This window comes from Triticum aestivum, chromosome 7A (genome assembly GCF_018294505.1).
Source record: "Triticum aestivum cultivar Chinese Spring chromosome 7A, IWGSC CS RefSeq v2.1, whole genome shotgun sequence".
NCBI lineage: Eukaryota > Viridiplantae > Streptophyta > Magnoliopsida > Poales > Poaceae > Triticum > Triticum aestivum.
The window spans coordinates 12,825,588-12,897,676 of NC_057812.1; the positions used below are offsets into that span (position 1 = coordinate 12,825,588).

General features: G+C 45.4%; 3 protein-coding genes and 1 non-coding gene across 4 annotated transcripts; 2 read left to right on the plus strand and 2 right to left on the minus strand.

Annotated features, from left to right (window-relative positions):
- The first annotated feature begins 19,712 nt into the window (after window positions 1–19,712).
- LOC123150196 (eyes absent homolog) lies at window positions 19,713–23,880 on the plus strand. The gene is made up of 6 exons (XM_044570022.1): window positions 19,713–19,951; window positions 20,730–20,982; window positions 21,110–21,277; window positions 22,297–22,390; window positions 22,972–23,127; window positions 23,248–23,880. Exons 2-6 carry the CDS (start codon window positions 20,737–20,739, stop codon window positions 23,496–23,498), a joined length of 915 nt encoding a protein of 304 aa, XP_044425957.1. The 5' UTR covers window positions 19,713–19,951; window positions 20,730–20,736; the 3' UTR covers window positions 23,499–23,880.
- A 17,171-nt stretch (window positions 23,881–41,051) lies between these two features.
- LOC123150986 (late embryogenesis abundant protein 6) lies at window positions 41,052–41,671 on the minus strand. Its single transcript, XM_044570783.1, has one exon. It carries the CDS (start codon window positions 41,550–41,552, stop codon window positions 41,205–41,207), a length of 348 nt encoding a protein of 115 aa, XP_044426718.1. The 5' UTR covers window positions 41,553–41,671; the 3' UTR covers window positions 41,052–41,204.
- Window positions 41,672–45,033: 3,362 nt separating this feature from the next.
- Window positions 45,034–45,520, minus strand: LOC123152653 (late embryogenesis abundant protein 6). Its single transcript, XM_044572150.1, has one exon. The coding sequence runs from the start codon at window positions 45,479–45,481 to the stop codon at window positions 45,137–45,139; it is 345 nt and encodes a 114-aa protein (XP_044428085.1). The 5' UTR covers window positions 45,482–45,520; the 3' UTR covers window positions 45,034–45,136.
- Window positions 45,521–59,374: 13,854 nt separating this feature from the next.
- Window positions 59,375–59,447, plus strand: TRNAT-UGU (transfer RNA threonine (anticodon UGU)). The gene has a single exon. It is a non-coding gene; the product is annotated as a tRNA-Thr (tRNA).
- The last annotated feature ends 12,642 nt before the right edge of the window (window positions 59,448–72,089 follow it).

Below are 72,089 nucleotides of genomic sequence, written 5' to 3' on the forward strand. Positions count from 1 at the left end.
TTCGGCACTTGATCATCGGTGATCTGAATCACGACGAGTACGACTCCATCAACCCCGTTCACTTGAACGCTTCCGCTTAGCGATCTACAAGGGTATGTAGATGCACTCCCCTTTCTACTCGTTGCTGGTCTTTCCATAGATAGATCTTGGTGTTACGTAGGAATTTTTTTGAATTTCTGCTACGTTCCCCAACAGTGGCATCATGAGCTAGGTCTATTGCGTAGATTCTTTGCACGAGTAGAACACAAAGTAGTTGTGGGCGTTGATGTTGTTCAATATGCTTACCGTTACTAGTCCAATCTTGTTTCGACGGTATTGTGGGATGAAGCGGCCCGGACCGACCTTACACGTACTCTTACGTGAGACAGGTTCCACCGATTGACATGCACTTGGTGCATAAGGTGGCTAGCGGGTGCCAGTCTCTCCCACTTTAGTCGGAACGGATTCGATGAAAAGGGTCCTTATGAAGGGTAAATAGCAATTGGCATATCACGTTGTGGTTTTGCGTAGGTAAGAAACGTTCTTGCTAGAAACCCATAGCAGCCACGTAAAACATGCAACAACAATTAGAGGACGTCTAACTTGTTTTTGCAGGGTATGCTATGTGATGTGATATGGCCAAAGGATGTGATGAATGAATATATGTGATGTATGAGATTGATCATGTTCTTGTAATAGGATTCACGACTTGCATGTCGATGAGTATGACAACCGGCAGGAGCCATAGGAGTTGTCTTTATTTTTTTGTATGACCTGCGTGTCATTGAAGAACGCCATGTAACTTACTTTACTTTATTGCTAAACGCGTTAGCCATAGAAGTAGAAGTAGTCGTTGGCGTGACAACTTCATGAAGACACGATGATGGAGATCATGATGATGGAGATCATGGTGTCATGCCGGTGACAAGATGATCATGGAGCCCCGAAGATGAAGATCAAAAGGAGCAAAATGATATTGGCCATATCATGTCACTATTTGATTGCATGTGATGTTTATCATGTTTATGCATCTTGTTTACTTAGGACGACGGTAGTAAATAAGATGATCCCTTACAAAATTTCAAGAAGTGTTCTCCCCTAACTGTGCACCGTTGCTACAGTTCGTCGCTTCTAAGCACCACGTGATGATCGGGTGTGATGGATTCTTACGTTCACATACAACGGGTGTAAGACAGTTTTACACAGCGAAAACACTTAGGGTTAACTTGACGAGCCTAGCATGTGCAGACATGGCCTCGGAACACGGAGACCGAAAGGTCGCGCATGAGTCGTATAGTAGATACGATCAACATGAAGATGTTCACCGACGTTAACTAATCCGTCTCACGTGATGATCGGACACGGCCTAGTTGACTCGGATCATGTGATCACTTAGATGACCAGAGGGATGTCTATCTGAGTGGGAGTTCATAAGATGAACTTAATTATCCTGAACATAGTCAAAAGACCTTTTGCAAATTATGTCGTAGTTCACGCTATAGTTCTACTGTTTTAGTTATGTTCCTAGAGAAAATATAGTTGAAAGTTGACAGTAGCGATTATGCGGACAGTAGAAAGCTTATGTCCTTAATGCACTGCTCAATGTGCTGAACCCCAAACGTCGTTTGTGGATGTTTCGAACATCGAACATACACGTTTTGATAACTACGTGATAGTTCAGTTAAACGGTTTAGAATTGAGGCACCAAAGATGTTTTTTGAAACATCGCGAAACATATGAGATGTTTTGAGGGCTGAAATTGGGATTTCAGGCTCGTGCCCACGTCAAGAGGTATGAGACCTCCGACGATTTTCTTAGCCTGCAAACTAAGGGAGAAAAGCTCAATCGTTGAGCTTGTGCTCAGATTGTCTGAGTGCAACAATCACTTGAATCGAGTGGGAGTTGATCTTCCAGATGAAATAGTGATGTTTCCCCAAAGTCATTGCCACCAAGCTGCTAGAGCTTCGTGATGAACTATAACATATCAATGATAGATATGATGATCCTTGAAATATTCATGATGTTTGACACCGCGAAAGTAGAAATCAAGAAGGAGCATCAATTGTTGATGGTTGGTGAAACCACTAGTTTCAAGAAGGGCAAGGGAACAAAGGGATACTTCATGAAACAGCAATTCAGCTGCTGCTCTAGTGAAGAAACCCAAGGTTGAACCCAAACCCGAGACTAAGTGCTTCTGTAATAAGGGGAACAGTCACTAGAGCGGAATTACCCTAGATACTTGGTAGATGAGAAGGCTGGCAAGGTCGATAGAAGTATATTGGATATACATTATGTTAATGTGTACTTTACTAGTACTCCTAGTAGCACCAGGGTACATGATACCGGTTCGGTTGCTAAGTGTTAGTAACTCGAAATAAAAGCTACGAAATAAAAGGAAACTAGCTAAAGGTGAGCTGACGATATGTGTTGGAAGTGTTTCCAAGGTTGATGTGATCAAGCATCGCACGCTCCCTCTACCACCGAGATCGGTGTTTGCGTTGAGCATAGACATGATTGGATTATGTCTATCGCAATACGGTTATTCATTTAAGGAGAATAATGGTTACTCTAATTTTTGAATAATACCTTCAATGGTCTTGCACCTAAAGGAATGGTTTATTGAATCTCGGTCGTAGTGATACACATTTTCATGCCGAAAGATATAAGATAGTAATGATAGTACCACTTACTTGTGGCACTGCCATGTAAGTCATAATGGTATAAAACGCATGAAGAAGCTCCATGTTGATGGATCTTTGGACTCACTCGTTTTTGAAAAGTTTGAGACATGCGAACCATGTCTATTGGTGTATATGCATGAAGAAACTCCATGCAAATGGATCGTTTGGACTCACTTGATTTTGAATCACTTGAGATATGCAAATCATACCACATGGGCAAGATGATTGAAAAGCCTCGTTTTCAGTAAGATGGAACAAGATAGCAACTTGTAGGAAGTAACACATTTTGATGTGTGCAGTCCAATGAGTGCTGAGGCATGCAGTGAATATCGTTATGTTCTTACTTCACAGATGATTCGAGTAGATATTGAGAATATTTACTTGATGAAACACAAGTCTGAATTATTGAATGGTTCAAGTAATTTCAGAGTGAAGTAGAAGATCATTGTGACAAGAGGATAAAATGTCTATGATATGATCATAGAGATGAATATCTGAGTTACGAGTTTTGGCACACAATTAAGACATTGTGGAAATTGTTTCGCAATTAATACCGCCTGGAACACCATAATGTGATGGTGTGTCCGAACATCATAGTTGCACCCTATTGGATATGGTGCGTACCATGATGTCTCTTATCAAATTACCACTATCGTTCATGGGTTAGGCATTAGAGACAACCACATTCACTTTAAATAGGGCACCACGTAATTCCGATGAGATGACACCGTATGAATTATGGTTTAGGGAAACCTAAGTTGTCGTTTCTTAAAAGTTTGGGGCTGCGACGCTTATATGAAAAAGTTTCAGGTTGATAAGCTCGAACCCAAAGCGGATAAAATGCATCTTCATAGGAAACCCAAAACAGTTGGGTATACCTCCTAATTCAGATCTGAAAGCAATATGGATTGTTTCTAGAATCGGGTCCTTTCTCGAGGAAAAGTTTCTCTCGAAAGAATTGAGTGGGAGGATGGTGGAGACTTGATGAGGTTATTGAACCGTCTCTTCAACTAGTGTGTGACAGGGCACGGGGAGTTGTTCCTGTGGCACCTACACCAATTGAAGTGGAAGCTTATGATATTGATCATGAAACTTCGGATCAAGTCACTCCCAAACCTTGTAGGATGACAAGGACGCGTACTACTTCAGAGTGGTACGTAATCCTGTCTTGAAGGTCATGTTGCTAGACAACAATGAACCTACGAGCTATGGAGAAGCGATGGTGGGCCCGGATTCCGATAAATGGCTTGAGGCCATAAAAATCCGAGAGAGGATCCATGTATGAAAACAAAGTGTAGACTTTGGCAGAACGGCTCGATGGTCGTAAGGCTAATGAGTACAGATGGATTTCAAAAGGAAGACGGACAATGATGGTAAATGTCACCATTAAGAAAGCTCGACTTGTCGTTAAGATGTTTTCCGACAAGTTCAAGGAGTTGACTACGATGAGATTTTCTCACTCGTAGTGATGCTAAGAGTCTATTGGAATTATATTAGTGATTACTGCATTATTTATGAAATCTTGCAGATAGGATGTCAAAACATTGTTTCCTAAACGATTTTAATGAGGAAAGGTTGTATGTGATACAACCGGAAGGTTTTGTCAATCCCGAAAGATGCTAATAAGTATGCAAAGCTCCAGCAATCCTTCTAAGGACTGGAGTGAGCATCTCGGAGTTGGAATGTACGCTTTGATGAGATGATCAAAGATTTTGGATCTATACAAAGTTTATGAGAAACTTGTATTTCCAAAGAAGTGAGTGGGAGCACTATAGAATTTCTGATGAGTATATGTTGTTGACATATTGTTGATCAGAAATGACGTAGAATTTCTGGAAAGCATATAGGGTTATTTTGAAAGTGTTTTTCAATGGAAAGCCTGGATTAAGCTACTTGAACATTGAGCATCAAGATCTATAAGGATAGATCAAAATGCTTAATAATACTTTCAAATGAGCACATACCTTGACATGATCTTGAAGGTGTTCAAGATGAACCAGTCAAAGAAGGAGTTCTTGCCTGAGTTGTAAGGTATGAAGTTAAGACTTAAAGCTCGACCACGGCAGAATAGAGAGAAAGGACGAAGGTCGTCCCCTATGCTTAAGATGTAGGCTCTTCAGTATGCTATGCTGTGTACCGCACCTGAAGTGTGCCTTGCCATGAGTCAGTCAAGGGGTACAAGAGTGATCCAAGAATGGCTCACAGGACAGCGGTCAAAGTTATCCTTAGTAACTAGTGGACTAAGGAATTTTCTCGATTATGGAGGTGGTAAAAGAGTTCGTCATAAAGGTTACGACGATGCAAGCTTGACACCTATCCGGATAGCTCTGAGTAGAGAGACCGGATACATATAATGGAGCAATAATTTAGAATAGATCCAAGTAGAACAGTTATTTGGAACAGCTCCAAATAGAGCGTGGTAGCTGCATCTAGGAGATGACATAGAGATTTGTAAAGCACACACGGATCTGAAAGGTTCAGACCCGTTGACTAAAACCTCTCTCACAAGCAACATGATCAAACCTAAAACTCATTGAGTATTAATCACATAGTGATGTGAACTAGACTACTGATTCTAGTAAACTCTTGGGTATTAGTCACATGGCGATGTGACCTGTGAGTGTTAATCACATGGCGATGTGAACTAGATTATTGACTCTAGTGCAAGTGGGAGACTGTTGGAAATATGCCCTAGAGGCAATAATAAAAGTATTATTATTATATTTCCTTGTTCATGATAATTGTCTTTTATTCATGCTATAACTGTATTATCCGGAAATCGTAATACACGTGTGAATAAATAGACCACAATATGTCCCTAGTGAGCCTCTAGTTGACTAGCTCGTTGTGATCAACAGATAGTCATGGTTTCCTGGGTATGGACATTGGATGTCGTTGATAACGGGATCACATCATTAGGAGAATGATGTGATGGACAAGACCCAATCCTAAGCCTAGCACAAAGATCGTGTAGTTCGTATGCTAGAGCTTTGCCAATGTCAAGTATCTCTTCCTTTGACCATGAGATCGTGTAACTCCTGGATACCGTAGGAATGCTTTGGGTGTATCAAACGTCACAACGTAACTGGGTGACTATAAAGGTGCACTACAGGTATCTCCGAAAGTATCTATTGTTTTATGCGGATCGAGACTGGGATTTGTCACTCCGTGTAAACGGAGAGGTATCTCTGGGCCCACTCGGTAGGACATCATCATATGCGCAATGTGACCAAGGAGTTGATCACGGGATGATGTGTTACGGAACGAGTAAAGTGACTTGCCGGTAACGAGATTGAACAAGGTATTGGATACCGACGATCGAATCTCGGGCAAGTAACATACCGATAGACAAAGGGAATTGAATACGGGATTGATTAAGTTCTTGACATCGTGGTTCATCCGATGAGATCATCGTGGAACATGTGGGAGCCATCATGGGTATCCAGATCCCGCTGTTGGTTATTGACCGGAGAACGTCTCGGTCATGTCTACATGTCTCCCGAACCCGTAGGGTCTACACACTTAAGGTTCGATGACTCTAGGGTTATAAAGGAAGTTTGTATGTGGTTACCGAATGTTGTTCGGAGTCCCGGATGAGATCCCGGACGTCACGAGGAGTTCCGGAATGGTCCGGAGGTAAAGATTTATATATGGGAAGTCCTATTTTGGCCACCGGAAAATGTTCGGGATTTTTCGGTATTGTACCGGGAAGGTTCTAGAAGGTTCCGGAGTGGGGCCCACCTGCATGGGGGGACCCACATGGACGTGGGTAGTGGGGGAAAGGCCCCACACCCCTGGTCAAGGCGCACCAAGATCCCCCCTTAGAAGGAATAAGATCATATCCCGAAGGGATAAGATCAAGATCCCTAAAAAGGGGGGATAACAATCGGTGGGGAAGGAAATAATGAGATTTCTTTCCTCCCACCTTGGCCAACGCCCCAATGGACTTGGAGGGCAAGAAACCAGCCCCTCCACCCCTATATATAGTGGGGAGGCGCATGGGAGCTATACACGAAGTTCTGGCGCAGCCCTCCCCCTCTCACAAGTTCTCCTCTCCCGTGGTGCTTGGCGAAGCCCTGCAGGATTGCCACGCTCCTCCACCACCACCACGCCGTCGTGCTGCTGCTGGACGGAGTCTTCCCCAACCTCTCCCTCTCTCCTTGCTTGATCAAGGCGTGGGAGACGTCACCGGACTGTACGTGTGTTGAACGCGGAGGTGCCGTCCGTTCGGCACTAGGATCTCCGGTGATTTGGATCACGACGAGTACGACTCCTTCAACCCCGTTCTCTTGAACGCTTCCGCTTAGCGATCTACAAGGGTATGTAGATGCACTCTCCTTCCCCTCGTTGCTGGTTTCTCCATAGATAGATCTTGGTGACACGTAGGAAAATTTTGAATTTCTGCTACGTTCCCCAACAGTGGCATCATGAGCTAGGTCTATTGCGTAGATTCTTTGCACGAGTAGAACACAAAGTAGTTGTGGGCGTTGATGTTGTTCAATATGCTTACCGTTACTAGTCCAATCTTGTTTCGACGGTATTGTGGGATGAAGCGGCCTGGACCGACCTTACACGTACTCTTACGTGAGACAGGTTCCACCGATTGACATGCACTTGGTGCATAAGGTGGCTAGCGGGTGCCAGTCTCTCCCACTTTAGTCGGAACGGATTCGATGAAAAGGGTCCTTATGAAGGGTAAATAGCAATTGGCATATCACGTTGTGGTTTTGCGTAGGTAAGAAACGTTCTTGCTAGAAACCCATAGCAGCCACATAAAACATGCAAACAACAATTAGAGGACGTCTAACTTGTTTTTGCAGGGTATGCTATGTGATGTGATATGGCCAAAAGGATGTGATGAATGATATATGTGATGTATGAGATTGATCATGTTCTTGTAATAGGATTCACGACTTGCATGTCGATGAGTATGACAACCGGCAGGAGCCATAGGAGTTGTCTTAATTTATTGTATGACCTGCGTGTCATTGAAGAACGCCATGTAACTTACTTTACTTTATTGCTAAACGCGTTAGCCATAGAAGTAGAAGTAGTCGTTGGCGTGACAACTTCATGAAGACACGATGATGGAGATCATGATGATGGAGATCATGGTGTCATGCCGGTGACGATGATGATCATGGAGCCCCGAAGATGAAGATCAAAAGGAGCAAAATGATATTGGCCATATCATGTCACTATTTGATTGCATGTGATGTTTATTATGATTATGCATCTTGTTTACTTAGGACGACGGTAGTAAATAAGATGATCCCTTACAAAATTTCAAGAAGTGTTTGTTGGAAATATGCCCTAGAGGCAATAATAAAAGTATTATTATTATATTTCCTTGTTCATGATAATTGTCTTTTATTCATGCTATAACTGTATTATCCGGAAATCGTAATACACGTGTGAATACATAGACCACAATATGTCCCTAGTGAGCCTCTAGTTGACTAGCTCATTGTGATCAACAGATAGTCATGGTTTCCTGGCTATGGACATTGGATGTCGTTGATAACGGGATCACATCATTAGGAGAATGATGTGATGGACAAGACCCAATCCTAAGACTAGCACAAAAGATCGTGTAGTTCATTTGCTAGAGCTTTGCCAATGTCAAGTATCTCTTCCTTCGACCATGAGAGCGTGTAACTCCTGGATACCGTAGGAGTGCTTTGGGTGTATCAAACGTCACAACGTAACTGGGTGACTATAAAGGTGCACTACAGGTATCTCTGAAAGTATCTATTGTTTTATGCGGATCGAGACTGGGATTTGTCACTCCGTGTAAACGGAGAGGTATCTCTGGGCCCACTCGGTAGGACATCATCATAATGTGCACAATGTGACCAAGGGGTTGATCACGGGATGATGTGTTACGGAACGAGTAAAGAGACTTGCCGGTAACGAGATTGAACAAGGTATTGGATACCGACGATCGAATCTCGGGCAAGTAACATACCGATAGACAAAGGGAATTGAATACGGGATTGATTAAGTCCTTGACATCGTGGTTCATCCGATGAGATCATCGTGGAACATGTGGGAGCCAACATGGGTATCCAGATCCCGCTGTTGGTTATTGACCGGAGAACGTCTCGGTCATGTCTGCATGTCTCCCGAACCCGTAGGGTCTACACACTTAAGGTTCGGTGACGCTAGGGTTATAAAGGAAGCTTGTATGTGGTTACCGAATGTTGTTCGGAGTCCCGGATGAGATCCCGGACGTCACGAGGAGTTCCGGAATGGTCCGGAGGTAAAGATTTATATATAGGAAGTCCTGTTTCGGCCATCGGGACAAGTTTCGGGGTCATCGGTATTGTACCGGGACAACCGGAAGGGTCCCGGGGGCCCACCGGGTGGGGCCACCTGCCCCGGGGGGCCACATGGGCTGTAGGGGGTGCGCCTTGGCCTACATGGGCCAAGGGCACCAGCCCCAAGAGGCCCATGCGCCTGGGGAAACCCTAAAGGAAGAGTCCCAGCAGGGGAAGGCACCTCCTAGGTGCCTTGGGGGGGGAGGACTCCTCCCCTGGCCGCCGCCTCCTTGGAGATTGGATCTCCTAGGGGCTGGCGCACCCCCCCTTGGGATCCCTATATATAGTGGGGTAGGAGGGCCTCCCAAACATACCTTATGCCTTTGGTACAGCCCCTCCCTCTCTCCCAAGTTCTCCTCCTCTTCTCCCATGGTGCTTGGCGAAGCCCTGCGGGATTGCCACGCTCCTCCACCACCACCACGCCGTTGTGCTGCTGCTGGATGGAGTCTTCCTCAACCTCTCCCTCTCTCCTTGCTGGATCAAGGCGTGGGAGACGTCACCGGGCTGTACGTGTGTTGAACGCGGAGGTGTCGTCCGTTCGGCACTTGATCATCGGTGATCTGAATCACGACGAGTACGACTCCATCAACCCCGTTCACTTGAACGCTTCCGCTTAGCGATCTACAAGGGTATGTAGATGCACTCCCCTTTCTACTCGTTGCTGGTCTTTCCATAGATAGATCTTGGTGTTACGTAGGAATTTTTTGAATTTCTGCTACGTTCCCCAACACAAACTTGGCACTAAATAACAATTATTGAGGTTCAAAACTAATCCCGTAGGTAAATGTAGAGGTAGCGTGCCGACGGCGATCACATCGACCTTGGAACGATTCCCGACGCGCATCGTCACCTCGTCCTTCGCCATTCTCCATTTATTCCGCAGCTCCTGCTGTGAGTTACAAATATGAGCAACGACACCGGTATCAAATACCCAGGAGCTACTACGAGTACTGGTAAGGTACACATCAATTACATGTATATCACATATACCTTTCGTTTTGCCGGCCTTCTTGTCCGCTAAGTATTTGGGGCAGTTCCGCTTCCAGTGACCACTTTCCTTGCAATAAAAGCACTCAGTCTCGGGCTTGGGTCCATTCTTTGGCTTCTTCCCGGCAGCTTGCTTGTCGGGCGCGGCAACTCCCTTGCTGTCCTTCTTGAAGTTCTTTTTACCCTTGCCCTTCTTGAACTTAGTGGTTTTATTGACCATCAACACTTGATGTTCCTTCTTGACTTCTACCTCTGCTGATTTCAGCATAGCAAATACTTCAGGAATGGTCTTTTCCATCCCCTGCATATTAAAGTTCATCACAAAGCTCTTGTAGCTCGGTGGAAGCGACTGAAGGATCCTGTCAATGACCGCGTCATCTGGGAGATTAACTCCCAGCTGAGTCAAGCGGTTATGTAACCCAGACATAGTGAGTATGTGCTCACTGACAGAACTATTTTCCTCCATCTTACAACTGAAGAATTTGTCGGAGACTTCATATCTCTCGACCCGGGCATGAGCTTGAAAAACCATTTTCAGCTCTTCGAACATCTCATATGCTCCATGTCTCTCAAAACACTTTTGGAGCCCCGGCTCTAAGCTGTAAAGCATGCCGCGCTGAACGAGGGAGTAGTCATCGGTACGTGCCTGCCAAGCGTTCATAACGTCTTGTTTTGCAGGGAGAACAGGTGCATCACCTAGCGGTGCTTGTAGGACATAATCTTTCTTGGCAGCTATGAGGATGATCCTCATGTTCCGGACCCAGTCCGTGTAGTTGCTGCCATCGTCTTTCAGCTTGGTTTTCTCTAGGAACGCGTTGAAGTTGAGGACTACGTTGGCCATTTGATCTACAAGACATATTGTAAATATTTTAGACTAAGTTCATGATAATTAAGTTCATCTAATCAAATTATAATGAACTACCACTTAGATAGACATCCCTCTTCTAGTCATCTAAGTATAACATGATCCGAGTTGGCTAGGCCGTGTCCGATCATCATGTGAGACGGACTAGTCAACGTCGGTGAACATCTTCATGTTGATCGTATCTTCTATACGACTCATGCTCGACCTTTCGGTCTTCTGTGTTCCGAGGCCATGTCTATGCACATGCTAGGCTCGTTAAGTCAACCTAAGTGTATTGCGTGTGTAAATCTGTCTTACACCCGTTGTATGTGAACGTAAGGATCTATCACACCCGATCATCACGTGGTGCTTCGAAATGACGAACTTTAGCAACGGTGCACAGTTAGGGGGAACACTTTCTTGAAATTATTATGAGGGATCATCTTATTTACTACCGTCATTCTAAGCAAACAAGATGCAAAACATGATAAACATCACATGCAATCAAATAATAATAGTGACATGATATGGCCAATATCACATAGCTCCTTTGATCTCCATCTTGGGGCTCCATGATCATCTTGTCACCGTCATACTCATCGACATGTAAGTTGTGATTCCTATTACAATAGCATGAACATCTCATACATCACATATAGATCATTCATCATTCATCACAACTTTGGCCATATCATATCACAAAGCACTTGCTGCAAAAACAAGTTAGACGTCCTCTAATTGTTGTTGCAAGTTTTACATGGCTGAAGTAGGGTTCTAGCAAGAACGTTTTCTTACCTACGTGAAAGCCACAACGTGATTTGTCAACTTCTATTTACCCTTCATAAGGACCCTTTTCATCGAATCCGCTCCAACTAAAGTAGGAGAGACAGACACCCGCCAGCCACCTTATGCAACTTGTGCATGTTAGTCGGTGGAACCAGTCTCAGGTAAGCGTACGTGTAAGGTTGGTCCAGGCCGCTTCATCCCAGAATACCGTTGAAGCAAGATAAGACTAGTAGAGGAAAGAAAGTTGACAACATCTACGCCCACAACAAATTGTGTTCTACTCGCGCAAGAAGAACTACGCATAGACCTAGCTCATGATGCCACTGTTGGGGAACGTTGCAGAAAACAAAAGTTTTCCTACGGTTTCACCAAGATCCATCTAGGAGTTCATCTAGCAACGAGTGATTAGATGCATCTACGTACCTTGTAGATCGCGAGCGGAAGCGTTCAAAGAACGTGGATGAGGGAGTCGTACTCGACGTGATTCGAATCACCGAAGATCCTAGCACCGAACGGACGGCACCTCCGCGTTCAACACACGTACGGAACAGCCACGTCTCCTTCTTCTTGATCCAGCAAGGGGAAAGGAGAGGTTGAGGGAGATGGCACCAGCAGCAGCACGACAGCGTGGTGATGATGGAGCTGCCGTACTCCGTCAAGGCTTCGCCAAGCGCTATGGAGGAGGAGGAGGTGTTGGAGAGGGAGAAGGAGGCAACCAAAGGCGTGGGAGAAAAGCCCTCCTTCCCTTACTATATATAGGAGGGCCAAGGGGGGGGGGCGCCGGCCCTAGGAGATCCAATCTCCTAGGGTGGGGCGGTGGCCAAGGGGGGTTTCCCTCCCCCCAAGGCACCTAGGAGGTGCCTTCCCCTCCTAGGACTCTCTCCCCTTGTAACCCTAGGCGCATGGGCCTCTTGGGGCTGGTGCCCTTGGCACATGTAGGCCAAGGCGCACCCCCTACAGCCCATGTGGCCCCCCGGGACAGGTAGCCCCACCCGGTGGGCCCCTGGGACCCTTCCGGTGGTCCCGGTACAATACCGATAACCCCAAAACTTGTCCCGATGGCTGAAATAGTACTTCATATATATAATTCTTTACCTCCGGACCATTTTGGAACTCCTCGTGACATCCGGGATCTCATCCGGGACTCCGAACAACATTCGGGTCACTGCATATACATATCCCTACAACCCTAGCGTCACCGAACCTTAAGTGTGTAGACCCTACGGGTTCGGGAGACATGTAGACATGATCGAGATCGCTCTCCGGTCAATAACCAACAGCGGGATCTGGATACCCATGTTGGCTCCCACATGCTCCTCGATGATCTCATCGGATGAATCATGATGTCGAGGATTCAAACAACCCTGTATACAATTCCCTTTGTCAATCGGTATGTTACTTGCTCGAGATCCGATCGTCGGTATCCCAATACCTCGTTCAATCTCGTTACCAGCAAGTCACTTTACTCGTACCGTAATGCATGATCCCGTGACCAGACACTTGGTCACTTTGAGCTCATTATGATCATGCATTACCGAGTGGGCCCAGTGATACCTCTCCGTCATACGGAGTGACAAATCCCAGTCTTGATCCATGTCAACCCAACAGACACTTTCGAAGATACCCGTAGTATACCTTTATAGTCACCCAGTTACGTTGTGACGTTTGGCACACCCAAAGCACTCCTACGGTATCCGGGAGTTACACGATCTCATGGTCTAAGGAAAAGATACTTGACATTGGAAAACTCTAGCAAACGAACTATACGATCTTGTGCTATGTTTAGGATTGGGTCTTATCCATCACATCATTCTCCTAATGATGTGATCTCATTATCAATGACATCCAATGTCCATAGTCAGGAAACCATGACTATTTGTTGATCAACGAGCTAGTCAACTAGAGGCTTACTAGGGACATGTTGGTGTCTATTATTCACACGTGTATTACGATTTCCGGATAATACAGTTATAGCATGAATAAAGACAATTATCATGAACAAAGAAATATAATAATAATACTTTTATTATTACCTCTAGGGCATATTTCCAACAAAAATGCGGCAATTGCTAACATGATTCGGACGGACTTAAGCATCGCTACGGGTGAGAAGGTCTCATCGTAGTCAACCCCTTGAACTTGTCGAAAACCTTTTGCGACAAGTCGAGCTTTGTAGACAGTAACATTACCATCAGCGTCAGTCTTCTTCTTGAAGATCCATTTATTCTCAATTGCTTGCCGATCATCGGGCAAGTCAACCAAAGTCCATACTTTGTTCTCATACATGGATCCCATCTCAGATTTCATGGCTTCAAGCCACTTTGCGGAATCTGGGCTCACCATCGCTTCTTCATAGTTCGTAGGTTCATCATGATCTAGTAGCATGATTTCCAGAACAGGATTACCGTACCACTCTGGTGCGGATCTCACTCTGGTTTACCTACGAGATTCAGTAGTAACTTGATCTGAAGTTTCATGATCATCATCATTAGCTTCCTCACTAATTGGTGTAGGTGTCACAGAAACCGGTTTCTGTGATGTACTAATTTCCAATAAGGGAGGAGGTACAGTTACCTCATCAAGTTCTACTTTCCTCCCACTCACTTCTTTCGAGAGAAACTCCTTCTCTAGAAAGTTTCCGAATTTAGCAACAAAAGTCTTGCCTTTGGTCTTGTGATAGAAGGTGTATCCAATAGTTTCTTTTTCGATATCCTATGAAGACACATTTCTCCGATTTGGGTTCGAGCCTATCAGGTTGAAGCTTTTTCACATAAGCATCGCAGCCCCAAACTTTCAGAAACGACAACTTTGGTTTCTAGCCAAACCACAGTTCATAAGGCGTCGTCTCAACGGATTTTGATGGTGCCCTATTTAATGTGAATGCAACTGTCTCTAATGCATAACCCCAAAACGATAGTGGTAAATCGGCAAGAGACATCATAGATTGCACCATATCTAATAAAGTGCGGTTACGATGTTCGGACACACCATTACACTGTGGTGTTCCAGGTGGCGTGAGTAGTGAAACTATTTCACATTGTTTTAACTGAAGGCCAAACTCGTAACTCAAATATTTTACCTTTGCGATCATATCGTAGAAACTTTTATTTTCTTGTTACGATGATTCTTCACTTCACTCTGAAATTCTTTAAACTTTTCAAATGTTTCAGACTTGTGTTTCATCAAGTAGATATACTCATATATGCTCAAATCATCTGTGAAGATCAGAAAATAATGATACCTGTCGCGAGCCTCAATATTCATCGGACCACATACATCAGTATGTATGATTTCCAACAAATATGTTGCTCGCTCCATTGTTCCGAAGAACAGAGTCTTAGTCATCTTGCCCATGAGGCATGGTTCGCAAGCATCAACTGATTCATAATCAAGTGATTCCAAAAGCCCATTAGCATGGAGTTTCTTCATGCGCTTTACACCAATATGACCTAAACGGCAGTGCTACAAATAAGTTGGACTATCATTATTAACTTTGCATCTTTTGGTTTCAATATTATGATTATGTGTATCACTACGATCGAGATCCAACGAACTATTTTCATTGGGTGTGTAACCATATAAGGTTTTATTCATGTAAACAGAACAACAATTTATTCTCTTACTTAAATGAATAACCGTATTACAATAAACATGATCAAATCATATTCATGCTCAACGTAAACACCAAATAACACTTATTTAGGTTCAACACTAATCCCGAATTTTTAGGGAGTGTGCGATGATGATCATATCAATCTTGGAACCACTTCCAACACACATCGTCACTTCACCCTTAACTAGTCTCTGTTTATTCTGCAACTCCCGTTTCGAGTTACTAATCTTAGCAACTGAACTAGTATCAAATACTGAGGGGTTGCTATAAACACTAGTAAAGTACACATCAATAACATGTATATCAAATATACTTATGTTCACTTTGCCATCCTTCTTATCTGCCAATCACTTGGGGTAGTTCCGCTTCCAATGACCAGTCCCTTTTGCAGTAGAAGCACTTAGTCTCAGGCTTAGGATCAGACTTGGGTTTCTTCACTTGAGGAGCAACTTGCTTGCCGTTCTTCTTGAAGTTCCCCTTCTTCTTTTTGCCATTTTCTTGAAACTAGTGATCTTGTCAACCATCAACACTTGATGCCCTTTCTTGATTTCTACCTTCATCAATTTCATCATCATGAAAAGCTCGGGATTCGTTTTCGTCATCCCTTGCATACTATAGTTCATCACGAAGTTCTACTAACTTGGTGATGGTGACTAGAGAATTCTGTCAATCACTATCTTATCTGGAAGATTAACTCCCACTTGATTCAAGCGATTGTAGTACTCAGACAATCTGAGCACATGCTCACTAGTTGAGCGATTCTCCTCCATCTTTTGGCTATAGAACTTGTTGGAGACTTCATATCTCTCAACTCGGGTATTTGCTTGAAATATTAACTTCAACTCCTGGAACATCTCATATGCTCCATGACGTTCAAAACGTCTTTGAAGTCCCGATTCTAAGCCATTAAGTATGGTGCACTAAACTATCAAGTAGTCATCATATTGAGCTAGCCAAACATTCATAACGTCTGTATTTGCTCCTGCAATAGGTCCGTCACCTAGCGGTGCATCAAGGACATAATTCTTCTGTGCAGCAATGAGGATAAACCTCAGATCACGGATCCAATCCGCATCTTTGCCACTAACATCTTTCAACTTTGCTTTCTCAAGGAACGCATTAAAATTTAACGGAACAACATCACGAGCCATCTATCTACAATCAACATAAACAAGCAAGATACTATCAGGTACTAAGTTCATGATAAGTTTAAGTTCAATTAATCAAATTACTTAAGAACTCCCACTTAGATAGACATCCCTCTAATCTTCTAAGTGATTACGCGATCCAAATCAACTAAACCATAACCGATCATCACGTGAGATGGAGTAGTTTTCAATGGTGAACATCGTTATGTTGATCATATCTACTATATGATTCACGCTCGACCTTTCGGTCTCCGTGTTCCGAGGCCATATCTGCATATGCTAGGCTCGTCAAGTTTAACCTGAGTATTCTGCGTGTGCAAAACTGGCTTGCACCCGTTGTAGATGGACGTAGAGCTTATCACACCCGATCATCACGTGGTGTCTGGGCACGACGAACTTTGGCAACGGTGCATACTCAGGGAGAACACCTCTTGATAATTTAGTGAGAGATCATCTTATAATGCTACCGTCAATCAAAGCAAGATAAGATGCATAAAAGGATAAACATCTCATGCAATCAATATAAGTGATATGATATGGCCATCATCATCTTGTGCTTGTGATCTCTGTCTCCGAAGCACCGTTATGATCACCATCGTCACCGGCGCGACACCTTGATCTCCATCGTAGCATCGTTGTCGTCTCGCCAATCTTATGCTTCCACGACTATCACTACCGTTTAGTAATAAAGTAAAGCATTACATCGCGATTGCATTGCATACAATAAAGTTACAACCATATGGCTCCTGCCAGTTGCCGATAACTCGGTTACAAAACATGATCATCTCATACAATAAAATTCTGCATCATGCGTTGACCATATCACATCACAACATGCCCTGCAAAAACAAGTTAGACGTCCTCTACTTTGTTGTTGCAAGTTTTACGTGGCTGCTACGGGCTTAAGCAAGAACCAATCTCACCTACGCATCAAAACCACAACGATAGTTTGTCAAATAGACTCCGTTTTAACCTTCGCAAGGACCGGGCGTAGCCATACTTGGTTCAACTAAAGTTGGAGAGACAATCGCCCGCAAGCCACCTGTGTGCAAAGCACGTCGGGGGAACCGGTCTCGTGTAAGCGTACGCGTAATGTTGGTCCGGGTCGTCTCGTCCAACAATGCCGCCGAACCAAAGTATGACATGCTGGTAGGCAGTATGACTTATATCGCCCACAACTTACTTGTGTTCTACTCGTGCATATAACATCAACATAAATAACCTAGGCTCGGATGCCACTGTTGGGTTTCGTAGTAATTTCAAAAATTTCCTACGCACACGCAAGATCATGTGATGCAAAGCAACGAGAGGGGAGAGTGTTGTCTACGTACCCACGCAGACCGACTGCGGAAGCGTTGACACGACGTAGAGGAAGTAGTCGTACGTCTTCACGATCCAACCGATCAAGCACCGAAACTACGACACCTCGGAGTTCGAGCACACGTTCAGCTCGATGACGATCCCCGGACTCCGATCCAGCAAAGTGTCGGGGAAGAGTTCCGTCAGTACGACAGCGTGGTGACGATCTTGATGCACTACAGCAGCAGGGCTTCGCCTAAACTCCGCTACAGTATTATCCAGGAATATGGTGGCTGGGGGCACCGCACACGGCTAAGGAATAGATCACGTGGATCAACTTGTCTCTTTCTGGGGTGCCTCTGCCTCAGTATATAAAGGACTAGAGGGGGGAGGCTGGCCGGCCATAGGAGGCGCGCCAGGAGAGTCCTACTCCCTCTGGGAGTAGGATTCCCCCCCCCCCAATCCTAGTTGGAATAGGATTCGCGGAGGGGGAAAAGAGAGAGAGGGGGCCGGCCACCTCTCCTAGTCCTAATAGGACTAGGGGAAGGAGGAGGCGCGCAGCCCATGTAGGGCTGCCTCTTCTCTTTTCCACTAAGGCCCATCATGGCCCATTAAGCTCCCGGGGTTCCGGTAACCTTCCCGGTACTCCGGTAAAATCCCGATTTCACCCGGAACACTTCTGATATCCAAACATAGGCTTCCAATATATCAATCTTTATGTCTCGACCATTTCGAGACTCCTCGTCATGTCCGTGATCACATCCGGGACTCCGAACAACCTTCGGTACATCAAAATGCATAAACTCATAATATAACTGTCATCGTAACCTTAAGCGTGCGGACCCTACGGGTTCGAGAACAATGTAGACATGACCGAGACACGTCTCCGGTCAATAACCAATAGCGGGACCTGGATGCCCATATTGGCTCCTACATATTCTACGAAGATCTTTATCGGTCAGACCGCATAACAACATACGCCGTTCCCTTTGTCATCGGTATGTTACTTGCCCGAGATTCGATCGTCGGTATTCCAAATACCTAGTTCAATCTCGTTACCGGCAAGTCTCTTTACTCGTTCTGTAATACATCATCCCGCAACTAACTCATTTAGTTGCAATGCTTGCAAGGCTTAAGTGATGTGCATTACCGAGAGGGCCCAGAGATACCTCTCCGACAATCGGAGTGACAAATCCTAATCTCGAAATACGCCAACCCAACATCTACCTTTGAAGACACCTGTAATGCTCCTTTATAATCACCCAGTTACGTTGTGACGTTTGGTAGCACCCAAAGTGTTCCTCCGGCAAACGGGAGTTGCATAATCTCATAGTCATAGGAACATGTATAAGTCATGAAGAAAGCAATAGCAACATACTAAACGATCGGGTGCTAAGCTAATGGAATGAGTGATGTCAATCAGATCATTCTATTAATGATGTGATCCCGTTAATCAAATAACAACTCATTGTTCATGGTTAGGAAACATAACCATCTTTAATTAACGAGCTAGTCAAGTAGAGGCATACTAGTGACACTTTGTTTGTCTATGTATTCACACATGTATTATGTTTCCGGTTAATACAATTCTAACATGAATAATAAACCTTTTATCATGATCATAAGGAAATAAATAATAACTTACCTGATAGTTTTGGTGTTCTCTTCTAGGCGTAAACGCTAGATTGGCTCCACAAGAACAGTCAGCCACACACAGACGTACTGAGGCGGTCACTAGAGAGGTTGCTTGGCGGTGAGCATCTAAAGAGCCATGAGCCCCCAAAACGGTAGATACGATCACTCATGCGGACTGCCGACGTCTAGATTGGCCTTGCGATGACACAAGAATTGCCCATGAGCCCCCAAAACAACTACGATGTCGATCACACATTACTAGAAAAATAAATCATGGGCGGTGATCGAGCTAATAAAAGGTCGCCTCAAAAGTATATTTTGATGGAAGAAAAAGAAAGATAAAATCATGCACGCAGATATGACAAATTCCTTTTTGCAAGGTCACGAGGCCAAACGAAAAGCCTTGATCATTTTCAACGGATGAGATGAAGCCACGTTACTTCTTCTTCCCCATATCTCCGTCCCTGTCTCTTATAGTTATAGAGAGCAGGGCAACAACAAAACATACTACTCCCTACTCGTCAGAGCTCCATCTCCCGCCGCCGCCGGCTTCGCACCTCCGGCGCCACCGCCTCCGCCGCCGTCCTCCTCCGTGGTAGGATCCTCCGAGACCGTGCGCCCCGCTACGCCTGCCTGGTCCTCGCCGAATCTTCCGCCAGGTACAGCCACATGCCGAGCACGGAGATTTCTTGGCTCTCCTCCTCCCCCCCTCTCTAGTTCGCCGGCTTGGAGTTCAGATCCGCCCGGGTTCCGGATTGATTTTATCTCGCTGCACTGGTGGCGAACCCTAACCTGCTGGCCTGGATTGGGTTATCGCGGGAGATCAGTCTAGCTCTGGTGCTCTCTTTGCTCGCCCTCGGCGATCTACTCCGAAATAGATCTCTATGGGGTGGAAGGGTACTCCAATCCAGTCCAGCCCACCCCAATCAAATCCATCCAATTCGTTGCGGCCCGGCCTGTGGAAGCACCAATTGCCAGCTGATTCCAGACTCCAGAGGATACTTTACTTGGGTTCAGTTCAACTGAATGCCTTGTGCCGTAGGTCTAGGATAAGAGGGATCCTTCTTGATCTGATGAAGATGGCAGCACCTTGCTCCGGGGAAAAGGGGGCGATGATTCCCAACACACAACAGGGGTTGTACAAGGGGAATGAATTCTTGAAACAGCTCGGCTCTGTCTTTTCTTTATTTCCTCTCGGACAGGCCCTCTTTTTTCATTCGAATGGAAGGGGGCATATGTAGTTAGTCTAGTATATGATAGCATCGAGCTTCAGGATTGGGCGCGGTCTTCCGTCTTGCCGTCTAGCGCAAGCGTGCATGTTAACATAAGAATGATATTTTGTAACTAGCGGCGCCCTTCGACTGACGGCGTTGCTTGATTTTAGCTCATCCGTACAATCGTGGATTCTAGCGTGACGTGATCTGTGTTTGTCGACAGGTGCCGAATGGAGGAGGTTGACCCCGCCTCAGCTAATAGCCAAGCTTCGACTGGTGATGCTGCGGCAGATCAGCCTATCAACGTGTACGTGTGGGACTTGGATGAAACACTTATTCTGCTCAAGTCCCTGCTAGATGGGTCGTTTGCCGGGCATTTTGAGGGCCTCAAGGACCATGAAAAAGGTACTGAAATAGGCAAGCGCTGGGAGAACATCATTCTTGAACTCTGCGATGAGCACTTCTTCTATGAGGAGGTCAGTCGACACCTCAAATCTTGTCTGCTGACAGCTTACTAGAGCAATGTGTTTCTCTATGCACGTCATTGTGCATATGGATATGTCATTGCTATCTACTGATAGTCTTGTTCTCTCACGTATGCAGATTGAGAACTACAATCAACCCTATCTCAGTTGTTTACATGAGTATGATGATGGGAAAGACTTGACAAAATATGATTTTGAGGCCGACTGCTTTAGTTCTCCTTTTGATGATGTGAATAAAAGGAAGCTTGCCTACAGGCATCGTGCTATTGGAGACAAGTATGCAAAGGTGTCACAATAATTAATTTATCTCACTCTATTTCCTTCAACTTTTGTTAAATGATTAAGCAGTGTTGTTGCATTTAGAAGTGACCTTCTACATATGCTGACATCCAATGTCCATATTACTCTTGTAAAAACTATAATATTTCATTCCGTTTCATGAAAATGACTGAACAACTCATATAACATGATGAGTGAATTCATATAGTAGCAGTCTCTGTTTTCTGTAGCAACATCTTCTTTTGTGGTATTTGGTTGATAGTGCTCAGGCCTAATCCTTGTGATGTTTGTACTTGGCCTTAATTTTCGACGGTGTGTAGAAAGTGGTAGTGCTATGTCAGGCAATTCAGTGTGCAAACTTTTTGTTCGTACAACTCCTTCGACGTGCATATCCTGATCTTGTAACACAAGACATCCAGTTTTGTTTAGAGATGTCAAGATTTTTTTTCCTTATGAGCTTCCAGACTGCGTGGTAGTCTAATAAACATCTGGTTATTTCTGCAAGAGCTTTATATTAAGCACTGACCGTATTTAAATAGTTACCATAGTTTTTTTTCCTTTTTTGGCTTTCCGTGAGGGTGGGGGTGGTCTTGCATCAAGGTGATGGGCAATGTCAAGAAAGTGTCTGTGTTCTGTAAATTAGGATCAGGCAGCTGAACTGCAGTAGGTATATGAGATTAAGTGGACACCAGAACAATGGTAAGATGCCCCTTCTGCAGTGATTCACCAGCAGTTTTGTGTTTCATTGCAAGCACTTTTGTACAGAGGTTTAGATCTTAGCAAAAAACTTGGTTTAGAAATGGTAAGTAAATATGAGGTCTCGTAAGTTCTGTACTGGGTATTTTCAGAGCATCGTAACTGAATAAACACTTCCCTGCCATCATTTGGTAATTGAATGCTCTTCAGCTTCTGTTTAGTTGCAACTTTTGGACTTATTATTGCTGCAGTCATTAATTTCTGCATTCTACTATTTCTGTTTGTGTCATGTTTGAACTACTAAGCTCAGCTGCGTTGGTGTTTCTTCAGGGTTTGCAAAAAATTCTGGACCACCGCATGTTCAAAGTCTGGAGTGATTTGTATAGTTCAACAGACAAATATACTGATGGCTGGCTTTCTTCAGGTATTCTGATTCATACTAGTTTGGGGGAACTTCTTTTACTAATGAGAAAGTATCAATATTCAATCAAGAGATACTTCTGATATTTTGTTTGTGGTTGGCCAAAAAAGGTTGTGGACATCCATTGTGGCTATAAGTATTATTTCCAAAAGTCGGCTAGTGCCTAATAGCGCTGCTTAATGCAAATTATGTAATCCAAGATAATAACTGTAATATCAAATCAAGAGACTGCTGAATTTTCTACTTTCAGTAAGTGGAAAAGAAGAGGGTGCTTTCAGTTTCTTGGCGCACTAGATTATGCTATGATCATGGTATACATGTTTACCACCAAGAGAATACATTACGTAATGAATAATATGTTACAATCTAGAATTTTGTTTTTGGGTTTCCGTATGTACCGTTGGTTGGGAAATATGTTCAAGTGATGTTATCCTTTGATAGCATTCTTGTTAACTTTAATAACCTTTCTCTGCACTGAAATTGTTTGCCTACTCTAAAAAAACTGAATTACATGTACAATCTAAGCTTACTATTGATTCAATTTTGTATGCTTGAATACTCAATACCGTTCCCCTGCTATGCAGCTCATAAGTTGCTGGAAGAAGCGCTGGGTAAATCAACAGCTGAGCCTGTTGTCAAATCTTCAAGTATCAATTGCATAGTTACTTCAGGGTCCCTGGTTCCGAGCATTGCCAAATGTTTGCTGTATCGCCTGGACGATGTGGTCTCATCAGATAATGGTTCGTCTCTAATGTTGTCACAACTGTTTTCGGCCGCTTCATCTGTGTTGCATATTGCAAGCTGTGAATCTGTTACCTGAAATATACTAATGGCAACAAATTGTCTCCTTGCATGAGCAGTTTACAGCTCGTGGGAATCGGGGAAGCTGCAGTGCTTCAAGTGGATCAAGGAACGCCATGGCGGCCCGAACGTCCGCTTCTGCGCGGTTGGAGACGGCCCCGAGGAGCGCAGCGCAGCTTCCATAATGAAATGGCCGTTCGTCAAGATCGAGATCCGCCCCGATGCTCCTCACAGGTTCCCCGGCCTGAGCCTGTCGACGATCCATGGCATCATGGACGCCGTGTACCAGTCATCGGGCAAAGACGGTTGACCTCTGGTGCGCGAGGCGGCATAGATGTCTTGAGGCATCAGTCGCCATGGACGAGGAGTCCAGTCAGGTGATAGTTCAATGGAACCGCATAGTGGAGATACCATATATATAGGAGGCATATTGCCCTCCCTGCCTGGAGGATCCGGGGACGCCTGTGAGATAAATAAAGAGCGCCCGACCATATAGTTTGATCCGTTCCGGCATGTTTGAATTGAATTCTGCCAGTGTTTGCCCACCTTACTGTCATCTGGGGAATCGTCTGCTGATGTAAGTCGTAACCGTTGGTTGGTTGTTGTGGCAAGTCTGTATCTTTGTGCTTTGGCATCTCAGATTTGATGGTGTACATGGGAATTCTGGTCCAGCGAAAAGTTCATTCTAGTCCCCTGAATTGCCAAATCCTTGACTACCTCTTTGGTTTGCAGGCAGTTCTTTTACAATTTGTTACCAAGTGTTTCCTGTGAAATCCATGCAGTACATTTCAGGAGGCAGACTTTTTTATTTTTGCAGGGATTTTGGAGTCGGGCTTTTTCTATTTTCTGGAGTCAGACTTGGGCAGATCCATGTTACAAATACTCCTCGGTTACTGTTTTTCCCATGAAACGAGAACAAGAGCTAATCAACAAATATTGAAGAGATAACAACAGTGTGTCTAAATCAATCTTCAATCTTATACTCAATGCTAGATACATCCATTTAAGCGACAACCAATTCCAGACGGAGGAAGTACAAATCAAATGACAAACAAACACTGAAGAATGAACAACAATGTTTCTCAACCGATCTTAAACCAAAATGGCAACTTCTTGCAGTTGAGATCTGAAAGAAAATTGTTTTTATCAAGATGAAAAGGTGATAGTTTCCCCTGACGCATTGATTAGTATCTTAGGTGTCCAAGATGAAGAGGTGTTGCTTCAATAAATCTATGGAAGTTCAGTCTGTATTAATACATGGAGATACGCCATGAAAATGAGCACCTATCATATCTGTGAATAGAAAAGGCATTAATACGAGGATATCCAAAATGAGAACCAACATATTTGTGCATACCTAAACAATAGTCATTCTGATACCTATGTTCAAACTGTATACTGCATTTATGAATCACCAACACATCCGCGCAAGCAAAAGCATAAGACCAACATTGATCATTTCGAAATCCTTATCAAGCTGTGTTGCATTAGCATACAACTAGCACTAATATCAGGAGATCCAAAGTGAGCATCAAAATATCTACATATCTCTGCACTAAATATACACTAATCCTTTGGATATCCACTGCCAAACTGGATACTTGCATTCACGAACCCCCACTATACCTGATTTGTATAAATACCTATGCATATATCACCTCAATCCATCCAACCATCCATCCATTTCTGCCTCAGGCATCGGTCTCTATCCATCTATCCCCACCACACCCAGCCAATTCAAGGCTTCTCGCAGGCCTTGCGGCAATGGCAACATCACATATGACCACCACCGTCTTCTCTGCCATCGTCATCATTCTTCTTTCCTCAGCCATGGCCGCTCAGAGCAGCGGCGATGTCGGTGGCAAGAAGCCCAAGCCTACTGACTTCATGCTGGAAGCGTGCAAGAATGCCTCGAACTGGTCCAAGAGCTACAACGAAGGTTACAACTACGTGACCGCGGAATTTTGCATCTCGACCCTCCTCTCCGACAACCGGAGCGCCGACGCCAAGGACCGTCGCGACTTGGCGCTCATACCCGTCGACATCCTCAAGGAGCGTGTTGTCACCGCCGGTGGCAACGTCAAGAAGATGCTGCACAGCACCAAGAACAGCACGTCGACGACAGCACGCCATCTCAGAACCTGCGAGCTGGACTACACGGCCACCGCGGGCATCCTCAACTTCTGCGACGCCTTGATGAGGGACTACCAGGGTGACAGGAGAAGCGAGGACGAAGACAACGACGGGCCCCTAAACTTCGAGCTGCCTGAATGTGTGGACGAGGCGAACGAGGCCTGGGGCTACTGCGGGCTTGCTCTTCTTCATATACCGGGGGCGGAGGCGCTGGTCAAGGAAGGCGATGAACTACAGATGCTGATGAATCTCAGCATTGCCTTGCTATCACCATACAGACTGGACTGATTCATGACATGCTTTTTTCTGCCAGAAAAAAACATACAGTATTAATGTTGCAACGTCAATTCTACTTCCATTTGGAATAATAGGAATAATGCTTCATCATCATATATAGAGTATTTTTTTTTTCGATCAGAAGGGCCACGCGGCCCCCATTTTCATTACGAAAATGGAGTCACAGCATACGAATCAAGTTTCATACAGACTTAAACTTTTTTCGATGCCTAACATATGCATCATGAAAAAAAACTACTCCTACATCTTGAGGCACTTCAACTGCACCTACAGGATGCTACAACATCTTGAAGCTCATCAACATCTTGAAGCTCATCAACAAAAAGCTTCATTTTTGCATCATGTGAAATAACTCACTACAACCTGAGATACCAAACTCTGCACCTACAGGGTGTTATAGCAAAAGAACAAGAGAGATCATCACAAATGCTACATCTATCACCACTTGATCAACAGAGCCTCCGTACAGCAGGCCCCCAACCGTAAACACGCTTGAAGACGTCCCTCGCTATCTGGGCCAACCTCTTGGTCACTTCCTTAAGAGTTTTTTGCACTCCTCTTTTCTGTAGCACACCCCACGAATCCAACACAGAACATAAGGAGAAGATAATATCAGTAGGATCTTTAGATAAAGAACTTTGAAAGCAAGATTTATTTCTTGTTTTCCAGATCGACCATAATAAAGCAGCCGTACCAATAGCTATAACCACTATATCTTTCCCAGTATACTTAGGAAGCCAATTCTGACAAAAGTCAAAAAATGACAGGGGTGTTTGGGGATTTCCCAAAGCACTCCCAACTACATTCCAAAGAAACCGAGCAAAAGAGCAAGTGAAAAACAGATGGTCAATACGTTCATTGGCATCACAAAATTCACATTTGTTGGTGCCTTTCCAGCCTTTTTTACACAAATTGTCCTTGGTCAGGATCCTCCCTTTGATAACTAACCAAATAAAAGCCTTAATTTTCAAAGGTACCTTCAGTCTCCACAGAAACTTAAAAGGGAACACTACTCTCCTAGCAATAATATATTGATAAAGAGATTTAACAGAGAACTGGCCAGAGCTGGTCAAAAGCCATTTGACTTTGTCAGGTTCCTTACTCAGAACAACCTGACCGCACATATCTAGAAGTTTATTCCACATATCCAATGTCTCCCCATATAAACATCTCCTAAATCTAATGCAGTTAAAATCTTGTTCAAATGCTTTAGCAACTGTAATGTTTTGATGGAAAGTAAGTTTCTACAAGTGAGGAAAAAGTTGACAGAGAGGCTTGTTGTGGATGCAAGCATCTTCCCAAAAACTAGTTTTACACCCATCTCCAACAATTCTCTGACAGCATTTGTAAAAGATATCTTTAACACTCATGATACCATTCCAGAAATGAGAGTTGGCAGGAGATGATTCACATTGAGACAAAGTTTTCCTCTTCAAATACTTTGCTCTAATCATCTCCTGCCAATCCCCATCTTCATTCTCAAGTCTCCAGAGCCATTTACACAAAATACTAATATTCTTGATATCCAGATTAGTAACACCCAACCCCCCTTAGTCTCTAGGTTGACGACATCAAGCCAGTTAACTAAATGAAACTTCCTAACCCCCTCTTTCTCTTGCCAAAGCACCCGAGCTCGAAAGAAGTCGATTCTTTTGCCTACTCCCTTTGGTAGACGGAAAAAGTTAAGTAAATGACTAATGACGTTACTCAAGCAAGTTTCAGTACGGATAAGCCTACCATCCATAGATAAAAGAGCCCCCTGCCACGCTGCAACTCCTTTCTCTACTTTTTCTTTCGCTGGCTTCCGGTCAGCATTACAAAGCTTTTTATAATGCAGGGGAAGACCTAAATACTTAAAAGGAAGGTAACAGGATTTTTATAACGCTGGCTTCCACCCATAGAGTATTTATGTCCATTGATTAATTTCCAATCTTTTTTCTGAAACAAGATTTGAAAAAAACCATGGCGTTCCATGCAAATCCAAAAAGCTAACAAAAGGTAACAGGATTTTTCATTAATGATTTCAGACAACTGGAACATAGACATCCTCAAGAAGTTCACCATAATCACTGCAATTATCAAAGCAGTATGACACAAAACTTTGTCGATCTGTTACTCCCTCCTGTAGGAGAGAAGGATTAGGAGGAATGATTCACCACACTTTTATTAAGCTCTCGGCTGGGTCTTATGTACAGATTACAGGGCCAGCCAGGGAGATCATGGGGTGATCCACTACCTGGGATCGTGCGCCACGATCATATACACACACGCTACACCTAGTGTCTACGCAACTACGGTATAGCAGTACATTACAGTCTACCCCCCCCCCCCCCCCCGGTCGTGACGGTGGCGGAGGCGACGCAAAGACTGGACGGAACTCAGAGAAAACATCCGATGGCAGGCCTTTGGTTATGATGTCGGCGAGTTGTTGGCGCGTGGGGATGTGAAGAACACGGAAGTGGCCGAGGGAGACGCGCTCGCGCACGAAATGGATGTCCAGCTCCACATGCTTAGTGCGGTGATGATGCATCGGATTGGCTGACAGGTAGACTGCGGACACATTGTAACAGTACACCAGTGTCGCCTTGGTCACCGGAGCGGAGAGTTCGCCGAGGAGCTGGCGGAGCCAGATGCATTCAGTGACCGCGTTGGCGACCCCGCGGTATTCAGCTTCGGCGCTGGAGCGCGATACGGTCGCCTGGCGCTTGGAGGACCAGGAGACGGGAGCATCGCCGAGGAAGATGCAGAAGCCCGACGTGGAGCGCCGGGTGTCGGGGCAGCCGGCCCAGTCCGCGTCGGTGAACACACGGACGTCGAGCATGGTCGAGGCGCGAAGATGAAGCCCGAGTGCGCAGGTGCCCTTCACGTACCGGAGCACGCGCTTGACAAGCGCGAGGTGGCATTCGCGCGGGTCATGCATGTGCAAGCAGATTTGCTGGACGGCGTAGGCGATCTCTGGATGCGTGATGGTGAGTGAAGGAGTCCTGGATTAGGGGGTGTTCGGGTAGCCGGACTATACCTTCAGCCGGACTCCTGGACTATGAAGATACAAGATTGAAGACTTCGTCCCGTGTCCGGATGGGACTTTCCTTGGCGTGGAAGGCAAACTTGGCGATGCAGATATTCAAGATCTCCTACCATTGTAACCGACTCTATGTAACCCTAACCCTATCCGGTGTCTATATAAACCGGAGGGTTGTAGTCCGTAGGCAATCAACTCCATATACAACAATCATACCATAGGCTAGCTTCTAGGGTTTAGCCTCCGTGATCTCGTGGTAGATCTACTCTTGTACTACCCATATCATCAATATTAATCAAGCAGGACGTAGGGTTTTACCTCCATCAAGAGGGCCCGAACCTGGGTAAAACATCGTGTTCCCTGCCTCCTGTTACTATCCGGCCTAGACACACAGTTTAGGACCCCCTACCCGAGATCCGCCGGTTTTGACACCGACATTGGTGCTTTCATTGAGAGTTCCTCTGTGTCGTTGCCTTTAGGCCCGATGGCTCCTTTGATCATCAACAATGATGCGGTCCAGGGTGAGACTTTTCTCCCCGGACAGATCTTCGTCTTCGGCGGCTTCGCTCTGCGGGCCAATTCGCTCGGCCACCCGGAGCAGATCAAAAGCTACGCCCCTGGCCATCAAGTCAGGTTTGAAAGCTTAAACTACACGGCTGACATCCGCGGAGACTTGATCTTCGACGGGCTCGAGCCACGGCCAAGCGCGCCGCACTATCTCGAGGGGCATGATCTAGCTCTGCCCCCGGACAGTGTCCTGGAGGCCGCACACGCATCGGTTCCGACCCCTAAATCGGAGCCTATTGCGCCAATCGAGAATGAGCGGTTGGACGTCACCTCGGGGGCTGCGATCCCGAAAGCGATCGAGCCGAATGCTAGCCCCGCACTCTGCACGACCCATGACTCCGAGGATCCGGACTCCTCCCGGACTCCGAACCCCCCGCGCCCTTGCCAATCGAATCCGATTGGGCACCGATAATGGAGTTCACCGCCGCAGACATCTTTCAGCATTCGCCTTTTGGCGACATCCTGAATTCTCTTAAGTCTCTCTCTTTATCAGGAGAGCCCTGGCCGGACTACGGTCAGCGAGGGTGGGATACGGACGATGAGGAAATTAAAAGCCCACCCACCACCCACTTTGTAGCCACTGTCGACGATCTAACCGACATGTTTGACTTTGGCTCCGAAGATATCGACGGCATGGACGACGATGTAGGAGACGAACAGGAACCGGCACCTGTAGGGCGCTGGAAGGCCACCTCGTCATATGACATATATATGGTGGATACTCCAAAAGATGGAGATGGAGATGGAACAGTGGGGGATGACGCCCCCAAGAAACAGCCAAAGGGCCGGCGTCAGCGGCGCCGCTCTAAATCCTGCCAAAGCAAAAACGGTGATTCCGACACGGGAGATAATACTACCCCGGATAGCGCCAAAGAACACCCACCTCAACAAGATTCGGCACAGGAAGATGGAGAAGCCAGCCCTCATGAGTGAGCGGTAGACCGAGAGGTCGAGGATGATAACTATACGCCTCCCTCCGAAGACGAGGCAAGCCTCGATGACGACGAATTCATCATACCATCAGACCCCGCCGAACAAGAGCGTTTTAAACGCAAGCTTTTAGCCACGGCAAGCAGCCTCAAGAAAAAGCAGCAATAGCTTAGAGCTGCCCAAGATTTGCTAGCTGACAGATGGACTGAAGTCCTTGCGGCCGAAGAGTATGAACTCGAACGCCCCTTCAAGAGTTACCCGAAGCGCAGGCCGCTACCCCGATCAGAGGAGGAAGCACCTACATCACCAGCGCATGACATGGCAGACTGGCCACCTCGCGGCCGCGACAGAGAAGCCTCTCGGCCCTCCACCCAAGCCATGCCCCGACGCCGCTCAACTAAGGCACGAGAAAATGTGCCCGACCTGCGAGACATACTGGAGGATAAGGCAAGACAAACAAGATCGATCTACGGATCGCGCAGGCGCCCTACGGCATGTGACAATGATCTTCACTCCGGATACAATAAATCCGGCCGGGCCGAACACAACAGACATAGCTCTTCTGAGCTGCGTCGTGATATAGCCCAGTACAGAGGCGCCGCACACCCGCTATGCTTCACGAATGAAGTAATGGATCATAAAATCCCAGAGGGTTTCAAACCCGTAAACATCGAATCATACGATGGCACAACAGATCCGGCGGTATGGATCGAGGATTATCTCCTTCACATCCACATGGCACGCGGCGATGATCTACACGCCATCAAATACCTCCCGCTCAAACTTAAAGGACCGGCCCGGCATTGGCTTAACAGCTTGCCAGCAGACTCAATCGTTTCTTGGGAGGACCTGGAAGCCGCATTCCTCAATAACTTCCAGGGCACTCACGTACGACCACCGGATGCCGACGACTTAAGCCACATAATTCAGCAGCCAGAGGAATCGGCCAGACAATTCTGGACACGGTTCCTAACAAAGAAAAACCGGATAGTCGACTGTCCGGACGCAGAGGCCCTAGCAGCCTTCAAGCATAACATCCGCGACGAGTGGCTTTCCCGGCACCTGGGACAGGAAAAGCCGAAATCCATGGCAGCCCTCACGACACTCATGACCCGCTTTTACGCGGGAGAAGACAGCTGGCTAGCTCGCAGTAACAACTTATCAAAGAACCCTGGTAATTCGGATACCAAGGACAAAAATGGCAGGACACGTCGGAATAAGCAAAAACGCCGCGTTAGCAGCGACAGCAATGAAGACACGGCAGTCAATACCGGATTCAAAGGCTATAAATCCGGTCAGCGGAAAAAGCCATTCAAAAAGAATACTCAGGGCCCGTCCAGTTTGGACCGAATACTCGATCGCTTGTGCCAGATACATGGCACCCCCGAAAGGCCAGCCAATCACACTAACAGGGATTGTTGGGTGTTCAAGCAGGCAGGCAAGTTAAGGGCCGAAAACAGAGACAAGGGGCTGCATAGCGACGACGAGGAGCCCAAGCCGCCGAACAACAATGGACAGAAGGGCTTTCCCCCACAAGTGCGAACGGTGAACATGATATACGCAACCCACATTCCCAAGCGGGAGCGGAAGCGTGCGCTACGGGACGTATACGCGATGGAGCCAGTCGCCCCAAAGTTCAACCCATGGTCCTCCTGCCCGATCACCTTTGATCGAAGGGACCATCCCACTAGCATCCGTCATGGCGGCTTCGCCGCATTGGTTCTCGACCCAATCATCGACGGATTTCATCTCACAAGAGTCCTCATGGACGGCGGCAGTAGCCTGAACCTGCTTTATCAGGATACAGTGCGGAAAATGGGCATAGATCCCTCAAGGATTAAGCCCACAAGAACGACCTTTAAAGGCGTTATACCAGGTGTAGAAGCCAACTGTACAGGCTCAGTAACACTTGACGTGGTCTTCGGATCCCCGGACAATTTCCGAAGCGAAGAGTTAATCTTCGATATAGTCCCGTTTCGCAGTGGCTATCACGCCCTGCTCGGACGAACCACATTCGCAAAATTCAATGCGGTGCCGCACTACGCATATCTCAAGCTCAAGATGCCAGGCCCTCGAGGAGTAATTACGGTCAACGGAAACACCGAACGCTCCCTCCGTACGGAGGATCATACGGCGGCTCTCGCAGCGGAGGTACAAAGTAGCCTTCTCAGGCAATTCTCCAGTCCGTCCATTAAAAAGCCAGACACTGCCAAGCGCGCCCGGAGTAACCCACAGCAGGACCGCCTGGCACACTCTAAGCAAGCGTAGCAATGCGGCCCCAACCCCAGCTTTCGCGACATAGCGAAACCAGTACCTCGCGTACATAACTACGCCCTTGAAATACCATGGGCACAGGGGAAGGGGCACAATAACGGCACGCCCAAAATACGGCTTAAAACGTACTAGGGGCTGCCGGATTCTTTTTTTAATTTTTTCTTACTTTCAGGACTCCATACTTCGGACGACCTGTTCGGCAATTCGACTGCCGCATAAACGATGCAAGATCCAGGGAGGCAGACAAGCCATGCCGCATTATGGAACTCCCAGGTGGTCTCTGTTACGAGCGGTATACCTGTTTTAAATACAATTCCGCGGCCTGCCCCTGGTCAGGACATGCTGAATAGTCCAATATCTTTTGCTTACCGCACTATTTGTATCGTTCGGCTTTGATAAATAGCCTCTCTATAAACAATGCTTAGCTCCTTGTCTATTTTTTGCATTGTCTTCTTTTCACATTTATGTTTATTAAATGACATGATTGCACCCGTACACCATGGTACGGCAAACACGCCAGGGGCTTCAGTACCCCTCATAATGGTGTGAGAAGTCCGTACACTTCCACAAGTGCGGCACCCCGAACTTATAACACTATATGCATCGGCTCCGAATCATGATTTGGGTCAATAGTTGGGTTTGCCCGGCTCCTATGTTTTGGTGCCTTACGTTCCGCTCTATCGGCTAAGGTAGCACTAGGAGAACCACTGTGATTGTGCCCCGGTTCAGCTGGGTTAAGCACCTCAGTGGAGAAAGCTAAAACTGGCTGTCATGATGTGGCGACAGACCGGTCATTGTTCGAGAGGTTTTTCGAGTCCCTAAAGGCTTATGCCGCTTCGAGCGAGGAGCTGGCTTTGTCCGGCCAAGGCGTGGATAGCGCCCCGAACTCGGTCTTTCGAACTAGGGGCTTCGCCGAAATTTAAAATTATAGAGTTCTATGGCTAAATGAGAGTGTTCAAGCATTATAGTCCGATTGCCTGGTTCGTTGTGCTGAGCGCCTCCCTCGAAGGACCCAACTATGGGAAAAAGAGCGCTCAGGTTTATCCGGAACACCCCAGCACTAGTGGCACGGGGGCAGAAGCCGACGACTGGCCATCTCCCAATTTTTGATAAACGGCCACACAGAAAGTAATATTTTAAATTCAATAAGCATTGCTTAGAGCATATGAACAAGTTTTCAGCGCACAGGATAAACACGAGCGAGTTCATTCAAATATCACATCCTTGGTACATTCATCCGCCACAAGGCAGGCACCTGCAAGAACATCCTTATAGTAGTTCTCGGGTTTGCGATGCTCCTTCCCCGGCGGCGGCCCGTCCTTCACAAGCTTCTCACCGTCCAGCTTACCCCAGTGCACCTTTGCACGGGCAAGGGCCCGACGGGCACCTTCGATGCAGACGGAGCGCTTGATGACCTCAAGCCTCGGATAGGCCTCCACCAGCCGCCGCACCAACCCGAAATAGCTCCCAGGAAGGGTCTCTCCGGGCCACAGCCGAACTATGAAGCCCTTCATGGCCTGCTCGGCCGCCTTGTGAAGCTCGACCAGCTGTTTCGGCTGGTCGCTCAAGGGCACAGGGTGTCCGGCCTCAGAATACTGAGACCAGAACACCTTCTCCGTCGAGCTGCCCTCTTCAGCGCGGTAGAATGCGGCGGCATCGGATACGCTGCGGGGAAGATCTGCGAATGTCCCTAGAGAGCTTCGGATTCGGGTAAGTAACAGGTAGTTCACTTTTATATTTCTGCTTTGCATAAAGAATGCCTTACCCGCTGCTATCTTCCTCATCTCCTCCAACTCTTGGAGGGCCTTTTGGGCTTCGGCCTTGGCAGACTCTAGGGCCGTTGCAAGCTCGGATGCTTGCGCCTTCGACTCCAGCTCCAAACTCTCATGTTTTTTCATGAGAGCCTGAAGCTCTTGCTGCACCTCGCCGACCTGAGCCCCAAGTCTGTCTCGCTCGGTGCGCTCCGCGGCCGTTTTCTTTTCGGCCTCAGACAGCGCCTGCTTAAGGGTCGCCACCTCAGTCGTGGCCCCTACAATAAGCAGTACAATCCTGTTACTCTTTTTACAATCAAGCCTTTTTATAGGCACTTTTTCTGTAAGGTATTTCTTACCTTCTTCCTCCTTGAGCCGCCGCTTGGCAAGGCCAAGCTCTTGCTCGGTCCGCTCGAGGTCCTGCTTCAGGACACCCACCTCCGCAGTCAGCGCGGCGATGGATAGCAGCGAAGCCTGCATACGCATATTGATTCTTTTTTGTTAGACTCCTGCGATATTTAATAGATCCTCTATTCGGCTTTTCTTTCCGAACGCCAAACAGAGCATCAGGGGCTACTGTCTATGCGTAATATTTTTACATATTTTTACTTACCTCGAAGCCTGTTAGAAGGCTAGCGCAAGCTTCAGTCAGTCCGCTCTTGGTGGACTGAACCTTCTGGATCATCGTACTCATAATAGTACGGTGCCCCTCGTCGATGGAGGCATCGTCAAGCACCTCCAGCAGATTGTCCGGCACCTGCGGTTGGACGGAGGCCACCGGCTCAGAAGGCTTGCTCCTCTTGGAAGGAGTTCGCCTATCGCGGTCCGGAACTGTTGAAGATTCCAGCGCGGTGTCCGGCACAAAGCCGGACTGAGAGCCCTGGGGAGCCTTATCCCCTTCACTCCTGGAGTCCGGGAGGTTGCCTTGCGGCTCCTCTGGGACCACCTCCTCCTGCCCCGGAGCTTGTCGCGACGCCACTTCGGCATCGTCTGCAGTGCGGGGGGAGACAGTGGGTGGAACTGAGTTCACGTCCGATGAGTCTAGGGAGCCGCCCGACGATTCGTCGAATTCGGCCCGGGGCGGACTGCATAATTACATTCGACATTAGGGAAAGCTGTGCAACAAAGGAACATCATGAGTTACCCTGATATCCGAACTTACGATTTCGCCGGACGCTTGGCCCTGTTTGGCCACTCCTCTTTGCCCTCTTCGGCGTTGGGGGCGTAGTCTGGCGGAGGGGTCTTCCTTTTCCTAGACCCCTCGGCCTCCCCCGTCGGGGTGGCCTTCCTCTTCTCTCCTCCCTCCGCTGGGGGGGAGAGTTTTCTTCTTCCTCCTCCTCGTTTTCGCGGGAGGAGGGCGTCTCGGACTCGTCAGATGACGAGTCCGACACCACCATGTTGCGGGCACTCTTTCGAGTCCCCGTAGTCTTCTTTTTGGCCTTCTTCTCCGGCACCACATAAGGCGCCGGAACCAGCAGCTTCGCTAGTAGAGCTGGGGCTGGGTCTTCGGGCAGCGGAGCCGGACAGTTAATCGGTCCGGATATCGCCCACCAAGCCTGTCAAAGGTAAGGGAGTTTAGATCCCGCATAGAGTCAAACTATGAAAAAAGCTTAACATCCTGTAAAAGGTGCAGATGGCATACCTCGCTAGCGTGACGCTGCGAGCTGTATCCGCGGTCCTCGGAAGCGGATGCGGGAGTCTTGGCGCCCTTGAATAGCATCTTCCAGGTGTCTTCGTACATCGTATCGAAGAGCCTGCTGAGGGTTTGATGCTGCGCCGGGTCGAACTCCCACAGATTAAAATCCCGTTGTTGGCACGGGAGGATCCGGCGGACGAGCATAACTTGGATTACATTAACAAGCCGGACTGGCTTGTTCACCAGGGACTGGATGCATGTTTGCAATCCGGTCACCTCTTTTTCGTCATCCCACGACAGGCCCGTCTTTTTCCAGGACATAAGCCGCGTGGGGGGTCCGGATCGGAACTCGGGGGCTGCGGTCCATTTCGGATCGCGCGGCTCGGTGATATAAAACCACCCGGATTGCCATCCCTTTAGGGTCTCCACGAAAGAGCCCTCGAACCATAGGACGTTGGCCATCTTGCCCGCCATGGCGCCTCCGCACTCCGCCTAGCTGCCGCGCACCACCTTGGGCTTGACGTTGAAGGTCTTGAGCCAGAGGCCGAAATGAGGGCGAACACGGAGAAAAGCCTCGCACACGACGATAAACGCCGAGATGTTGAGGATGAAGTTCGGAGCCAGATCATGGAAATCCAGGCCGTAACATGAGCCCCCGGACAAATGGGTGGAGTGGAAAACCCAGTCCGCGGAGGAAGTGGGGGAGAAATACTACCCTCTCATGGGGCCTTGGGGTGGGAAGAAGCTGCCCCTCTTCGGGAAGCCGGTGCGCGATGTCCTTGGACAGGTATCCGGCCTTCCTTAGCTTCTTGACTTTACCCTCCGTGACGGAGGAGACCATCCACTTGCCTCCCGCTCCGGACATTGCTAGAGAAGGTTCAGGTGGGAAGTGCGGGCTTGGGCGCTGGAGCTCGGGTGCGCAGGAGATGGATAGGCAAAGGAGGAAGAAGGCGTAGGTAAAAAGGTGGATCCTTGTCCCCTTATATGGGCGGATGTGGTTGTGCGTCCCCACCTGCCTAGTAAACTCACTTGCCTCCCAAGCGCCGTGATAAGTGGCGCGGTTGGGTTACCCACGTCCGTATTGATGAGAATCCCGTAAAAGGGGGGTACACGATCTCTGCTTTGACAAGACGTGCCAAGGAAACCGCCTCGCAAAACACGTTGAGGTGGAAAAGTGAAAACGATTCGAGTGAAGGACTTGGCTGTAGTGTGATGACGCACTGCGGAATACGTCAGCAGATTTGATTTGTGTTAATATTATTCCCTCTATGGCAATATGTGGAAGCTTATTTTGCAGAGCCGGACACTACTCTTGGTGTTTACAATCTTCTATGAAGGACTTGGAGGAGGAGCCCGCCTTGCAATGCCGAAGACAATTTGCGCGCCAGACTCGTCGTCATTGAAGCCTGGTTCAGGGGCTACTGAGGGAGTCCAGGATTAGGGGGTGTTCGGGTAGCCGGACTATACCTTCAGCCGGACTCCTGGACTATGAAGATACAAGATTGAAGACTTCGTCCCGTGTCCGGATGGGACTTTCCTTGGCGTGGAAGGCAAGCTTGGCGATGCAGATATTCAAGATCTCCTACCATTGTAACCGACTCTATGTAACCCTAACCCTATTCGGTGTCTATATAAACCGGAGGGTTGTAGTCCGTAGGCAATCAACTCCATATACAACAATCATACCATAGGCTAGCTTATAGGGTTTAGCCTCCGTGATCTCGTGGTAGATCTACTCTTGTACTACCCATATCATCAATATTAATCAAGCAGGACGTAGGGTTTTACCTCCATCAAAAGGGCCCGAACCTGGGTAAAACATCGTGTTCCCCGCCTCCTGTTACCATCCGGCCTAGACGCACAGTTCGGGACCCCCTACCCGAGATCCGCCGGTTTTGACACCGACAGTGAGGTACTGCAGGGTCCCAACGATGCTCCGATAGGCCGAGGGGTCGTTGACGCAGGGCCCATCGGCTGAGGGGAGTTTGCTCTTCGTGTCGATGGGCGTCGGGGAAGGGTGGCAGGTGTCCATGCCGGCGCGTTTCAGGAGTTCGTCAACATATTGTTGTTGCGACAGGAAGAAGCCAGCTCGGGTGCGGGTGACGCGGATGCCGAGGAAGAAGGCGAGCGAGCCCAGGTCCTTCATGGCGAATTCGCCTGTGAGGCGCTGGATGACATGGTGAAGCATGCGTGATGAGGATGCGGTGAGCACGATGTCGTCGACGTAGAGGAGGAGGAACGCCGTGTCGTTGCCGTGCCGGAAGGTGAACAACGACGAGTCCGAACACGTAGTTGCGAAGCCAATGGAGCAAACAAAGCCGGCGAAGCGGAGGAACCATGGGGCGCCTGCTTGAGCCCGTACAAGGACTTGGAGAGGCGGCAGACGTGCTCTGGTTTGTCGGGGTCGACGAATCCGGCGGGCTGGAGGCAGTAGACTTCCTCCTCCAAGTTGCGAGGAAGACGTTGGAGACGTTGAGATGGTGCACCGGCCAGCCGCGCGACGCGGCCAGAGTGAGCACTGTGCGGATCGTTGCTGGCTTGACGATAGGGGAGAACGTCTCGCCATAGTCGACGCCGGCACACTGATGAAAGCCCCGCACGACCTAGCGTGCTTTGTAGCGGGCCAGCGCGTCGGCGGCGTCGTTTTTGTGCTTGAAGATCCACTTCCCTGTAATCAGGTTGGCGCCGAGGGGCGGGGCACCAGCTCCCACATGCGATTGCGCACGAGCGCGTCGTACTTAGCACGCATGGCACCGAGCCAGTTCGGGTCCCGACCCTCCAGTCCGACAACCGGAGCGCCGACGCCAAGAGCCCCATCGACCTGGCGCTCATACCCGTCCACATCCTCAAGGAGCGCCTTGTCACCGCCGGTGGCAACATTAAGGAAATGCTGCACAACACCAAGAATAGCACGTCGGCAACAGTGCGCCATCTCCGAACCTGTGAGATGGAATACACGGCCAGTGCGAGCCTCCTAAACTTCTGCGACGCCTTGATGGGGGACTACCATGGTGATGATGACGATAGTGTTTTGTCGTTCTACTACGAGCTGTCCGACTGTGTGAACACGGTGGACAAGGTCTCGGGCTACTGTTGGTTTGCTCTTCCTCAAATTCCGGGGGCGGAGGCGCTTGCCAAGGAAAACAAGGAACTGATGAAGCTGATGTATCTCAGCATGGCCTTGCTAGAACCATACGAATAGCACACAAGTGTTGATTCATGATATGTTTTTTCTGCCAGAAAAAAACATATTAATGTTGCAACATTAATTCTACACTAGTAGAAAACGGAGCTTTCAAACCGATTCGTAAGGGCCTTTAGTGCCGGTTCCATAACCGGCACTAAAGGGTGGGCACTAAAACCCCACCTCTTTAGTACCGGTTCGGCACGAACCGGCGTTAAAGTGCCACCACGTGGCATGAGCTCGCGCCCTGGAATGGGGAACCGGTACTAAAGGTTTTTTTTTGAATTTTTTTTTGAAAATTTTGTTTGATTTTTTTTGATTTTTAATTTTTCTAAATTATTTAATGATTTAGTCTCTAATCACCTCTCTTAACTGTTCAAGTGTGGATCGCTCATTCCAAATCGCGTAACTTCCCAGCCGGTCACCCATCCTCTCACTCCCTCAGCCTGAGCACGCTTAACTTCGGAGTTCTATTCTTCCTACATTCCAAGTCTGCACTTGTTGTTTCCTGAAAAATGTAAGCTGTCAATCCTATTAACTCTCAGCAGTTTAGCTTGAGTATTAAGTCACATGTTTCACCGTTTGAGTTTGAAACTATTATTCTAAAAAACAGTAATTATTTAGTAACACTAATATTTCTTGAATAAGTTTGACCATAGTTTGACCACAATTTGACCATAGTTTGACTAGATTTGACCAAAAATTAAAAAATTGAAATAATTATTTAGTAACACTAATATTTTTGAATAATTATGTAGTAACATAATACTTCTTGAATAAGTAGTTTGACCAGATTTAACCAATTTTTTTTAAAAAATCTAAAATTTGACCATATCTTTTTTTCCTTTTGAAATTTGAGGATTTTAAAAAATTGCAAACAAGCGGTAGGTCATCTCCATCGGATGCGGATTTTCGTGCTGAATTTTTTGATATATTATACGTTTTTTCCGACATCGTATGCAAAAGTGATAGCCGTTTTACATTTTCTCTACACTTTTTGCAAAACATGTTCAAGTTTAAGTTTTCAAAATTTTCTAACTAGTAGATGTAGTAATATAACTACCTCTCGAAGGATTTATTTTTTGAAGTTTTTATTATTTTTTTTTTGATTTTTTTAAAACTGAAATGGCGATAAGGGGGTAGAGTTTGAAAATTGCCCCCTTTAGTATAGGTTCGTGGCATGAACCAGTACTATATGTTAGACCGTTAGTATCGATTTGTGTCACAAACCGGTATTTGACAGCTCTTTGTCGTCGTCTTGTGCGACAAAGCGCAGAGCTTCTGTTCGGCAGCTCCCGCGTTTCATTACGAGGTCTTCAGAACAAGCGCAACGAGTTTAGCTCCCTGCGTGCCAGTACGAGGTTAGCTCCCTGCGTGCCAGTACGAGGTCTTTAGAACAAGCGCAACAAGTTCATCTCCCTAGGTTCGGATCGAGGCGACGCCACTGTCAAATACAAGGAGAGCGCTCGAATCACCCACCGCTATCCTCCTGTCTCCCATACGACCACGAGGAAGAGCCACCACCACTGACATGGTGCCCGCCGGAGCTGCCTACGAGCTTTGTTTGTGCATCCATGACGGCGGTCTCCCATACGACCACGAGGGAGAGCCGCCACCACTGACATGGTGCCCGCCGGAGCCGCCTATGAGCTTTGTTTGTGCATCCATGGCGGCAGCTGTGTTGATGATAGGGGAAGAAGAAGGAAGGAAAAGAAAACCTAGTGATGTGTGCGCGAGCTGAATCCAGTGGTTTTTAGTAGAATGGGTTTGGTTCCTTAACAGGTCTCCGTTCCGTTTTTGGCTGGAAAGAAGACAGAAGAGCGCTAACAGAAGTTTTTCAGCGATGGTCAGTCAGTTCTGTTGTTGGGCTGATCGACTGACCCTAAAATTATGATCAGTTTTGTACTGTCTTCTTTTCTTTTCTTCTATTTCAATAATCGACTGACAAGAATCAAACGGCAGGACAAGTGAAGATACGGCTCTTAGATTCAGACACCTCGCGGGACACCGCGCAAAGGGGAAAAGCAACCAACAAGGTCGCACGCATCCATCTATGCACACATACAGAGTTCTCGTCTCAACACCAAGTGCAAAATTAAAAAGCACGCGTTGGTAAGTCATTACACAAACAGTACAAAGTAGAGGCTTATTAGCTATCGAGATCACATCACACAGACGCGACGCATGTGCCCATCTAGCCAGCGATCGAGCTGCCTAGCTGATCAGTAGTAGTGGCCACCGGCGGCGGGAGGAGGGTGGTACGCCCCGGCCACCGGCGGGGGCGCGGCCACGAATCCGACCCCGTGCTTGTGGTGGTGGCGGCCGCCGCCGCCGCCGTGCTTGTGGATGCGGTGCTCCATGGCCTCCTCCCGGTGGAGCGCCTTGTCCTGGTGCAGCTCCATCTTTGCCGCGGCCACCTTGGCCTTGCCGCGCTCGTGCGCCAGCTCCCGCTCCGCGTGCGACCTCGCCGTGGCCGCCTCCGCCTTCTCCGACGCCTTGGCCTGCGTGATCTTGGTCTTGGCCTTCACCGCGCTCACCCCGTCCTTCACCTTCTCCTTCGCCGCCTGCATCTTCCCCGAGCCTCTTGATTCTTCCCCGATCGAGCAGCTATTTCTTCCTCCTGCTGATTGATAGCCGATGGTACTCTGGATTGGTTTGCTGTGCTTGTTTGGAGCTTGTGATTGGAATTGGATGTGGACTGCCTGTGGGTGGGTGTATATATATGGGGCGCGACCGCTGCGCGTGGACGAATGGGTGCGGGACGCGTGGGAGGCGACGTGTTCGGCGTGCATGCGCGAGCGCCGGCGCTGCTGGCTGCATGCATGACTCATCCCTTCGGCTAGGGGTGAGGTGCCGGACGGACGAGATGCTTCTAGACGATGGAATACCACACGTACGTGAAGGAATCAATGCACATGCATGCATGGTGGGTCGAGGTAATCAATTGCGACCGCAACACTCCGGCACGAGAGAGGCAGAAGCTGTGATCGAATTAGACAGCGATTGACGGCAGGAAAAAAAAAGCATGTTGTTCGTCCCTAATACTCTCTCCGTTCCAAAATAAACGTCTCAACTTTATAGTAACTTTAATACAAAAAATTGTACTAAGCTCAAGACACTTATTTTGAGTCGGAGGAAGTATTTATTTGCCGGATTACTTTCTTGTTTTTTATTTTTTATAAACATTTATAAAATTAAAAAAATCATTAAAAATGCAAAGCATCTTAAACATAATAAAAATTACTTTATAGTCTTTAGGGCATCCAACAAATAGTGTGTATGATAGTTTGATGTCCAATACAAATTATGAACCGCACACATTAAAAAAACAATCTTAGGATGGTCCGATTGTGTAGTAAAAAAATTAATAGTGAATTATTATACGCATATCATCACTCCTCTAACTCTAATTAAATAATTTTAAGTAATTATTATGTATGCCAACTATACAATTCTCATGAAATGGTGGTATACAATTAAATTATAAAAATAGTGCGGAAATCCAATTCGGCTCTCGGGTGCACATGCTCCTACACGTGGAAAATGATTTTTTCAAAAGTCAAAAAAATCCTAATTTTTTTATTTGCTCATAGTCACATCCAAATGCTACCTATAAATTTTTAGGTCAAAAAGTAAAGGAGTTTGGCTGGCACACAAATAACAAATTAAACACCAAATGTCACCCTCAAATGTTAGACCCAACTTTATTTATTCCACCGAGGAAACACTGCTACTCTGTTTCTCATAAAAATTGTCAAGCATGTTTGGTTTTCTTGCTACTTGTTTGGTTTTCTAATCTTGAGCATAAAACCAATTCAGTTATACTACCTAGAGTGGTACAACGATGAGCTCCCAAAACGTCTAGCGTGAAATTAATATCAAATCAAATATTAACACTAGCTCTAATCATATAATTAATACACAAACAATATCTTACATAATTTTGTTATTGATGGTGTTCAGGACCGTGAATGGTATGGGTCAAGGTGCGTGCGTGCAGTGATTAGAATATTACATGGGATGAGGGATAATGTTTATGAGACTGGCATCATCAGATGATCAGAATATGACGAGGGATAATGTTTATGAGATTGACATCATCTAGATGAGTAGTGTGTGCGATTGAAAAGGTTTCACCAAGCACGTTATAAACTTCCATGGTCGGTATATATTGAAGGACGAAATTTATCCTCCACAATGCATTGTTCAAATGGTTCTTCTGGCTGGATTCTTCATGATGCAGTTCTGGTGGCGTGAGGATTTGACTTGGAGAAACTTTGGTGAGGATTTGACTATGAAAAGTTCAATTGTATAGAGGAGGTGCACATGCATGACTTTATGTTTTATTGTAACGCCATGGCTACAACCACCGTTTCCTGGCTGTTACTCCTGGTGGGATCTAGACTGTCCCTACAAACGATCACTAGTCTTTTCTGCACAATTTGTCCTCACTCGTGCACACCCGAGACCAACTTCCCGATCAATCACCCCGTCAAATCGCTCTAAGCCAAGCACACCTAATTTTGGAGTTGTTTTTCGATAGGGCTTCCAGATTTTTTTCCTTATTAATATGAGTAGTCTATCATTTTTATTTATTCAGCCTCTTACATGTAGAGGATGTTCACATGTCTACAGGAACGAAGAATAGTGCTTCAAAAATCTCTTCGGCTCATTTGCGGACAAGAAGTGTCTCTTCGATTGACGTGGAAACATAGTCTCTCCTCAACCCAAATGAAAACGATGGGGTTATAATTTTATGATTTCTAATCTGATAGTATAGATATATAATTTAGAAAAGTAATTCAAAAAATCCCGCCAGTGAGGGATTGGACTGAACGCCATGAAGATGGTGACTGGAGGAGATGATGTTTGTGTTAATTGGATGGTACAGTGACCGAAGGAGAGGTGGTTTGTGTTGGGAGGTAGGGTGGTCTACATTGCAGGGAGATTGGCTAGAGGAAAAAAAACAAACGGGAGTAAGGTTGCCTATCGTGGATAGTGTCTTTTTTTTGCGGATAGTGGATAGTGTCATAAGTTAGTATCATGCAGATTACCTCCGTAATGCATCGTATTATAGATTAGTATCTTAGATAGCCTTACTTATGCCAAGACATATGGTAGTACTTTATTTATTTCCATTATGATACTCCCATATGGTAGTACATTATTTATTTCCATTATGATACTCCCATATGGTAGTACATTATTTATTTCCATTATGATACTCCCATTAGTATCTTAGATGGCCTCAACCCCCTCTTTCTTTATTTAATTCTATGTCTAGTTGGCACGCATAATAGTATTTATGATACTCCCATTATGTGTAGTATTAGAAGACCTTATTTATTAGTATCATGCAGGACATATAGCAGTATAGTATTGGCGTGGCCAAGTCTTAGTTAACTGAGATTTAACCGTAATCCTAAACCCTATACCCTGAAATTTTATCAAGTCTCGGTCAACTGACATAACATGCAAGAAAGAAAAAGGAAAATAATTTAAAAGGAAAACTTGCACGGATCTTATTGTAAGATCTCACAAATGTAGCATCAACTGAGACACAATCAAGTTTTTATCGACTAAGATTTATCAAGACTGTATAGTATTTATTATGATATGATATCATGATAAGATATGAAACACTCTTTGAGAGCGTTTTGATTTAGATTTGTCAAAACTGTATGGTATTTATTATGATACGATATCATCATAAGATACGAAACACTCTTTGAGAGCAGCGTTTTGGCTTCAAAAAATTCCATTTTTTTCTTGGTGAAAGATGTTTGAGTGCGTGATGCCTGTAACAAATTTGGAGAACTTCGAACATTCGAGGAGCTCGTGACAAAAGAAAATTCTGGTCTGAGAGAAATATTTGAAAAACAACAAGATTTATCTTTTTTGTCGCGCGCTACTCAAATGTCCAAACATCATGAAATTTTGCACGAACCTTACCCACATGCACATCTTACTTGCAAAAGAAAATCAGATTTTTTTTTCTATTTTAAATCACGTTACTGTTCGCCGGGCCTCAGCTGAGCCTGACACCGAGTTGCATTTCGGCGTGGGTATGTCAAACACAAACAGTACGAAGTAGTACATGCTTAGCTAGCGGGATCATATTGCACAGTCGGCGAATGTGCCCGTCTAGCTAGCGCTAGTAGTGGTGACGTGCAGCAGTAGAGTAGTACGCCCCTGCCCCGGGCGCCGGCGCGGGCGCGGCCACGATGCCGACGCCGTGCTTGTGGTGGTGGTGGCCGTGGCCGCCGTGCTTGTGGATGCGGTGCTCGATGGCCTCCTCCCGGTGTAGGACCTTGTCCTGGTGCAGCTCCATCTTGGCGGCGGCGACCTTGGCCTTGCCGCGCTCGTGCGCCAGCTCCCGCTCCGCGTGCGACCTCGCCGTGGCCGCCTCCGCCTTCTCCGACGCCTTGGCCTGCGCGATCTTGGTCTTGGCCTTCACCGCGCTCACCCCGTCCTTCACCTTCTCCTTCGCCGCCTGCATCTTCCCCGAGCCTCTTGATTCTTGGCTTGCTGTCGTGTTTCTATGATTGTTTAGATCTTGTGAGTGGAAATTGGAAGTGTCCTGCCTGCGCGTGTGTGTATTATATATGAGGGGTCACTATGCGTGGACGAATGGGTGCCGGACGCGTGGGTTGGCAGCGTGTGCAGCATGGATGACTAGTCCCTTGGCTAGAGGTGAGGTGCGGGACGGACGGATGTTTCTAGAGGAAGGAATATCACACATACGTGAGCAACTGGACCAATACCCGTGTTCGATTCATTCTGGCCCAACTTTGAACCACGTTTGCGTCCAAATAGGCCACGCGGACGGGCCGGACGCGCGCCCTTGTCCTCTGGAACCACCCGTCAGGGACACAACCTCTTTCCTCTTCCCCTGCCTCCTTTCGCCCTCCACCTCCGCCATCGCCGCGCTACCTGTGTTCCCTGCCACGTCGCCTTCCATCAAGGCCGTCCGGACCACGCCATGCCATAGCCAGCCCATGCCCGCGTTTTGGCAGAGCTTTTTGCCGGCGTTCGTGGTTCAGCGTTCGGACAACTTACGGCAGGCGATGCATTGCCGCAGGGCGCCCACCCACCAAGACCAACTTTGCTTTGCTTTCTACGAGGGGAGCTCGATGTGCTCTTTCCGGCCAGGTCTCCACCCTGTCCACAAGGTGTTCGACTCTTTGCTCATAAGGTACCATGGATAGCGGGGATGAGTATTTCTTTCACAACTTCATCTATTCATCAGATGATTCATCCTGATGAAGAACTTGTGGTGGCTGCAATGATTGTCCATGACCACATTAGTAGGAAGTGGCCTCGGTTCAAGGGATCAATCTCCAGCCATGCTCCGGCCTTGAACCGGAATAGGGAGAGAGGCCACAGCCTTCTCTATGCCGATTACTTTAAGAATACCACACTCTTCAAATCACATCAATTTCATAACCGATTCGGAATGAGGAGACATGTGTTCAATCGTATTCGGGAGGGAGTGGTAGGATATGCCCCATACTTTGAGTGCAAAGAGGACGCCCTTGGCAAGCTTGGCTTTTCTTCTTACCAGAAATGCATTGTGGCTATTCACATGCTTGCATATGAAATTCCTAGTGATCTTGCGGATGAGGATGTGCGTATGAGTGAGTCCACATGGCTCCTCTCAATGTATAGTTACTACAAGGCCGTGGTGGCATTGCTCGGCCCTGGGTACCTAAGAGAGCCAACTGCTGTTTATACAGAGAGGTTGCTGGCGATCAATGCCGATAGGGGCTTTCCAGGCTTGCTTGATAGTATAGATTGTATGCACTGAAAGTGGAAGAACTGTCAATTTGCTTGGTAGGGGCAATACAAGGGGCATGTGAAAGATGTCACTCTCATACTTGAAGCGGTGGCTTCACAAGATCTGTGGATATGGCATTCTTTCGTCGACATGGCTGGTTCTGACAATGATCTCAATGTGCTTCAGTGTTCTCTAGTGTTTGCAAGGCTTGCAGAAGGCCCCTCCCCAAGGGTCAACTTTGAGATCAATGGACACCATTACAACAAAGGATAATACCTAGCTGATGGTATCTATCCTCCGTGGTCAACTCTTATGAAGATGATACCCAATCCGTAAGGACAGAAGCGACAGAGATTTGCCCAAATGCAAGAGAGTGCAAGAATGATGTGGAGCGTGTTTTTGATGTACTTCAATTTCAATGGGGTATCGCTCAAAACCCTGCATTGACATGGAGCACTCAGAAGCTTTGGGAGGCGATGACTGCTTGTGTGATCATGCACAAGATGATCGTGGAGGATGAGCGTGACGATAGCATCTACGACCTAGGCTTTGATTTTTAGGTGAAAATGTTGAGCCTGAGCACCTACCTCCTGCAACCTTAACACTGTTCAATTTCATCATCAAATGCGTGATTGACATGCTCATATGCAGCTCCAGGATGACTTCGTTGAGCATATGTGGGCTCACACTGGCAATCCGTAGATCTATCTGTTTAATTTCTTTTCATGCAAACAAAATTCAATTGGGTTGTAAGACTATTTGACATTGTTTTTATTTCGATTGGCTTGTAAGACTATTTCGGATGTGAAACTATTTGCTATGTTTGATTTAAACTATTTGCTATGCTTAACTTTAGTGTAAATGGTCTCCGATGGACGAGATGTGGCCGAAATGCGGCCGCTCGTGGACGCACAGCTGGCGCATACAAAATTTGGGCGAACTCTGCCCCCATTATCACCCCTATCGCATCACTCCATGTTGTGGTCGAATTAGCCAGCCACGGCAAGAGGAGAAAGTACACTTTTTGAAATCGTCTTCTTACTTCAGAAGAAAGTATACTTTTCAAAATTGTTATTCTTACTTGAGGGGCTAATGTGTGCTTTGCCGTGGCGATTTTTATTTATGGAAGTGTCTTGTTTTTTCATGTCTTGATTTGATTATTATTCGGGCAACTCACGTACGTTCACAAGCTTGAGCCATTTCCAAGTTTATAGCACACCAGAAGCTTGTCCGCAACGGCACCCTTGACGCACGCTTCAACTAATTGCATTCGCTTCTAGGTCCACACTCATCTACCGCATAACTCGGCTGCTGCAACTCTATGGAGCTTTGGGCATGCTGCTAACTAACATATTTATGAAGACTACTAACCAATGTACTGGCACATACACACACGATGCCACACGACACTCATAACTTGGCGTGACTAATTGGTGGTGCTGGTGCATCCACTGCTTCAGTTTCAACTACATGCATGAGTGAACTGACGCGACAAAATAAATATGACGCCTATACACAAGCGTAGAGACACTGTAAAAAAATGTCTAGAAGCATTCCTAGAGTGAATAACAGGTGATCAGTAAGCGTAATCATGGAATTCAATCAGTGTGTAGCCTGGTTAGAAGCTCTCTTGCTCCAGTCTTCTGTTCGATAGAGCTCTTTCAAGCCATGTTAATTCAGTAGCTAGATAAGGGTTTCCAAGCTTTCATCTTTGAGCGTCACTAAAAATGCAATGGTTACCAAAAATAATACTCTGTCTCAGCTATCTACCTCTCCATGTGCATTCGGAGGCAACCATTATAAATGAAGTTCTCGCAAAAAAATGATTATAGATGAAGGACTTTCCTTGCAAAAATGTTTTGACAAATTGACTATAAATATTTCCTGGAACCAATATGAAATTAGCAGGAGTAAAAAGTTTATATTCCAGCATTGATCTAACTCGTTCTCTTCATTCTTGATTTTCATATAAACAACTATTTCTCATACATGAATTCTCAGGAACATGCAAAGAGTAACAGTATATATAGGACCACTAGTTGAGCATGCCCTTTGCATGTTTCAGGATCACCAAGGTTCAACACCTTCTGCTTTCACCAATTATCCTAGTAAGAACAAGACAAGAGATAAGATATGTAACTTGAGAATAGGAGACATCAGGTAGTGTCGCTGATGACAAGTCATATGGTTGATACCAAAAGTTGAGATGTCCCCCTAACACTACAAGAAATATGTCAACTAGTGACCTTCTGTCAGTGACCCTGAAAGAATTGGTCATAGATCTATGATCATTTGAGATCAATTGGTCAAAAGCTGTTCGGGGGCTCCAAACCCTAAACCATTGCGACCATTTTGATCAGAAAGGTCGTAATTTCCTTACACGAAATGGTCATAAAGCAAACAACGCTAGTCCGCTGCCTTATTTCTAGTTGTTAACGACCAATATAGATGGTCATAGCCTTGTAAATTGTGGTGGGTTGCGATGACAAGGCGACATCTCATCAGTTTTGCCTATGTGTCATGTCCATGTGTCAATTTTTGCCCTAGGTTGTGAAGCAACCTATATTTATGTTATTCCAAAAATTCCCAAAAAATTCTCATAAATTTTTTGGATCATATCTTCATCAAATATGTCAAAAACCTTCCTTGCCTAGTTCAAAAATAGTTCAACAATATTCACTTTCCTATTGTGTTCAGAGCAACACTTTGTGAAGGAAGTACCACTTTGGCATGTCCAAATAGTATCCCTTTTCGACAGTGCTTTCCTATGCCCAAATAACCATCTCCACCAAATGCAAGCTCAATCCATTCATTATTTTGAGCCCAGCTTCAACACTCGTATTTATGTTCAGTGTGGTACTTTGCAAAGCAAGTACCACCTAGGCTCCTCCTTTTGAGCTTAAAATTTGTGAAGACGGTCTTCTTAGTAATTGATCATCCTCAGCCGAAACTCACGCCCATTAGCCATGTACATTCCCGTACCGCTAATCAAACACTTGGCTGCTAATTCATGTTTGAGCATCGATCGGTCTCCTCGTGAGAATCTTATATTGTAATTTTCTTCCTATCACCTACCTGGGGAGTGACCAACCCACTAGACATGTCTAGGCCGCCCATAACACATGGCAACGCCACAGTCACGCAGTGACCACGCGGCGGGCATGCGAGTTTACGCGCTCTAGAGTTGGGGCCCTCGGCCACCGCCCAAACCTCGACGTATCGCCACCAAACTATGTATTTATGATTAAATAGGTACTTATATAACTAGAAATGATTTTTTGAAAAAATAAACAGCAAACTATGAGGCAGCTGCAGTTCAAATTTGACACACTTCCAACTAAATCGGCGGAAATTTGTCTTTTTCACGAGAGGTGGACCAAAACTTTTTACACCCAACCATTTTGTCAATTGTGAATTAAATATGTCCTAGTATTTTATAAAATTTATTTGGTCCAATTTTGTAACAATTATTTGGGAGGTCCTTCACAAAAAAACTTCTTTTGGGCACTCGAAAAATGGAAAATGATTTTTTCGTCCAAAGAAAATGAAAACTTCCTTAGGCAACATTGTTTGCCATTCCAATATGCACCCTTGTGCACAATATAAGATCATTTGAACAAACTATGCCATGAATGTGACCATATGATTGATCATTTGGCTTGAAAGCCACTGATCTCCACACGTGATAGCTCGTTTCTAAGAACACTTTTTTAAAATAATTGCCGTATTACAAGTTTGTTATTTTTCCTGGGAACTTGGCCATATATAATGACACAATGCGAAGGTTTCCCAATTTTTTGAATTTTTTTTGAATTTTTTATGCCCGTCCCGAGCTAGTGGTTGAATCTTAGAATTTTTTTGGTGTTTCTCTGATTAAATAGATACTTATGTACCTAGAAATTGATTTTTGGAAAAAATAAATAGCAAACTACGAGGCAGCTGCAGTTCAAATTTGACCCGCTTCCAACTGAATCGGCGGAAATTTATCTTTTTCACGAGAGGTCGATCAAAACTTTTTACACCCAACCATTTGGTCAATTGTGCATCACATATGTCCTAGTATTTTAGAAAATTGATTTGGTACAATTTCGCAACAAATATATGGTAGGCCCTTCACAAAAAAACCTCTTTTCGGACACTCGAAAAATGGAAAATGAATTTTCCGTGCAAAGAAAATAAAAACTCCCTTAGGCAATATTATTTTGAATTCCAAGATGCACCATTGTGCACAATATGAGATCATTTAAACAAACTATGCCATGAATGTGGCCATAAAATTGATCATCTGGCTCGAAAGCCATTGATCTCCACACATGATAGCTCGTTTCTGAGAACACTTTTTTAAAAGAATTGTCGTATTACAAGTTTATTATTTTTCCTGATAACTTGGTCATATATAATGACACAATGCGAAGGTTTTCCATTTTTTTGATTTTTTTTGAAATTTTTATGCCCGTTTCAAAATGCGGTCAAAACGACGGGAATGACCGTTCCTAGCTAGTGGTCGAATCTTGGAATTTTTTTGATATTTCTCTGATTAAATAGATACTTTTATACCTATAAATGAATTTTGGAAAAAGTAAATAGAAAACTATGAGGCAGCCACAGTTCAAATTTGACCCGTTTCCAGCTGAAATGACAGAAATTTGTCTTTTTCACCAGAGGTGGATCAAAACTTTTGACACCCAACCATTTGGTCAATTATGCATTAAATATGACCTAGTATTTTAGAAAATTGATTTGGTCCAATTTTATAATAAATATTTGGCAGGTTCTTCATAAAAAAACCATTTTGCCACAAGAAAATGATTAAAAATATCTAGAAAGATAAAAAATGCATGCAAATCGGTGATCATCCATAAAAATGGGGTCTAACTTGAGTGAAAAATTTAGTTGTGCCATTTTGCAAAATATTTTGATAGTTGCTTCACAAAATTCCCCTATTTTTAGTACTTAGAAACTTATTTAAATCACTGATTTTCCAAACCAATCTGGGCTCTTCCCATGGATCGATGACATGGCGTCTATCCAACCATCCATCCATCTCTCCATCCCACATCCATCAATCCATCCATCTATCTACATAAAAAAGGAAACAAAAAAGAAAAAGAGATACCCCACGCACCCCCAACCCTAGATCAAACTCCTCCCTCCTCCCAATCTCCTCGCCGCCGCCACCACCACCTCCTCCCCGTCCCCGTTCCCTCCCGATCCACCTCCTCCCCGTCCTCTCCCAACCACCGCTAACCTCGTCGTCCTCCTAACCCACCGACGCCGACCTCGTCCCTCCCTCCCCTACCCTAGCGTCGCGCCCTCCCCACGAGCCCCTCTGCAACCACACCAACCCCATACACACGGATCCGGCGTCTCCGACCTCGATTCCATTTCCCACCCCCCTTCCCCACGCTCCTCTAGAGCTCCAGATCCCTGGCCTCTATGACCCCTTCCTCAACTTTGCCAACGCGGGGGGGGGGGGGGGTCGACGACTTCCCGGCATCCCCTAACCCGTACGCCTTCCGCACGACCCCGCCACCGCGCACCCTTCGGCATGCCCGACTTCAACGGGAGCAGCATGCACCACGAGGTCGATGATGGCCTCTTCACCGACTCTGGCCCCATCCTCCCCGACGCCTGGTCGTGGCCCTGTGCACGGCGGACGCGGCTTGGTCGCTTCCTCCGGAAACCCTATCCCCTCGATCCGCCGGCGGATCCACCAGATCCGCTGGCGGGCTTCACCAAGGAAGGGGCGAGCTGGCGCAGATGACGACGGCTGTGCTCCTCGACCTCGAGCTCCGCCCCTGTCCGCCCATGCTCCTCGACCTCGAACTCTGCCCCCGCCCGCCCCGGGCCACTGGTACTTCCCCTGCCCCCTCTCGCCATGCTGCTTGATGCGATCTGTGTCGTACCGCTGTATGATCCAGCTGTTGCTTATCCCATGCGTCTCATGCCACTGCTACAGTTGTTTGCTGCCTCACGATTTTGCATGACGAGTTGAATTAGGATCTGCTTATCTATGAATCGTTACTAATTCAATAATACCAGTGGCTAGCAGTATGTGCATTGATCAGTTCCTGACAGTACGCTGTTGTGTGCTTGGAAGCAACCGATGTCACTAGGCCACAATATTTGTTAGTTCCGATGCTTAGAGTGATGTAGAGATGAGTGGTGTGAATGATACAGTCATCTCTTGATAGTAGACACATGAACCTGATAAAATGGTCCTTGATATGATGGAATTACTAGCATTTGTGTGGGTTTACAGTGCTGTGCCTAAACTACTATGGTTGCCAAGCCAGCATCCATTGCATCAATCATCATCAATTAATGGCCAATGTACACATTCTATGGAACAATAATGATAGTGATCCAACACAATAGTTTACTTAATTTCTTTGCACTACCTTGCTGTTTGACCGTTATTTTTATGGTTTGGTTTGCATTGATCCATAGAAGTTTGTGTCAAATGCAGGTACTCTACCACTAAAAGTGTTTTTCTTTATCTGAAGACGCCGTGTTCAGTTTTTAGGTGCCTTTTGGCTGGTCGGTCATTGAGAGTATTTCACCCGGAGCAAGAAAAGGTATGCGACCATTGAGGAAGCTTAAATTCTGCACCTACTATATTCTGGTTTGAGCCTCAATTACATCCGGATGACAGTCTTGCACATTCATTTTTACATTATAAACATAAGCAACATTACTAAATCGCATGCTAAGTTGTTGATTGCAAAGATCACAAGGCAGGATTAATTGTTCATGATAGCCGAATAGTGTAGTTGATCATCACTATTGCTAAATGCTATTTTGGTTGAGTTGAGTCGATGACCTAGTGATTGATTGCTTGCAGATCATTTCGCCGTACCACCTGTACCTGAATCCCAAGCTGGCGGTGCAGCACTACGAGATCTTGTGTTGATGCCTGATAGTGATGCCCGGCCATGGCTGCTTCCTCCCCTCTCATTCCCTTATATAACACTTGCTCATTTTGTCCTTGATACATTGAACTTGCAGAGATGTTTCTTTGTTCCATTTCTTGCTTGTCTACAGACAACGACATTGAACTAGCATTCAGTTTAGGCTACAAATGTTTGTAGAAAACATTCAGTTGCATATAGGACGTGCCCCTCTTTGTTCCTAGCATTATTGTATCTTATATCATGCTGAAATCACTAATGACTATGTAAACAAAACCACTGTTTGATTCCTCCCTAGATTTGTGTTATAGTTTTATCATGCCCGACTCTGTTATGGTTTTATTGGTTGAACGACACCCTGGATGTTATCAGTTTAATATAATTTATGCGTTCTTAATTTACATCTGATTTCACTCTTTATTATGGGTGTGCATTTATCCCTGATCTGTTCCATTTGGTTAAATTCATCATATGTGGCTATCTTCTGGTGTTCTTCTTAGTGCTCCCCATGCATGGTTTGTTGCACCTATTTCGGATCTCAACATGATGATGTTCTGTGCTGGCATTGTTTCTAGTGTTGCTAGTGATAGTTACAAATCACAAATTAACTTTGTTTCTTTTGTGACCTTGCTGTGTACAGATTTGCATATTCAGAGCTTCTCCGCCTCGCGCCCCCAAGTTTGACATCGAGCCCCCTTCTCCGTCGGCCCTCGATCTACTGCTCCTCGGGTTGCCGTGCGCCCCCAAACCTCTCCTTGGCTCGTCTTCATCTTCAGGAAGGTGAGCTCCTATGGTTCTCTCCCGGTATCCCCCTCGAGCCAGTGCCTTGAGCTCACTTCTTCTCTTTTTGTGCTTTGTGCTCTGCTGCTACTCGTGGTGCTCTGTTGTGTTGTTGCCTGATGGCTTGCTGCTATGGACTGTGCTATTGGCCTGCTGACTGTTGCTATGTGTTGCTACTGCTACTTGTGTTGTTGGTGGGGCACTGGTGCTACTGCTAGTCTGCTACATGTGCTACTGCTAGTCTGCTGCATGTGCTACTGCTAGTCTGCTGCTCGTGTGCTACTATTAGTTACTTCGGTTGCTCGTTGGCTTCTACTAGTGCTAGACTGCTAGTAGTTCTGTAGTGCAGTTGTTGCTGCTCTATTGTGTCATGTACTGTGGATCTGTAGACTGACTATATGCTGCTGCTCTTTGGCAGGAGAGAAGGAATGACTATATGCTCATATAGTCATGTGTGCTGCAGATTTATTGGATCTGTGGACTGTGGCCATCCATTTTGATTCTAACTGAACATTTTCATGTTGCTGGTAGCTGGTGCTGCTTTTCTTGCTACTAGTCTTGCTCTCCTGCTGCTGGTCATGCTCTGCTTGCTGCTGGTTGCTGGTACTGCTCTGCTTAGTACTTAGTAGTAGTACTTGGTACTAGTTGTTGTTGCTGCTGTTAGGTTAGTACTTTGTAGCTGTTGCTCGATGCATTGGAGGAAGAGGATCAATTACAATTTACATTACATATATAATGCTTTGTTTCTCGTATCCGTACATTTTTGTAGGAAACGCATAATTGCGCCTAGGGCTTTCTCAAACTTTGCACGGGAGTTATTGTATACAAATCATGTGCTATTTATGGTTACTTTATGAACTGATAGCCATCTCCTTGTTTACTTAGCCGAATCATGTCTTTGTGTACAGAACATCAGTTACTAATATTTTACTTAGCAGAATCATCTCCTTGTTCTTCTATGCTTAAATGATAAAAATGTCGCATTTATATGATTGTAAACCTGATGTCATTGGAGTAGTTTTTACTTGCTGCTGATAGTTACTAGTATTCACTGATTTTGCCTCATTTTGCTTGTTTTACTCTTATTTATGCATACAGACTGCCTACAAGTTAATGTGCTGTTAGATTTGACTTTATTTTGTTCCTAACAATTTTGTTTCATAGCTTGCAGATGCTGTCCTTCATTCATGTTTCGCCGTGAGCTCCAGGACAAAGAAGTCGGGAGAAACATAGAGTTCTTGCTCATTGGAGCTAGTTATACTTTGATAGGTTTTTTTTGATTTTTTAGTTGTGTTACCTGATGTGAATATGTTTGACTGCAAAGTGTCAAGTTTGGCTCTATTTGATTATATTCATGATGTAAACTATGTTTTCATGATATTTTGTAGTGCTCTGTTTGAAGCATTGTGTAAATATTGTTTATTTATTTATTGGATCATTGAAATATGAGGAATATAACCATGACAACTGGGACCTACTTATTAGAAGACAATTGGGACCCATTAGACTAGTGGACCCTTCTCTTGAAAAAAAAATAAAATCTGAAGCTCTAGAGCCCAAAAGCCCACGTTGTAGCAAAATAAAAGGCTGAATTGTTAGGCTTTGCCCATGTGGCTGACAAAAATTAACAGGAAAACAAATAAAAAATAGGCTGATTTATTGCGCTTGGCCAAATAATAAATGGACTGAATTAATGGGCTCGGCCCATGTAAAACACCGAATCGGACCGGGCTGAATCTTGTCAGTGACCTTTTCAATTGGTCGCAATTTTGCCACGTCAGATTGCCACGTCGGATCCGACGTGGCCTGGGCAGACATCCAGTGACCAAAACAACAGGTCATGGGTTCAACGACCTTCTGTTTTGGTCGCAAACGTCTACGACCTTCTCACAGAGAAGGTCGCTAATTTCAGTTTACGACCGCCAGCTTTTGTCCTTCTATTTTTGGTCACAAAAAGGTCGCAAATAAAAAACTATAACCTTTCAGCGGTCAATAGTGAGAGTCACAAGTTGACATATTTCTTGTAGTGTAAACATCTCGCTATTGATGGCTATAACACCTATCAGCTACCACTAAATAAATGATTCGTCCTAGCATGGATATTTTTTTTGAATTGGAACACTGAGGTTCCAGTACTTAAACAGGCTCAGCAGACTCATTGGCCATCATCACGCGTACATTGTCCGGTACAGCATACACCACAGCCGGTGGTGCTCCGAACCACTAGAACCCAATGCAGCGAGAGCATAGGCAACTTTATTACCGTCGTGAGGGGCAAATTAAAAAACCAAAGTCCAAACCACCTATGGAATCATCCAGTATGTCACATTCTATATAATATGTGTATACCGCCTCAGCCCTTACCCTAGCTCTTCACCCAATTACATGTGTTTGAGATAGTCATTATCACGTGAGAGCATGAGAAAAACATTCATGACGATTTTTTTTGCGTTAAAAGAAAAAAAAACGCTTGTTCTTTTGAGAATAGGAGATGTCAGGAAAGAAATGGTTAGGATGACCGAAAGACAAGGTACCTCACGGTGCGATGGTCCGGGGAAAATTTGTGATGCTTGTGAAAGGGACGTGGCAGTGCTTTGACATGCCTAGTGCGCTTGCTGCCTTTGCAAGTATGTCTTCCTTTCAGTCGACCTATGCCGGGCTGCATTTGGTCCAGCTCGTCTTCACCTCCTTCTTGAACTTTGAACGAGGTCCACATATAGTTCACTGGCACATGTGCTCACTGCAAAACCTCGGGCCGTCATGGCACTCCCTGCTGAGGTGCATTGCTGGAGACAGATCTACAGGCAGACCAAGTGACACGAAACAAAAATGCCTCATTTCCTACACACAACTTGATTGTATAAGTTTCTATGTTTGAATGTTTAAATTTTATTCTAAATAATTTGTAATACACACAACAATTCCCCTCAGTCATCAGTTTGGTCATCTTCCCTTCACTTTCATCTCTCTCTCTCTCTCTCTCTCTCCAAGAAAAACAATGACACAACGGCCTGTTCATGCTTCACCTCGCGCCCGTTCTACCCGGAGGTTCCCCGGCAGACAAGGACATGTATGTGAGGGTCGGCCTGATTTAATGGGGCGGTCCTAGTGTTCCTCATGTGACAAGACAAAGATCTGCCTGACGCATGTACTTCTTGATCTGGTCGGAGTGTTGGGTTCTGGAAGGCTCCGCCGGCGAACTCCCATGAGCGTGTTATGCCTAGAGTTTGCTGGATCGGGTGGGATTCAGTTGTGCCCACCGGTTCTCCGTTAAGGACGGAGCGATGCGAAGCTCTGCTATCTGTTGCCATCATGGGATATGTTTAGTTTCGTGGTGAAGTCAGAGGCGGAGAATGTCATGGAAGCCGAGATCAGAGGACTAGTAATGATGATTGGAGCCTTTGTGGCGATGAGGAACTTGCTTGGAGTTTTGGATATTGTAGCAGCAGTATGTAAGTGGGGGCGGCAACACACGTGTAGTTCAAAGTCTTACCTCTCAGGGTGAAAATCCAAGGTCTGATTTTAATTGGTTGTGCCTGGCAATGGCCTTGTTGAAGGCATTGTTTTGAGAGCAGAGACTATCTTCGGGGTGAAAACCCAAGATCTACGATCGGGTGACGACGGCGCTTGTGCACTGTTTTCTTCTTTGAGGCGTCGCTTTTGGAGAACTTGGACTTCAGGTGTTGTTTTGGCGGTGGTTGTACTGCTGCTGCAAGGACTGAAACTCTGTAGCCGGGCTTTTCTTTTCTTTAGCTTCTTCTTGTTCTTTTTTTGGCTGTGTTCATCCGTAATACTATTAGGGTATTGCGTTGTTGCAGAGGCTGGATGTAATTGGTATCTTCGCGATATTAATATATTCTCTTTATCGAAAATGTATGTGAGGGTCGCCTTTGATGAGCTGCACTTTATCCCTGACCAGATGCTATAGTGGCGGCTGCAGCGGATGCAGTCCAGCATCGACGGAGGCATCACCAGCTACCTGCCGGACGGCTCTCCTTGCTGTACTCCGCGACCTGGAGCATCGCCAGGCTGCTGCATCGTCAGCCCCGGCCACGCCATCGCCATGGGCCTCTTCCCAGCTCCCGGAACTATCGATGTTGTTATTAGTGGTGTGGGATGGGAGCGCCACTACTGACCACATATCAGTGACGCCATACTAGTGGTGTGCGCCTAGTGTGCCACAAATGACGATTTTCAAATGCCACTAGTGACAAGAGCGCCACTGTTGAAGACCACATCGTTTCACACCTTGTAGACATGCCAGAGGAGAACAAATAGACTGCCTTTCAAGCAGGAAGTGGAAACCATGGCCGGGTGAGCAGCGGAGAGAACCTCGTTGATGGAGAGGAAAGGACAAATGTTGAGTTGGTTCCAAACTGAGGCCGCTCGTGTGTAGGAGACGAACAAATGGACGGAAGTTTCGTCCTCAGTGCAGGACGCGTAGGTGCAAGAAGGGAAGAAATTCTTCACGAAGCGGTTCACCTGGGTGCCCAGACGATCAGAAACCAAGAGACACATAGATCCTGATCGTTATAGGGAGGTGCGTAGAACTCAAGACAAAATACTACTCCCTCCGTTCCATAATATAAGAATGTTTTTTAAACTATCTTACCTTGAAAATGTTTTTATATTCTTGGACAGCCTGAAAAACGTTTTTATATTATGGGACAGGGGAAGTATGCCATATCCTATAATGATCGAATGAAAATACCAATAAATTCTATAATTTTATTTTTTAATATCCTATAGTTAAGCATATCAAGCTAACTTTATCTTTAAGAAGTTTTAGTATTTTTTTATTTTTATAAGTATAACTTCAAATTTAGAACTAGTTAATAGCTAAGATTAATAACTAATATCTGAGATTTTACGGATTTCCTATACTATACCTATTTCTATTTGTTACACTATTTCCGTTATGTAAGCCCACTTAGCTCAGAGGTTAGAGCATCGCATTTGTAATGCGAGGGTCATCGGTTCAAATCCTATAGTCGGCTTTTTTTTTCTCTATCGATGTTCTACGAACAAGAATCTCTTTTTTTCCGAATTAAATGGAGAATCCAGGATCTTTTATGTTTTTTACCTTACAATTTTGCTAGATACAAAACAATAAAATAAATAATATATATACAAAAAAATATTTTGATGAAATTCCATTTTTTGGGGTACTTTAGTTGATTTTACTCTGTTTATCCTGTAGTTTAATTCAGTTTTAATTTTGATGTATTCTGTAATGTAAATACAATGAAATTAATTGTGTAAAATGAATTTTCAATAAAATAAAAAAAGGAGTCTTCATGTCCCGTTATCGAGGACCTCGTTTAAAAAAATACGCCGTCTGGGAGCTTTACCAGGACTCACTAGAAAAACACCTAAATCCAGAAGTAATCTTAAAAAAAATTCAATTCTGGAAAAAGGAGCAATATCGTATTCGTCTTCAAGAAAAACAGAAATTGCGTTTTCATTATGGTCTGACAGAACGACAATTACTTAGATATGTACATATCGCTGGAAAAGCAAAAAGGTCAACAGGCCAGGTTTTACTACAATTACTTGAAATGCATTTGGATAATATCCTTTTTCGATTGGGTATGGCTTCAACCATTCCTGGGGCCCGCCAATTAGTCAACCATAGACATATTTTAGTTAATGGTCGTATAGTCAATATACCAAGTTTTCGTTGCAAACCCCGAGATATTATTACTACGAAAGATAACCAAAGATCAAAAGGTCTGGTTCAAAATTATATTGCTTCATCGGACCCGGGGAAATTGCCAAAGTATTTGGCGATTGACACGTTGGAATATAAAGGACTAGTAAATAAAATCCTAGATAGGAAGTGGGTCGGTCTCAAAATAAATGAGTTGCTACTTGTAGAATATTACTCTCGTCAGACTTGAACTTAACGAAAAAAAGGAAAGGTTCATAGAATTTTCTTCCCCTTCCCCTTTCCCCGAACTAAATCGCCCTAAGACCATTACCATTAATTTGTAATTTCCCACCAACTAGCTAAAATTGATTAACCCTAGGATTAGGATCCTTTTTTCTTTTTTCCTCTATGTGTATTTTACATACCACAGTAATTTGCTATAGAGAATTTCTAATTTCTATTAAATCAAAATAAGATAATATAAGATATTATATTATTGCTGGAAAAAAATGTTATTTGATTTGATACATTGTGATCCTTAACGTTGATGGATTAACAAAAATGGAAAGAGAGGGATTCGAACCCTCGGTAAACAAAAGTCTACATAGCCGTTCCAATGCTACGCCTTGAACCGCTCGTCCATCTCTCCTACATAACTTATTATGGAAAATAAACTGAGTGAATAGCGAGTTTTCTTATTCCTGCAGTACAGGTACAACCGCAACCACTCGGGGGTTCCATAGTTGTATTGGAAAAATTCCTTTTGATCTAAGTGGAAGGATACATGATTTTTTTACTAGAAATTGCGCTTGCTATAAAATAAAAGTTTTAATTTGGGTTTTCCCGCAACTAAAGAAAAATAAAATGGAAGAATTATTATTATTGCATAATAAAATAAAGAAACCTTAGAATTCCGTTTGCATAAGATACGCTACACCATACTATCGAAATCAAAAATAGGGTATGAGACAATTAATAACTTTGAAAACACGAAATAGTAGATAACATAAGTTGTTGTTCAGAAATAGGAAAGTGGAATGAAATCCAGTCTTAGTCAAATATTTCATATCTCTTCGTGTCCAAGCAGAAGGAAAAGGATACAATTTGAGCTGAGCGGAAAATTCATATCTCTCTTATCCATTTAAAGCATATGGATTTAGAGTAGAGCATATGAATCAATCTATTTAGAATTATAAGAATCGAATGTGTTTGTTTTTATGTTATTTTGTGAAGGAATGAAAACAATTCTATATAGAATGGGTTGGGAATTATGCCTAGATCCCGTGTAAATGGAAATTTCATTGATAAGACCTCCTCAATTGTAGCCAATATTTTATTGCGAATAATTCCGACAACCTCAGGAGAAAAAAAGGCATTTACTTATTATAGAGATGGTGCGATTTGACTCTTTTTTTTGCTTTTTTTAGCCCTACCTATACCCCAGTCTTACCAAAAAGAGAGGGGGTTGGCATAGAGAGAACCAAATTTGTAAAGCAAACAAACCCACGCTTCGGGAAGGTGAGGCGAACTAACAATTCCTTCCGTCGTGTATCCTCGATTGATGCGGCTTCAGATACTTCAATTGTAGATTTGAGTATTGAGCGAAAGGTTACACCTACAGGATATGGTATGGTATGGATTACAGGCCAATCCTACTCTATTAGTATCCGTAGGCAGCATAGGGAGAAAAGCACTACACCTAGAAATAGGAATCAACAAGAGAAAAACTTTGTTAGAAATTACCCCTTTCCTGATCGGTATCAGGGCTGGGAAGAATGGTTGGGATAACAAACAACCATCAGGTTTGTACTTTGGATACCCCTATAACCATCAAAGATCGTTGAAGTAGCTAATTCCTCTAAATAGGAGGCGTTGAGAACAAAGAAATTATTGGAGCTATCATTTTCCTCTAGCATTAATAGAATTCATTGGTGTTAAGAAAAACCTCTTGTGGGAAGGTTGGCTAGAGATTTCTTGGAAAAATACCAGCCCCTTTCGGTTCATCATGAGACGGGACTAATTCTATTTTGATTCTATAGATTATTTCGCTTAGTACTATTATGTACAGAAGGGAGGAGCCGTATGAGATGAAAACCTCATGTACGATTTTTTGAATAGAATGAACGACCGTAACGGATGTTGGCTCAATCCGAAGGAAATTATGCGGAAGCTTTGCAAAATTATTATGAAGCTACGCGACTAGAAATCGATCCCTATGATCGAAGTTATATACTCTATAACATAGGCCTTATACACACAAGCAATGGAGAGCATACAAAGGCTTTGGAATATTATTTCCGGGCACTAGAACGAAACCCCTTCTTACCGCAAGCTTTTAATAATATGGCCGTGATCTGTCATTACATGCGACTATCTCCACTATAGAAAAAAAAGAGAGGATCAAATTTTCTAGTAAATACTAGAAAAAAGGGCTTTCTACATAGGGATCGTAAAAACAACGATTTTTCCCTATCAGCTGTAGGAAGGAAGGACACTTCACGAGAATCAAAAAACGAAGAAAGTATGGCCTATACTACTACTCTATGGATAAAGTTTCTCAAATTGATAGAGAAAGCACCGTAAAGATCAATTAGTGAGCGACTGGGTCGATACAACTAAAAAAAACTGCTTACTTTATTATAGACTTTATGGGACAGGGGAAGTATGCCATATATAGACAAAGCAATTTTTAAACTGGATTACGCATTGTAAAGTTCATGCGCTGGGTCATTCCCTCGCTCATGCGCTCTCTCCTCGCTCCCGCGACTCCCCCCTCCCCACCGCCACCGCCGCCACAGATCTGGCCCTGCGCCATGCCTCCACGCCGGCAAGGAGTGCTCGCGCTAGCTGCACCCACAGCGCCCCCACCCCAGCGACTAGCGCCGACCATGCGAGAGAAATTCCCAGAGATCCTGTGGCTGATCTCCCCAGTGCCCCAGGCGGTACTCATGGCGTCGGGGGCTGCGGGGTGGGCGGAGCGCGCGACCAGGATCCGAGACTCTACCTTCGAGTGGATCCGGTGCGTGCAGGAGTGGAAGATGGCGGACCGGGCGGTGGCGGAGGAAACTTCATCGGAGATGAGATCTGCGGCCGTGAAGATCGCCGAGGTCCAACGGAGAAGGGCGGATGTGGAACAAAGGAAACTAGCACGAAGGATCTTCGAGGAGGCCACGCTGGAAGAAAGGGCGAGGATGCCTCCGTTCCCATCCTCCCCGCCGGCCGAATTCGTGATATGGGCGAGGGCGGAGGCAAAATCAACGGAGCCGCGGTGAGCCCTCCGATGATAGTGCATCCTCGGCGTCATTCCGTCAATCAACTGAAGCTTGCTACGAGTGGGGTGAATCTCCTACCTCACCATAGATCACTGGAACCGCCGTGGTTTGGAGATCGCGGCGTGGTTCCACCTGGAAATCGATCTCGTGTTGACAAAGGGATTTGTATCCCAGAAGAGAAGGTTAGTCATCCGATTCCCGATTCAATAGTGTTATTAGACCCAGTGGGGAGTGATTTGAGCTTGTGCTCGGAAAACTATAAATCACCATTGGCGGAGAGATCCAATTTGGTAGAGATTGGGGATTTTTCCCCAAAACAGAGCGAGGCTGCCGTTGGGCGGGATAATACGGGCCCCATCATCACCTCTCTCCCGCTCATCCGCTGCAAAAAAGTGAAAAGGCCTTTACCTTTTACGTCTCCTCCACAAGGCAGCGTGGATGAATCTATATCTAGGGTTTTTGGGCAGCTCTGGGTCATTCCCTCCCCCCGCCGTCGCCAGCCTCACCCTCTACCTGGCAAAACCAAATCGGCCTCCACTTTGGGATGGCTCAGAAAAGACCTAGCCCGTTCGGGATGTTTTTCTCCCTCTGATCTTTATCCAATCAAACACCTTCGCCCGTTTGATCCACCACCGACGCAACTCAAGATCATCCGGGAAGGAATTGGAGTAGGTTCCAAATCCTTTGCTCAGGTTGTCATGGCAGACAAGAATGCGCCGCCGATGGGACAGAAGCAGCGTGGTCCGGTCCCTCCGAAAAACCCCGGACGTCGTCAACCTCCAGGAGGTGCGCGTGCTGCGCCGACTTGTAAAGGTACGGCCCCCCTGCTCAGACCACTGCCGCTATGCCTCCGGCTCCAATCCCACCGGCCCCTTTGGTGCAAGTTCTTGACGAGCGATACAAGGATATGGTGTGCTTTACTTGCGGAGGCCCTGGCCACTACGTTGGCAACTGCATACAGAAGAAAACCTGTTTTATCTGTGGATTGGAAGGCCACAACGTCAACAATTGTGCTGCCTGGGCACAACCCCATCCGGTTGCCACCTTCTTTGGGAGTTCTGCGTTGGGACTGGGGTTTTATCACATCGACGCCCCTATGGGAAGAGAAGCAAGCTGGCTGAATTTTAGGAATTGTGGAGAAGTCTGGATTATGAAAGGAGAGATCAGCAAGACATACCTGATGAAAAACCTTTCTGGTATCTTCTGCAAAAACAAACAATGGACATGGCAAATCAGGCCACTGTCAGAAAAGAAGTTCCTGGTTAGATTCCCCCCTGGAAAGATGTTGATGAATTGATTGAGTTCCTTGCTTTTGATCTACCCATTGATGGTGTCTCTGTGTCTGTGGAAAAATGGACTGGCTCAATTGACCCATTCAGTGAACTTACTGAAGCCTGGGTGATTGTTGAGGGGCTGTCCTCTAAATGGTGTACATGGAAAGTGCTATCTCAAATAGCCTCATGCTTTGGAATTCTTGTAGATGTCGACTGGAATGGCCTGATGAAGAGCTTCTATGAGAAAGTGAGGATCAAAATTGCCTGCAGAGGCCCAACAAAAATCCCCTTTGAAAGAATTATGGAGATGAGGAAAAAACTGTATATCCTATCCTTCACTGTGGAGGGCTTTGACCAGGTGGGTGCTGATGACCCCAATGATGATGATGGCCCCACTGATATAACAATAGATGAGGACAACAAGACAACAGAGGAGGAGGAACTGGATAAAGACTTGCTGGATGATGGAGGGGAACCCATTGATGCTCTAGACCTTGCCAACAGAGCCCCCACAAAAACTCCAACTGGGAAGAAAACAGTTAATGATGGTGCTTCATTTCATCCCCATGCTCTTTTGGAGGCATGCTTCTCTCCTGTGAGAGTCAACAGGAAACCTGACCAAGATGATATGGGCCCAAACAGACCCTCAATACCTTTTGCTGAAGCGATCAAATCTCTCAGCAGCCCACTCAACAGACCTGATGAAAACACCATGGTTACTGCGTCACCAAGTGGGATTGATGCTACCACTTCCCATGTGTCTGCCCAAAAGATGTATTGCTCTGGTCTGCTGAAAGAACTGGAAGATTCTTCTTCTAACACTGACAGTGAATCTGCTGAACCTGAGGAGGATATGATTACTATTGAGACACACATAGCTACTGGCCTGAAGATGATGGAGCTCATGGATAAAACCAAAGGGAAGGCTTCACCAAAAACCAAGTGGGGACCAGTGATTGCTCCAAGACTGAGTTCCAGAGCCCACAACAGGCAAAACATCATGGAAAAAGCTGCAGCCTACAAAATGAAGAAAAACCTGGAGATCCCACCTACCTTTAAAAGTAAGTCTTTTACTGATGATGCTATTTCTAATTTAGAGGCTTATGCTTTTGCAGTTAATCTCAAAATTGGTGATGATGAGAGAGACAAGAACCACATCATTAACCCGATTATTAGAGATGAATTTGAAAAATGTCTTGTGTTTGCTTCCCAAAATCCTGAAGTTTCCTTGCCTGATAGTTTAGATATTGGACCAGACATTGATAATGGAGTTTATACTCTAGAAAAAGACATTCCCAACACTCACACATCAGGGGGCACTGCTGATGATGTGGGTGGAAGTGGGAATAATGTGAGAGGAGGACTTTTTAGTCTGACACACCCTTTCAAAATTCCATGATTGGTATCTTTTGGAATATTAGAGGTTTGGGCCAAAAAGGGAAACTACAGTGCCTGTTTGACTTGGTTGGTAAATATAAACCTGATTTTTTAGGATTTCAAGAAATCAAGAGAGAAACTTTATCTGACTCCTTCCTTAATGCCTTAGCTGGTTCTAGTGTGTATGACTGGCACATTCTACCTGCTGTAGGCTCTGCTGGGGGTATCCTTGTGGGTACCAAAACCAATCTTTTTGAGGTACTTAGTGTTAGCTGTAAAAAATACTGCATTATCATTACCCTGAAAAATAAGACTGATGGGTTTTGTTGGCATCTGATTGTGGTTTATGGCACAGCTTATGCTGTAGACAAGATTGATTTTATTGCGGAATTGCATGAGAATATGGATGATTTATGTTATACTGTTTTACTGGGAGGTGACTTTAATCTGATTAGAGAAGCTAAGGATAAATCCTCAGGCAATATAAATGCTTCCTGGACATTATTGTTCAATGACTGGATAAATAAATGGGGCCTTATGGAATATAGATTAGCTAACAGGGTATATACTTGGAGCAACAACCAAGACAACCCTATCTTTGCCACTATTGACAGGGTTTTCTCTGCCACCAGTTGGGATAGTCACTTCCCTCTCACTACCTTATGTGCCCTTCCTAGGGTGGGGAGTGACCATGCCCCAATACTTCTTGATTCTGGAATGAGTAGCAGTAACCCTACTAAACCTTTTAGATTTGAGAAATGGTGGTTAGACCAACCAGATTTTAGACCCTTAGTGGAGAAAATTTGGGCCACACCATCACCGTGTACAACTGCTATTGGGACCTGGCAATTTAAAACTAAACTATTTAGGAAAAGTGTTAAAGGATGGAGCATTAATCTGGAAGCAGCTATGAAGAAGAAAAAGAAAGAGCTCCTTCTGGAGTTTGATATCCTAGATATCTTTGCTGAACAAAACAGGACAAATGCTGGGGATGTCCTCAGAATGAAACAAATTAAAGAGGAACTTGAGGGGATCTGGAAGAAAGAAGAGACTGCCATGTGGCAGAGATCTAGAGATAGGAAGATCAAAGAAGGGGACAGAAACACAGCCTACTTCCATGCTGTTGCTAATCAACGCAGAAGGAAGAATCAATTGACTGTCCTGGAGGGGCCTAATGGGCCTGTATACTCCACTAAGGACATGCTGGAGGTGGCCACTAACTTTTATAAAAACCTCTTTGGGTTTGAGCCTAAACCTAATATACACTTGGATGACTAGTTTTGGTCTGATGAAGAAATGGTGACAGAAGCAGAAAATACTTCCCTGGAGAGACCTTTTTCAGAAGAAGAAATTAAAGAGGCCATTATGGGATCTTATGCTAATGGAGCCCCTGGTCCTGATGGTTTGTCTTTTATTTTTTATCAACAATTCTGGGAGGTGATCAAGGGTGACTTTATGGCCCTGGTTAAAGATTTTGAAAATGGGATTCTGGATGTCCAGATACTAAACTATTCTATTGTTACTTTGATCCCTAAAGAGCCAGATGCCAAGAACATGAGGAAATTCAGACCCATTTGTTTAAGCAATTTTTCTGTTAAGATATTCAGTAAAGCTATGACAAACAGAGTTGGCCCTGTTGGTCATAGGCTCCTATCCCCATGCCAATCTGCCTTTGTGAGAGGCAGGTTCATTTTGGAAAATGTAGTTACTGCTCATGTGGCCATCCATGAGGGCCATAAATCAAAAGAATCTGGGATTGTTCTCAAAATAGATTATGAAAAAGCCTATGATAGAGTGAACTAGGATTTCCTAGTAGAAATGCTTACATCTAGGGGTTTTGGGGCTAAGTGGATTAGATGGAACTTATCCATTTTGCAACAAAGCTCTTTCTGTGTTAAGATCAATGATACCCTGGGTCCATACTTTGTGGGTGGAAAAGGTTTAAAACAAGGGGATCCATGTTCCCCCATGCTTTTTAATTTGGTAGCTGATGTGTTTTCTCGCATGTTAACTAAAGCTGTTAATAACAATATCATATCTGGGATTGTTCCCCATATCATCCCTCAAGGACTCATATGCCTGCAATATGCTGATGATACAATTCTCTTTCTTAACCCTAAACCTAAATATGTTAGGAACTTGAAATGGCTACTTGCCTGCCTTGAAAACCTTTCTGGGTTAAAAATCAATTATGACAAATGTGAAGTAGTACCTATCAATATGAATGAGGATGATGCTAAACTCCTGTCTCAGATTTTCTGTTGTAAATTGGGGGATTTCCCTCTAAAATATCTTGGAGTTCCTCTTCACTACCTCAAATTGAGGAGAGAAGACATCCAATACATCATAGATAAGATCATCAAAAGGATATGTGGATGGAAGGGGAGATTTCTTAGCTACGAGGCAAAACTAGTCCTCCTTAAGGCGTGCATTGCCAGTATCCCCATGTACCTCATGTCAGTTATTAAGTTCCCCAAGTGGGCGATCAAAGCCATCACTTCTCAGATGGCTCACTTTTTCTGGGGGAATGTGGGGGATGAACATAAGTACCATCTTGCTAACTGGGGTTTGATCTCCCAGAAAAAAGACTTTGGTGGTCTGGGGGTATCTAACCTGAGAGAATTCAACATGGCCTTACTAGCCTCTTGGGCTAAAAGGTATTTTATGGACAGTAACAAAAACTGGGTGAAGCTGATCGACCACAAGTATAAAACAGCTAAGCCGAATATACTGTGGTCTAGGCAGGGGGTGGGTTCTCCCTTCTGGAAAGGTGTCACCTGGGCTTTGGAGGGGGTTAGACCCTTCTATAAATGGAAACTAGGGAATGGCAATAAAATAAGTTTTTGGGATGACGTTTGGGTGGGGGATTCTTCCCTCAAAACCCAATTCTGGGACGTATATGAAATCTGCCAACAGCAATGCTGCGCAGTTTCTGAGGAATGGGATGGTTCTACTCTCAAACTTACCTTTAACAGATGTGTGGAGCCTGGATTTTTAGATAGATGGCATGAATTGATCCGAATCATCTCTGACATGCCAATAACTGACGAGACGGACCAACCCATTTGGAGATTGGAACCGTCGGGGGTCTATTCAGTTAAGTCATTTTATAACATGATTAATTGGGGAGGGGTGTCTACCCCCATTTGGAGAAAATTCTGAAAGATTGTTGTACCTCACAGATATTTAGTCTTTCTCTGGCTAGTTTTTCATAACAAAATTCTTACCAGGGATAACCTGAATAAGAGGAGAGAGGTGGAAAATCTAAAATGCTTATGTTGTAATGAGGATGAAACTATCTGTCACCTGTTCTTTGAGTGTGTGGTTGCTAAACAAGTTTGGAGTGATATATCTGACTCTTTTGAGTTTAGTATTCCAAATGACATGAATGAACTATCTTCCTTCTAGAATCTAAATAACAAAAAGTCTGTTACTAATATTGCTTGTGTTGCTATCATTTGGAGCATTTGGACGATGCGTAATGATATGTGCTTTCAGGGTGTACAGTGGACAAGCACGCGTACAATCTTGGCAAGGATCAGCTCGTCACTACATCAATGGAAGGTGCTATGTGTGGGCGACCAATCGGTGCTGCTAAGAAGATGCATCCAACTCCTAGATCGGCGAAGAGGCGAGGTGCTCAGGATTGCATGGGAGTCGGCCTGAGAGCTTGCAAGAGAAAGATCGAAGAGGAGATGCTGAAGATTCACCCAGAGTGAAGAGAAGAGATAAAAAAATAGCAGAGTGATCTGTTTTCAGTTCCCCTGTCATGGTAGATGTATGTCCGTCTTTGCACTTCCTTAGAATGCTGAAAATTGTCTTTTGACTCCGTTGTCTCTGGTCCTGCCATTCAGGCAGGTCCCGAATGCTTGTAACGGTCTGCTGTGACTCGCTTTGCTTCGTTTTTATAAAATGGAGCGGGGGGAAACCCCTTTCGATCAAAAAAAAGTATGCCATATATAAACATGTATGTATTAACAAATACAAATAGAATGAAAAATAACTAATTTGTCTTGATAAAGCACATAGTTAATTTGATCCTTAGTACTAGAATAGTACAAACTCTTTCTCTCTGCATTCATTCAATCCAATCATATGCCATTAATCATTAATATCTAATAGTGTGAAAATATCTTGTTGCGTTGATGTGATATGAATGCCCTCAGCAACCGCACCCTCCAGGAGACCAGGACTACCATTTTATATATCACCACCAACTGTGTTCATTCTTATCATTCTTCATGAACCATTCAGCACCTTCTGTCTCCTACATGAATCTTGAGCACAAACAACGTGAACAAAGAAGTTGACTGCCAATCGAGTGTGTTCTGTCCATGTTTCAGAACCAGCGAGATTTACCATCGTTCTCTTGTATACACCTATCACCAAGAAAACGCACACGTATAAATAAAAGGAAAGATGTTAGCTTGAGAATAGGAAACGTCGGTAAGAGAACGCTCTGTAGTATCCGAAGAACATGTACCGCTGGGGAGTGAAAGGCTCCAGGCCCATACGGGTGTGCAACTGTCCACACCAGGCCCTCAACAGAAAGGAGCCCCCAAATCACACAGGCGCGTACTTTAATTGGAGAGAAAAAGTCCAGTCTGCTGCCCCATTTCTAAGCTCGTCCATGTTCATGTCCTGACCTGTTCATCTGCGTGCAGTGTGCCTGCTTGCTCGGCCGTTCCCCAGAGAGGTTGAGCATCCTGAGTTCCCAGAATAAATACATTCAGTGTAATTTATTTTTATTTTTATTGATTTTCGTAACTGTGTGTTCAATCGCGTCCGCTTTGCTAGAAGGCCAGTCACCTTTTTTTTGCAATAAGGAATTTGTATCACATTATAATTACTCAAGAGACAGAATTACAGTCAGTGCGACATAGCTGCTCCAAATCCCCTGATCCATAGTGCAGTCAGATAGCAGTAGGCATTTCACGATTACCAAAGTTTACCATGAAATCACTCGCTACGTTTTGACAGCAACCAAAGTTCAGCCACTTACATGGATCATCTGGGAAAACCTGTGCGATTTACATGGATTTTTTTTTGAAGCCTTCTGACCTCCATGAACAATTCTTTATACCGGTTAAACATCCACTCTAGTTTACCACTCATAGTGTAATCTTTTCCAATCCACCTAGGGTGTTCTTTGCTTAGGGCTCAATTGATATGGATCGCCCGGGTCCACAGCCTGATCCACGTGGCCTGTCCTGGCCAGAAACTGTCTCTCCTGGACACCAATTTGGGTGTTGGTTTGGGCAAAGGAGGGAAAGTTGCCAGCCATCAAACCACGAGGGGACACGTGGTGACATCCGACGGAGGCGTGTTGCAGCTCAAGATGGCAATGGGGCTCCGAAACCCGCGTCCCCGCGGGTTTTTACCCTATTAGGGGATGGGGATGGGCGACTTTCTATCCCCACGGGGCTGCTCGTGGGTACATTATTAAACCCGACATGTTTCGCGGGTTTAAACCCGTTTGAGTACTACCCGAACCCGAAACCTGACAAAACCCGTCAAAATACATTATTTAGCACGCACCGATCCATCTTGACTCAAGTGGCCCAAAGCCACAGTGCCCGAGCAGCTGAGCCCCACAGCATCGAGGCCCTGGAGTACAAACCAACCCCTCACTCGGTCCCTGCAGTGTTGTTCGCTCTTTAGGACTCTCTCTCCCGCACAACACGACACCTAAACCTAAACCTAGGTCCCCCAGTCGTCGCCTGCTGCTGTAATATGCTCCTATTTTTCTTCCAAATGTTGTTGTTTTCATTGACTGCTCGTGGGGACGGGTTCCCCGTGGGTTTTGAAAACCCGATGGGTTTAGGGGACGGGCAAAAATTTAACCCCGCACATGTTGATGGGGACGGGGACGGGTTTGCGATTTTCTCGTGGGGATGGGTTTGGGCAAGCAAAACCCGATGGGTTTCGTCCCCGTTGCCATCTTGAGTTGCAGCCTGTGCCAAGTCCTAGGAAGACCTTGACCATTACAGACTTCTCCGACAATCCTCCTCCTTCTGCCCCCCGCCTCCCCGCACTTCAGTTCATCATTCATGCCCTTCATTCCAA

Excerpts from the sequence above, each read along its gene's own strand:
- LOC123150196 (XM_044570022.1), top strand. The coding sequence starts at position 20,737 with ATGGAGGAGGTTGACCCCGCCTCAGCTAATAGCCAAGCTTCGACTGGT. Across the intron at positions 20,983-21,109 it reads AGCACTTCTTCTATGAGGAG|ATTGAGAACTACAATCAACC; the intron begins GTCAGTCGACAC and ends TCACGTATGCAG. Across the intron at positions 23,128-23,247 it reads TGTGGTCTCATCAGATAATG|TTTACAGCTCGTGGGAATCG; the intron begins GTTCGTCTCTAA and ends TTGCATGAGCAG.
- LOC123150986 (XM_044570783.1), bottom strand. The coding sequence starts at position 41,552 with ATGCAGGCGGCGAAGGAGAAGGTGAAGGACGGGGTGAGCGCGGTGAAG.
- LOC123152653 (XM_044572150.1), bottom strand. The coding sequence starts at position 45,481 with ATGCAGGCGGCGAAGGAGAAGGTGAAGGACGGGGTGAGCGCGGTGAAG.